The sequence below is a fragment of the Sciurus vulgaris genome, assembly GCF_902686455.1.
Source record: "Sciurus vulgaris genome assembly, chromosome: 5".
NCBI lineage: Eukaryota > Metazoa > Chordata > Mammalia > Rodentia > Sciuridae > Sciurus > Sciurus vulgaris.
Window position 1 is genome coordinate 77458193 of NC_136465.1, and position 65702 is coordinate 77523894.

At 35.7% G+C, this 65702-nt stretch overlaps 1 protein-coding gene and 1 long non-coding RNA gene across 2 annotated transcripts; both read right to left on the reverse strand.

Moving 5' to 3' along the window:
• Positions 1–2860: 2860 nt before the first annotated feature.
• On the reverse strand, positions 2861–56486 carry LOC306662908 (alpha-2-macroglobulin-like). The gene is made up of 36 exons (XM_079143139.1): positions 56322–56486; positions 53418–53601; positions 52207–52366; positions 51994–52046; positions 50292–50312; positions 49843–50011; positions 49325–49409; positions 47884–48004; positions 47045–47159; positions 46799–46908; positions 44713–44874; positions 41725–41949; positions 41416–41479; positions 40221–40363; positions 39462–39611; positions 37097–37261; positions 36555–36651; positions 34982–35096; positions 23656–23884; positions 22615–22741; positions 22182–22303; positions 21738–21789; positions 14793–14876; positions 14353–14529; positions 13955–14042; positions 13036–13192; positions 12679–12753; positions 11819–11999; positions 9598–9821; positions 8619–8837; positions 8338–8465; positions 7409–7499; positions 4833–4901; positions 3819–3921; positions 3331–3372; positions 2861–2992 (listed from the first exon to the last, which is right to left on the reverse strand). The coding sequence occupies exons 1-36, from the start codon at positions 56405–56407 to the stop codon at positions 2976–2978; spliced, it is 4410 nt and encodes a 1469-aa protein (XP_078999265.1). The 5' UTR covers positions 56408–56486; the 3' UTR covers positions 2861–2975.
• LOC306662942 lies at positions 7060–7402 on the reverse strand. The gene is made up of 2 exons (XR_013764315.1): positions 7188–7402; positions 7060–7153 (listed from the first exon to the last, which is right to left on the reverse strand). It is a non-coding gene; the product is annotated as an uncharacterized lncRNA (long non-coding RNA).
• Positions 56487–65702: the final 9216 nt, after the last annotated feature.

Genomic DNA, 65702 nt, shown 5'->3' on the forward strand with positions numbered 1-65702 from the left:
GTAAAAGGGCTTCCCTGTCTTGTTTCAGTTTTTACAAAGAATGCTTTCAGTTTTTCTCCATTTAGAATGATTTTGGCCTTGAGTTTAGTGTATATAGCATTTACAATGTTGAGGTATGTTCCTACTATTGCTAGTTTTTCTAGTGTTTTGAATATGGATGGATGCTGTATTTTGTCAAATGCTGCATCTATTGACATAATTTATGATTCTTGTCTTTATGTCTGTTGAGGTGTGGTGAATTACATTTATTGATTTTTAAAGATTTTTAAAATTCTTTTTAGTTATACATGATAGTAGAGTGTGTTTTGACATATATACATGGAGTATTACTTCCCATTTTTGTGGTTTTATGTGATGTGGAGTTACACAGCTCATGAATTCTTTTTTAACATAGGAAAGTTATGTCAGATTCATTCTACTATCTTTCCTAGTCCCATCCTCCCCTCTTCCCCTTACTCTGCTCCTGTCCAATACAATGAATGTCCCCTTCTCCTCCCACCACCTTTCGGTGAGTTAACATCTGCATATTGGAGCAGTCAGTCAGTCTTTGGTTTTTTGAGATTGGCTTATTTCACTTAGCAGGATTGTCTCCAGTTCCATCCATTTACTGGAAAAAGCCATAATTTCATTCTGCTTTATGGATGAGTAATATTCCACTGTGTATATGTACCACATTTTCTTTATCCATTCATCTGTTGAAGAGCACCTAGGTTGGTTCCTTAGCTTAGGTGTTGTGAATTGAGCTGCTATAAACACTGATGTGGCCATGTCACTATAGTATGCTGATTTTAAGTCTTTTGGGTATATGCTAAAGAGTGGGAAAACTAGGGCAAATGGTGGTTCTATTCCACATTTTCTGAGGAATTGCCATACTCTTTTCCAGTGGTGGGTTTTTTCTTATTTTCTTTCTGTCCAACCTTCTGAGTCTCTAGGCCACTCTGTGAGAGTTCAGTATTAAATCCCAGTGAGATTTCTTTTTCTTACTGACCACAAAGAAAAGCTGTTCACTTTCCTGGTCCAGCACCACAGAACTGTTTGGAAAATAACCTCCTTTATTCCACCATCTTGCTTTTTTTCTCTAAAACATTTTTTTAGAAATAAGTAAATAAACATCCAGTGTACAGATCAGTAATCCAGTTCTGTGCATCTGTATTCTAGGGGCAGGAGTAAGGAATTATTGAACCTTGAGAGGCAAATAAAACAACAGCAATAATAACAATAAAAGAAAAGAAATACCAAACTCAAGATTTGTGATTTGATTCTAAAGGTCAAAGTACTTATGCCAACTTGTATGTCAGTTTTCTATTGATAAAACATTACTACATATTAGGTGCTTAAAACAGCAAGCACTTATCCAACACATGATGTAGATAAAGAGGTTTGACACAATGTGACTGAATTCACTTTACTAGAATCTAGTAGAGTATTCATTTTACTAGAGTCTACTTGGGCGTGGTTCCCAACCTTTAGCTGCCTGTAGTTACCTTTTAATCCCTTTGGTTGTTGGTAGAATTTAGTTTCTTTGTGGATTAAGAACTGAGGTCACTGTTTTCTTTTATCTTTAAGTCAACAACAACATGTCAAGTATTTTTTGTGCTTCAAATCTCTCTGATATCCCAATTACTGAACCTGCCTTCTAATGGCTCATGTGATTGCACTGGGTACTCTTGGATAATACATGACAGTTTCCCTGTTTAAGATCCAACTGCAAAATCTCTTTTGCCCTGTAGTGTAATATATTCATTATAAGGAATTGAGGGTGTGGGGCTAACTGCCTACTGCAATTTGCTTCAGTATTTATATAAAACCACATAAAGAAATCACCAGTGGAATATGATAACTTTTATTTTTTTATTTTGGCCCAATCTGGAAACAGAACTAAGGGTTGTTTGACCTTCAGAGTTCTTTCAAATTCTTAAGGGATACCCACACCTCCTGCCAAATTAAATGTTTTCAGTTTAATGCCAAATGAGGCTAGGATTCCAGGACTGCCCCTGGAAAGTCTCATGCTCTCAATTTTCCTGTCTTAACCTTCTTTTTCACTCTTTCTATACAAATTCCTGGAAACTTCTGCCTCCACTTTCATATAATGGATGATTTTAATATTGATTGCAAAGGAAATAATACATTTTAAAACAAAACAAAAAACCCATGAGGTTTTGGATTTTGGAGCTCTGATTTCTGTATCTAAACATCTTTGTATCTGAACACTTTGTATCTATGCTTTAATCCTGGCTCAAAGATCCAGAAGAAGCTCCAATATAACACTCCTATTTGACTTTGAACCATATATATACCTATATCTATATATCTATATATCTATATAGATATTCTCCCTTCTGAGAAAACTTACTTCTACACATATGATCTCTTCAACATTTTTAGTCTGTTGTCCATTATTGAATCTTAGACCCAGAGCTAACAGACTGATCACTCTTTTATCAGTTGTTAGACCAGTTAGAGTCTGGTCTACTTTAAGATATGTAACTCCCAAACAGGTCAGGATTTGATTTATTATGCTCCCTTCCAATATAACCTACTCAATTTTGTATTTTACTTACTTCTCTTTATTGTAAAAAAGTCTTCTGTAGTCAAGTCAGTCTTTTATTTTGTCATAAAAATACACTCTTTGGTTTTTTCTTCAGGCATTACTGTAACCAAACTCATTGTACATTCTCCTAGTATATAATCCAACACTTTTTTCTTTTTCCTACCGTGAAGCTTACTCAGACTAACATTACTAACATTTTCATATTCTGAAGTCACTCAGCCATTGATTGCTGTTAATTTTGTCCCAGGTTTCCACTTGGAATCATAGAAATGTGAAAATGATTATTGAATGAATGAGAAAACAATAGTAGAGATTGATAAGAAAAAAAGTTTATTTATCAAATCTTTGAAGATGCAAAAACGATTTCTTTTCTGTGTAGTCCTGAGAACAGAGACTAGCAAAGCACTTTTTGTTCCCGTAGTTCTCAGGCATTTCCATGATCTGTGATGGTGGAAAGAAAAGAAAATTAAGACAAACTTGGATTTCCATGACGAGAGAATATTCCTTTTACTTAAATCTTAGCAGTATAGTACCTAAGGAAACCCAATTAGTAAAAAATGATATCTATTACATATAATTATTCTATAAATGGCCTTCTGAACTGAGATTTCACAGAGTCCTTAGCTGTTCTCAAATACATGTGTTTTTCTGCAATAATACACAGTGTGAGTAATATAATACTTATGAAGAATATTTATACAGAATTTTATGAAGGAAGAGATCTGGGAGACAAACCAGAGAAATTCTGACTTCAGTTCGAAGAAGTGTGACTCATTTACCTTTGCTGCAAGGAGCACTGTACTCGGCAATTGCAAACTCATCTGAAAAAACAAACATCATTATGTGAAGTCAGTGAAGGAATCTTTTCTGTGGGAAGAACTACATTGTATCAGAAACATCAGCATCATTTACTTGATGCACTGCTTATTGCCTTGTATTGTTCTTTCAAATACTGTATTCTGTTTTATTTAACTGCACTCTCCAGAAAGACAGTTCAGATGGCATACTTGCTTAAGTCTCTTATTGTTGGTTTATTGTACAAAAGGAACTAAATATCCTAGTGCTGATTTTTAAAAATAGTTGATATATTTAAAATACAGGTAGTTTCTATCATTTATGTATCCAAGACAAAAAGTAGAGAATCAAACTTGGAGACAAAAATGAAGTGGCAAGAGAATTTAATGTAATAAGTCACCCCAACACATTTTTCAATCCTACATTTCTGATAAAGAATTTTAATTTCTATGTGAAAATTGCTTGCACTCACCTGTCTCATAGTAATCATAGACTTTCACTATGGCTGGTTTTAGATCTCTTACTGGAATATCTTGCAGAACTGTGAAGGACAAACTCAGTGTCTTGTTTGACACCTAGAAAGCAAAAGAGAGTTAAATGACCTTCCAGGGAGCTTTCTTCTCTTTTCAAATAGATGAATAATAAGCATCCATCTGTTTTTGAGGGAAAAAAAACTAACAACTAACAGCTTTATCAACTAACAGCATACTACAAGATCCTTAAATTGTGCAAATGTCCTTAGAATAGAAGGAATATTTGCCAAACATTTCTTAAATAATGAACACAACTTCTATACCCCCATCAGTGTCAGCACATGACTGTTCACGAGGGAAATACTACGTACTTTTTACTGGTTAACTGTCTATGTCCTTTTTTAAATATTCAGAAATTTGGTACAATTTTGCTTTTCCATTTGTGGAAATACTTGTGTAGACTTGAGGAGCTATGTAAAAGACATGTCACTGCAGCTTTGTTTAAGTTTCACAGATTTTGCAAAGTGTAATTCCTATCAATGTAGGCATGCATAGACTATGCTGCCATACCTATTTATAAAATCACATCGGTTTATTGGTGGACTGGTTATCATTATCAGTTTTTATTATTTTATGGTCCAAGTCTTGCTGATATTGCAGTGCTTCCCCCCTTTAAATTGTTGATGAGGATGCTGATATAATAATTGACTAATTGCAATTGTTACTTCCTTACATTATTCAGTATCTTCAAAATAACTTGTGGACACAATGAAAACATTTTGTGGAAAATCCCTTGCTTATAGGGTCCAAATATATTCATATCCAAATATTAAGCTACTTCTATTCATAATCCTAGGAAAATTTAAATAAAAGGGAGGAAAAACATTCATTGGCATTCTCAAATTTCTAGTTTAGAAGGGATGTCTACAGAACTCATGAACTTACTTCCCAGACAATTTCCTTAGAAGGGTTTTTATCTGTATTTTTTTCAGCTACACTGGCAGGGCTCTCACCTTATCCAGGTAAATCAAGACATGATTGTTGCTGACTTCAGTTCGGTTCACATGGCTTAATCTTTCAAGCTGAAGAAAATTAAAATACCACAATGTTAAAAATAGATGAAACCCCTGAAAGATCCAGAGGGGAGAAAATTCTTATTCCCTATACCTTCAAATGCTTTTTTTTTTTTTTTTTTTTTATAATGTATTTTTTTTTATTGTAAACAAATGGGATACATGTTGTTTCTCTGTTTGTACATGGAGTAAAGGCATACCATTTGTGTAATCATGAATTTACATAGGGTAATGTTGTTTGATTCATTCTGTTATTTTTTCCCTTCCCCCCACCCCTCCCACCCCTCTTTTCCCTCTATACAGTCCTTCCTTCCTCCATACTTGCCCCCCTCCCTAACCCTAACTCTAACCCTAACACTAACCCTTCCCTCCCCCTATTATGTGTCATCATCCACTTATTAGCGATATCATTCGTCCTTTGGCTTTTTGAGATTGGCTTATCTCACTTAGCATGATATTCTCCAATTTCATCCATTTGCCTGCAAATGCCATAATTTTATCATTCTTTATGGTGGAGCAATAGTCCATTGTATATATATATACCACAGTTTCTTTATCCATTCATCAATTGAAGGACATCTAGGTTGGTTCCACAGTCTGGCTATTGTGAATTGAGCAGCTATGAACATTGATGTGGCTGTATCTCTGTAGTATGCTGATTTTAAGTCCTTTGGGTATAGGCCAAAGAGTGGGATAGCTGGGTCAAATGGTGGTTCCATTCCAAGTTTTCTAAGGAATCTCCACACTGCTTTCCAGAGTGGCTGCACTAATTTGCAGCCCCACCAGCAATGTATGAGTGTACCTTTCTCCCCACATCCTTGCCAACACCTGTTGTTGCTCGTATTCTTGATAATCGCCATTCCAATTGGGGTGAGATGGAATCTTAGGGTGGTTTTGATTTGCATTTCTCTTATTACTAGAGATGTTGAACATTTTTCCATATGTTTGTTGATTGCTTGTAGATCTTCTTCTGTGAAGTGTCTATTCATTTCCTTAGCCCATTTGTTGATTGGGTTATTTGTATTCTTCGTGTAGAGTTTTTTGAGTTCTTTATAGATTCTGGAGATTAGTGCTCTATCTGAAGTATGATTGGCAAAGATATTCTCCCACTCTGTAGGCTCTTTCTTCGCATTGCTGATAGTTTCCTTTGCTGAGAGAAAGCTTTTTAGTTTGAATCTATCCCAGTGGTTGATTCTAGCTTTTATTTCTTGTGCTATGGGAGTCCTGCTGAGGAAATCTGATCCTACACCAACAAGGTGAAGATTTGGACCTACTTTTTCTTCTATAATCTGCAGGGTCTCTGGTCTGATTCCGAGGTCCTTAATCCATTTTGAATTTAGTTTCGTGCATGGTGAGAGATATGGGTTTAGTTTCATTCTGTTGCATATGGATTTCCAATTCTCCCAGCACCATTTGTTGAAGAGGCTATCTTTTCTCCATTGCATATTTTTGGCACCTTTGTCTAGTATGAGAAAATTGTATTTATTTGGGTTTGTGTCCGTGTCCTCTATTCTGTACCATTGATCTACCTTTCTATTTTGGTACCAATACCATGCCGTTTTTGTTACTATTGCTTTGTAGTAGAGTTGAAGATCTGGTATTGCAATACCCCCTGTTTCACTCTTCCTGCTAAGGATTGCTTTAGCTATTCTGGGTTTCTTATTCTTCCAGATGAATTTCATAATTGCTTGCTCTATTTCTGTAAGGTATGTCATTGGGATTTTAATTGGAATTGCATTGAATTTGTATAGCACTTTAGGTAGTATGGCCATTTTGACAATATTAATTCTTCTTATCCAAGAACATGGAAGATCTTTCCATCTTCTAAGGTGTTCTTTAATTTCTTTCTTTAGTGTTCTGTAGTTCTCATTGTAGAGGTCTTTCACCTCTTTTGTGAGATTGATTCCCAAGTATTTTATTTTTTTTCGAGGCTATTGTGAATGGGGTAGTTTTTCAAATGCTTTTTGTAAGTAAAAACATAATATAGAAAAAGTAAAAATTAAAGATGATTTGGAGGAAGAGTTTAATATGATGGCACATGGTCCATGGTAAAGTTCATTTATTTGAAAGGAACTCAATAGTCTAAACTTGGGAATTACTTATATTTCATAGTCTGTTTCTTTATGATGGAAATTTTTTAATTTTTGTTTTATTTGACTTAGAGCAATCACTTCTCTTCTGTAATACTTAGTCATTTTCATGTTTTTTCACTGGTTCATGCTCATGTGCATGAAGATTCTAAGCTCTATCTAAGCAGGAACCTATGAAGATTCTAAGCTCTATCTAAGCAGGAACTTATGATATTTTTTAACCCTAGCTCTCATGGCTTCTAACAGAATGCTTTGCATATGGTGGGATCTCATACAAACATGCCAAATTGTACTTCTAATTCTGGAGATTCTATAAATCTTTGATTAGAAGTTGATTTAATATTGTTTAAAGAACATTATTTTCTTAGTGTGGGGATACATAAAACATAAATAAAATAGGGCAACCTGGTGTTATAATAAACCTACCATTTTCACTGTTGGCTTCAGGGGGATGAAGCCAGAAACCATCTTCACATCAGCAATCACCATGTTGGAGGCAGGACGGTTCCCAGTGTATCTAGGGGCCCAAGGAAGGAAGGGATTAGGGCTTTCTGTGTTATTAAATATTCCCTTTTCCAGTGTTCATACTAAGTACTCTACAAGTTACACATAAGTCCTTCCAAATGTCCCATGCCAGTGGTTTCGAAAAGTGGCAGTGCATAAGACTTTTTACAGAAACTGTTACAGCCTCAGAGACCAGCCCTACTCCAGAATTGGTCAAATCAGAGTTTCAAATGTGTGGACTCTGAGGGATCTGTGTTTTAAGAAAGCTCCACAGGTGATGCTTGGACTGGGAGACTCAGATCTATGCCAGATAAAATATACTTATCTCAATCTTTTCCTGAGTAGTACCCCAATCAAATTATAATATTCTTATGGACAGATACTTTTTTATAAGACATGTAGTTATTTGGATATTACTGCATATAAATGTATTCCTCCAAAATTGATTATATTGTATATAACTTGAGATTTATTTGTCAGTGAGAATTCTAACTAAAGAGTCACTTCTTCTTTTCAAGCTTTTCAAGAATTCTCTCTTTGCCTTGCATACATCAAGAATAACAGGATTTTATTATATTGAAGGAATTCAAGTCATAGGTAAGGGATGATATTCTTTTTTTTTTAATTGAGGGGAAGCATTAACTTTTAAGTAACATTGGACAACAGTAGGTCCTGGGAGCAGGGGATGGATAATGTAAACTTCATCACCAATCAATATAAAAGAATACACTACTTTTAAAATAAATGCAGTGTGAACATTTACTGTCACACTATTTAACTTAATGAGGAGTCCCAGTAATAAGACTGGTTGTTACTCTTAGAATTAGGTAATATAGTCAAAAAAATCTTACCTGACATTCATAGAGATCTGGAAGGTGGTGTGGGCCTTGGGTCCATCACAAGTTTGGGGCACAGTCTGTACCTCTAAAGCAAATGGGAAGTCTTCCTTTTCTGGGAGAATATTGTATTTCAAGGATGTCTGTGGAATATTAAAGACAGAATTTGTTTTTCTCTCTTCTTTAGAATGAATTCCTTTCATCTTCCTCAGTTCTCTGATTTGCCCCATGGTTTGCTGAGCTAGGATTTTTCAATGATAACTGTAGACCTTTGTCCTTTGCCCTGAGAGTCTCACCTGGAGGTAGACACATCCTTCTCCCGTTACTCTTGCACTGTATTCCCCAGGTACTGTTGGTAAGGAGACCTTCTGTAGTAACAGGCGGTTGTTGTTATCCACTTGGAATTTTGTGGAAAACGTCCCTGAAGATTGGATGGTCACCTGTGCAGCTTTCCCAGTCCTAGTAAAAGTAGCTGCTCCATATTTGGACAAAGCATGGAGAGTCACCACTGTGTCCTGAAAGAGGAGTGGGAGAACCCACTTAGGTATTGTTATGGTTTGGAAATGGTTTGTCCCTTTTGGGTTCATGTGTTGAATGTCTGGTCCTCAGAGTGGTGAAATTGAGAGGTGGTGGAACCTTTAAGAGATGAGGCCTAGTGGGAGGTCCTTAAGTCACTGAGGGCACTCTCCTCGGAAGGGATAAGTAGTTCTTATGGGATCCCTTGGTAGCTCTTGTAAGGAGGATATTATAAAAAACAAGTCTAGCCCTACCCAGCTGTCTAACTTCCTGTTTTGAGATGTGATCTTTCCTTCATGTTTAGATACATGATTATACAGTTAGGCTTAGGAAGCTGGATGAATAGAAACAGTCCTTTATGCTTCTAATGAATGAAGATTTGTGTATTAAGAGGTGGATGGGGGAGCATGAAATGTGTCAGGGGACCTGAGAATGGAGATTCTCAAGGCAAGATTATAGTATTTAGAGTTCCTGTGAACAGTTTGGAAGGGACTCCTAGAACTGTGGAGAAGAGTTGGTAGGAGTCTTCCTCCTCATTCTGCTGGTGCCACACCACTGCTTTAGGGAGGCTGAGTTTTGTGAATAGACGCAGGCACAGGGTGCCAACATTCTTTGCATTTTCTTTTTAGCCATCTTTGACACAAAATTATCCCTCTTTATACTGACAACCTTTCAAGTTATTCTCACCTTCATTTCTTCTCATGTATTTGTCTTTTTCTAACTGAACGTTAATTAAAAAAGTTCTGGCAAGTAACCAACCTGGGTGGAGGAGAAACCTCCATGGGAATTCTGTTGCTTTGTGACCCACTTCACAATGTGAGTTGCAGTAGTCAGGTCCTCTGAGGTCGGGGCTGGCTGGACTGTGAGGCAAGTGAGGAGTACATAGGCCGTCATCTCCACCTCTGCAGAGGGAGCCTGGGGTTGGTACAAAAGCCCCTGTGGTGCCCTGGGCTTCTGAGGCCGTGTCCAGTGGATAGTATTATCTGGGGATGAGAAAAAGACACTTATAAGTGACTAAATATTCATGTTTAATTTAAGACGAATGTATCTAAACTGGAGCTGAAGAGAGGGTTACATTCTGATTGTGGTGTTTTAAACCTCTTAGCGATGCTTTCCCCTTCATGGAAATCTGAACTTGGTGTGTTTCAACCCAGTTAAGGCAGCTAATGTTGCCAGAGTCAGAACCTTTTGCCATCTGTACTTTCAGGTAGTTGGTACAGTTGGGATGATGGGGGAAAGAGATGACAGAGGAAGGTCTCTCACTGGTTGTAGCTATTTCCTATTTCTGATGTTGTTTAGACCATATCTAGAATATGTCAAGTTTTTTTGTCAGGCCTGTCTTTAGAGGTTTCTCGTGAGTATCACAGATCACATGAAACAATACAGTTCACACTCATTAGGTTGAAAAAGAAAGAAAAGCTCACATTAATCCTTAAAATACTAATAGTTGAGCAACTGCATGAAAAACCACATGGGTATGAAGTGTAATGGGAGCAATGGGAACTGCAGTTCATTGCTGTGGGATGTCAACTGCTCCTTCAGCACAATTTGGAAATATTGAGAAAGGAAGAAGGTGTGTTTAGCCTATGATTAGTCATTAGTTTCTCAGAGTATAACTTTGGGAAACACATGCACAATAAGATAAGCACCTGAGTATTCACTGTAGCACTGTTTGTAATAGCAAAAGCTAACAAAGGATTCATTAGGAGAAACATATAAATTATAATCCGATTATATATTGTAATTTATTGTGCATCAGTGGAAAGTAATGAACTAAAATTACAGAAACATGTATGAAGACTCTCACTAATATAATGTTGAACTTAAAAAGTGAGAGATGAATAAACATAATATATTATATTTAAATATAATACTGCATGTCTAAAGGTGAAAATATATGAAATGTGAAAATTATAATATTACTTAAGGAATACATATGGAACAAAAATATAAAGAAATCCATGAAAATTATAATGACAAATTCAGGATAATGACAACCTCTGGAAGTGGAAGTGGTAACAGGATTTTTTTCCTGCATTGGTAATACTCTATTTCTTACGCTTGGAGGGAGTTACATGGGTGTTTCTAATTATTCTTTATGCTTTTTTTTTGGTATATGTGAAACATTTCCCAAATATTAAAACACATTGTCGAAAGACAAAGGTAGAACACATTTTATTGGACATTTTAACATCTGCATTTTATTTTCTATTTCTTTAACACCTCATATAGAGCTCAGTGTATGTACAAGAATTTTATGAATATGAATAGATTGGTCAACATTATTGGTACAGTGAAATGAGATTACAATATCAGAATTTGTTCAGGAGTTCTTCCGTGAATTTTTCCTTATGTTTAAGATGATATGATACATTGTGTAAGGGTTGGGTATATATTAGGAACTGATATCTTAATAATAATAACAAGTACTTTTATAGCATTTGCTAGGCCATATACTCTACTAATGTTTTCCACATATTAATACATTTACTACAACAACCTTATGAGATAAGCCCCATTCTACTGATGAAAGAACTGAAACAGACAAGTTCCCGACTTGCCCATGACCACAAGTAAGATGCTTTGGAACTAGTCTTCAGAGGCTAAACTTCTCACTACTAAACCTATCATCTCTTATATTTTGATGTCTGATTTTATTAAGATATCTTATATCTTATATGTTATGGACTATATATATAATATATAATATATATGTGTGTATATAAAGATTCTGAAATGTCTTACTATATATGTGTGTGTGTGTGTATATAAATATATATATGTATATACTCCAAAGTATCTTACCATATATAGATATATGTATGTATATATATAGAGAGAGAGAGAAAGAGAAAGAGAGAGAGAGAGAAAGTGTGTAGATAAAAGAAGAGATCAAAGAGGTAGGAGTAGGGAAGTTTTGTAATGTAATTTTTGATACAGAGAATGTGGGATGAGAGAAAGACCTTAGGTGTGCTCTCACCTTCTTTTACAGCTTCCTCATCAAGTGACTTCAGTATTTCTTTCCTCTTGTCCTGGTTACCTGCCAGGGCAAATGCATAGGCCAACAGTGCCTTGGTGTAGACATGGCTGCCGTGGGCTCCTTCCTTTGCTGACTTCCAGGCTGACTCCAGGCAAAACAAGGCATTGCGGACAACAGGATGCTATGTTAGGAGAACAAAAAGGGAATTAAGCTATATGAACATGGGTACTAGCATTCCCAGGTTTAACACACAGTTTATAAACAGGAGATAAAGAAGTTTTTTGAATACATTTGTTCATCTGTTCCTCATTCTAATGGATTTTGAGAGAATAGTGTTTTTGATCTGCTTTTCTCATACACACACACACACACACACACACACATACACATACACATACACATTTTTGTGGCACTTGAGGATTGAACTCAAGGGTGTTCAACCACTGAGCTACAGCCCCAGGACTTAAAAAATGGTTTTGTTTTGAGACAGGGTCTTGCTAAGTTGCCCAGCCTGTCCTGAAACTTAATGATCCTCCTCCCTCCATTTCCAGGTAGCTGGGATTATAGGCATGTGCCACTGTGGCCGAGGGCTATCCTTATTTATAAAAGGCAGAAGCATAGATCATATATTTGGAATTCTCCCCTAAAGAATCTTAAAAGGGGATACAGCCCAGAGTCATCACTGGGAAAGTATAAGTCTGTCTTAATAGATTGGCCAAATTCTCTATTGATCTCAAAATCATTGACGCTGCTTAGAAGGAAAGCTGACAGGTTTTGGTATGTTAGTGTTTCAGAGAGCAGGTAAGTAGATTTGTTGCATGCAGAACGACCTTTTAACGGGGAGAGGAGGTGGTACCTACAGTGAGTGGGAGTGGAATCTCCAGAAGGGCCGTGGTGATGTAGGCAGAGAGGGTGACTTCATCTTCTACTCCTCCCTGTGAATATGGAAAAGGAAAAGACTTGAGTAATTCAGCTTTTCAGAATGCTGTTGACCAGCTCGTTCTATTGGGCTGTGTTACAAAATTTATTCTTATTCATATCCATCCCCATTGGGGCAAAGTATCACAATTCTAAGTTCCATTCCCTCTTTCTTGGTGTTATCCGGGTTTTATTTTCCTTGGGTGCCTTTTGTCAGGAATTTCTACATTGCCACTTCCTTTCTTTACCCTTGTAGATATCCGAATAGACACATGAGAACTAGCCCTGGAGTGATTTACCTTTATGGCATTGTTGAGCAGTGAACCAGAGCTTCTGAAGCAGCCATCGTCCTTCTGCTTCTGGGAGAGCCAGGTGAGGGCTTGAGTAATGTGTGTTTCGTCAATGAAGATATATTTTCGAGCTTGGGCAAAAGTCTTCAGTACAAAGGCTGTGAGCCTGTGGGTGACCAGCAATGGGCTTCATACATAGTAGAGCCTACATAGACGACTCTACGTAGAAGAGTCACCTAACAGGAATTTGTATGTACGTAGAGCTCCTACACCTTTAGTCTCCTTGATAAATCTGTAGGTCTAGTATTTCCTTGCTGACTCCCTTTGCCACCAGAAGTCTAAGCATTTCTGATTTACTTATTTTTCTTAGTTATTTCAGGAGGAAGGAATTTAAATCTCACTTTTTTTTTTTTTTTTTTTTTCGGAGATTTCCTTCTATAGCTAAAAGAATCTTCTGTAATCAACTCTTTTATGTAATAACTTCTAATTTGTTTTTCCTGAGGGATTTAAAGGATAATGTTTCCTATCACAGTCTCCTTAATTCTTTCCCCTTCTTAATGAAAATTTTCTCAGTCAAGATAAGCATAATCTAAAAAACAATATAAGCTGTTAACATGGTTTATCTGGAAGTAATATGATATATTCACTGACCATGTCATTTAAAAACTCATGGTTATGGGAGCCAATTTAGAAAAAAACACTTGGTTTATTATCAACAGGGTGCATTTGGGGAACAAGTCTAACACACTTATATTTGAATATCAGATTTTCTGCTTGCTACCTTGCTAATTATGGTGTATGTATCTAGTCTAATCTACTATAGTTCTAATAATACATATCTTAATAGGGTTCCTACAAATATAAATGTGGGAAAATGTGAAAAAATATGGCACAGAAATGAGAGCTTAAAAAATTGTCCTTCACTTACCAGGTGTTGCCCTGGTTCCTGCCATGTTTCTCCCCAAAGGTGCTATAGGAGCCATCGTGATGCTTGTAGTTTAACTGTCTTTGGTAACCTGGAATGGAAGGTCAACGAAACAACATAAAGATTAATGTGCACGTGGAGGCCAGAGATATTATTAAATGCTTTGGCCTCTTTTGTGCCTTTTCCTAAAATTTTCTGTCATACTTTAAGAAGGTTCTGAGTACCAAACATTTTATTGGAGATTGGATAGTTTTCATGAAATTAACCATCATAGTATTCATACCGTAGTAGCTATCAGGGTAGGATAAACTGATGTTTAAAAGTATTGATAAGTAATTTAAGCCTACTGGGAAATAAATTGAAATAATATCAACTTTCCACTCACTCATTGAGTAACTCACCAGTGTTGAGATAGCCAATGGCCTTGGACTTGATCTCTGGGGTCAGCTGCTGTGTTTCATTTAGATAATCCAGAACATAGATGTTAGGAGCAAAGAGAACCATGTTCTGTTCTCCACAACCATAAGGCATCTGGAGGAGATTCTGTGTGTTTTGCATTGCAGATCCCATTATATCTCCTATGAAATGGAAGAGAGGGAATTCATAAAGTTTAGAGATTATACTCTATCTTAGGTATTAAAAAGAAGAGTATAATTAGCTGAGCTTGAAAATAATTAGGATTTTTAAGAAGATATCTTCCATGGATAGAAGTGTGATTGGAAGCAATAAAAAAGCTCAAAGAGAGAAAGAAGAAAGAAATTAAAATTATATCCATTAATTTGAATAAAATATTTTTGGAAAAGAAATATAGTAGAAGCTATTAATACCCCAATGCACTCACCCAAGACTGAGACAGAGGCTCGGGCAGATTCCTCTACTACATTTGGTGGCAGCTTCAAGGATAATTGTTCAGATACCTCAGCACCTAAGGAAAGAGACAAATCAGTCATAGGAAAACTATTTCTGCAATGTGTATTTCTGAAGAGCTCTATAATCCCTAAGTTAAAACTATGATTTACTCTTAAATTACTCCTGAAACGTTGGTCTTCTTTTCTTCTTTTCTTTTCTTTTTTCCACATAAGAGGGTTTATTAAGCAAACAGAGTGTCTCCCTGCAGGATAAGAGAGAAAAATGAGAGGAAAAGAGAGAGAGAGAGCATGCGCAAGAGAGAGTGTGAAAAGCGAGAAGGAGAGAGAAAGAAAAGTGAGTAGGAGAGAGAAAGCATGAATGTGAGGAGAAGAAGAGAGAGCTCTTCTTTTCATAGAACAGTTTTATTTATCATCTAATACATGGCTGTTGGGATTCTAAGATTTTCCAAATTTCACCCCTGAGCACATTTTTTTCCCTGTATGTAGAGTTTCATTTCAAAAGAAGACAACAGATTGATAAGACCCTAGTAATGTTGTGGTTCAGTTACATTTATCCCATGGCTATGACAAGGAGATCTTTTTTTTTTGTCTGCCTTCACCCTTCTTACTCAATAATGAATTGTATGAGGAAAAAAAAAATGCCCTGCAAAAAACCTATATATATATATATATAAAACCTTTTATATATATAAAGAAAAATTTTTATGTATATATATATAAAGAAAAATTTATATATATATAAAGAAAAATTCCCCCATAGCCCCTGAATTCTACAATAATGTTACATTCTTTCTTCAATTTCATCATAATACAGTATTTTTATGAAGGCCTATAAAATGGGTGTGAAGAGATGTAGATGAATATAGCATTTGAGCCCTTGAAAATAAAATAATTACTACCAATGGACTTATATTTACTTCTGTTTAAATCTTGGTGACTTATATGAAGATGAAAATGAGAGAAGTGTAGTATTTACTTTCAGATTGCATCCTGAATCATGAAGCTAATATTAAAACTTTTATAAGATAACAAACACCATAAGCAAACTGAAAAGAAAAATAACCAAGAGGGGGGTAATATTTCTTTAAAATAAAATATTTGCTAGTGATGAACGTAATCAAATGACATTTTAATCTTGGTGAAATACATGAAGACAATTAGAGAAATATGGTATTTATCTTCTCTTACTAATAAAATTAACATTAAGGCTTATGTAAGAAATAAGATACCTAAGCAACATTAGAAAATAGCCACATAAGAGAAAATAAATGCAATATATTCAAAAACAACTACAGAAAAAAACAGTGTCATACGACTAAGGCCAAAAAAAAAAAAAAAAAAAAAAAAAAAAAGGTAAAATACTCAAAGCAAATGGTCAAATGATATGAAGGCAATTTATAAATTTGCAAAAACAAACTCATATTCACTTGTGACTAGGGAAATATAAATTAAAGCCATGACAAAATTTTAATATAATTTTTTGTAAAAAGATGGTAATTAATGATGATGAGTATACATTATGGATAGTAGTGGATGCACACTGTTGGAAGTATAAATGTATTTAGATAACAAAGATGAGATCTCTTCAGTTCCATTAAAACTAAGACTGCAGTGAGATGCTTCCACCTTTTCCACAGAAAGTTGAACTAGCAGATATTTGGAGACAAGAACATCTTTTTGAAACCTCTGACACTTGGAAACAAGTCTGAGAAAACTGCATGGTCCACAGAGTTGAATGAAAACCAAATTAGAAGGGTAAGAAGAATGGTCTCACTTTAACCACATCATCTCTCACCCCTACGTAGGTACAATTCTAGTGGAGAAGTTTTCCTTGGGTCCATGGTTTCTACAGGAGGAAAACAACCAGAGGCAGTTATCCAGTTCCCTTAGCATTGAAGATGCTTCCCAGGAACCCACTCTAGCCACACCTCACTAGGAATCTGGGGGATAATATCACAACTGGACCATATGAGTCAGGCAGAAATAAAAGACAGAGCTCAAGGTGGCAAACATATGGATCTTTGTGGCACCTATGTGTTCCTGTTCCAAAAGCTTTTTATGAGGCAACACTATCCATGCCAGACAGAGCAATTACCAGAAAAGAAAATTAAAAGCTAATATCTTTTATGAACATAGATGTAACATTCCTCAAAAATCTAGCAAACTGAATTCAACAACACATTATCATTTGCCATGATCAAGTGAGATTTATCTCTGGATTATAAGTATATTTTACATAAACAGATCAATAAATGTTATATGTCACTTTAATAAAATGAAGGACAAAAACATGATCATTTCATTGGATGAAGAAAGAGCATTTGACAAAATTCAACACCCTTTCATGTAAAACTCTCATCAGATTAGGTACAGCAGGAATGTACCTCAGCACAATAAAGGCAATGTGTCACCAACAGCATGGCCAAACTCCCAGTTTCAGTGAGGGGTGATAGGGGATTAGAAAAGTTTTTTAAAAGACTCACACATGCAGATTTTGAAGGTAAAGGCTGGGATCAGATGAAGTACTGCTCTCTGATGGAGAAGCAGATCTAAAAATTTAGGCCAGCAATCTGTATTTATATATGTCTCATTATCAGGTTAAAGACTATGCAAGCATTATTCTTTCTACTCAGGAAAGTTACAGGACTAGAAATATCTGTGCAGCTTTTCCACACTTGCAGTGTGCAATGTTAGGAGCTTTAGTTGCAATGTGCAATGTTAGGAGCTTTGCACAGCACTCAAGGAGGTCCATTGTTTAAAGTTACGGTTAAGCTGGGAGGCTCAGGAGTAGTAGAGCTGGTGAAACGTTGTGGTTGTCTAGCATGAGAATTCCTCTATCCCTGTGAGTTATGTGCCTGAGATCAAGGTGGAAGCTGATAAGACTCTTGCACAGAGCTTCCTCCGGTGGGGTGTTACCGTAGCAACTGGGCATCCTGAACCCTTGCACAGAAACATTCCCAGGCACCATGTGTGCCATAGCCATGAGGTCATCAGAGATCCCCCAAGCTCAGTCACTGCTTTCCACAGCAATGTGATAAACCCATAATTGATTACTCAGTAGTGAAAACTTAGAAGTATTTCCTTTAGGATCTGGAACAAGAAAGGGAAGTCCACTCATGCCATTTCTATATAATGTGGTACTGGAAGTATCAACAAGAACAGTCAGATGAGAAAAAGAAATAAAACCCATGCAAACCAGAAAGGAAGAAGAAAAATAATTTTCTGATGACTGGAGAAAACCCTGAAGACCCCACTAAAACCTTATGGGAACTATTAAATGAATACAGTAATGTTAAAGGATAGAAAATGAACACACAAAAATCAGTGAGGCTACTGTATACTGACAATGAATTGTCCTAGAAAGAAATAAAAAGAACAATCCCTTTTACAATAGCTTTGAGGAAAAAAATGTAGGAATAAGTATAACCAAGACCTATGAACTGAAAATTATAAAATATTGAAAGAAATTGAAGAGGACACAAATGGAAAAATATTCTGTCCTCGTGGATGGAAATAATTATTATTAAAATGTCTGTACTATTCAAGTTAATCTATAGATTTAATGCAAACCTTATCAAAATTCCATTGTTATTTTTCATAGAACTTGGAAAAAAATTCTAAAATGCATGTACAATAATATCGCAATGTAAATCCCAAATAGTGATCACGAGCAAAAAGAACAAAACTGAAGACATTATGCTACCTGATTTCAAACTATTTTACAAAGGTGTGGTAACTTAAAATAGCATGTACTTGCATAAAAATATATGCATGGTACCCATGTTTATAGGTGCACAATTCATAATAGCCAAACTATGGAACCAGCCTCGGTGTCCATGAATAGATGAATGGAGAAAGAAAATGTGGTACATATACACCATGAAATTTTATTCAGCCATGAAGAAAAACAAAATTGTCATTTGCAGGAAAATGGATGGAACTAGAGACCACTATGTTAAAATCAGTAAAAATCAGAAGATCAGTGGTCTTACATTTTCTCTCATATGCAGAAGCTAGAAAGGAAAAAGGAAAAGAAAGGTGGGTGGCATCTCATGAAAATCAAAGGGAGATAAGTAGAGGAAAGGGACCAGGGTGTAGAAAGGAGGGTTGGAGAGGGGAAGTACTGGGGAGTCATATTGGCCAAATTATGTATGCGTGTATGGATATGTAACAGCAAATCCCACCATTATGTACAACTATAATGAACCAATAAAATTGGAAAAAATAATAAAAGTAAAATATATATATATATATGCACATACATACATATAAAACAAGGAACAGAATAGAAAGCCCAGAAATGAATATACATGTGTATAGTCTATTGATTTTCAACAAAAGTTCCAATAACACACAATGGGGAAAAGGATGGTTTCTTCAGTAATTAATGTTGGGAGAACTCTATATCAACATGCAAAAGAATTAAATTGGATCTTTGTAGTACACCATATGCAAAAATTGATTCAAAATGGGTAAAGGTTTAAACATGACTTGAAATGTAAAATTATTAGATGAAAATATAGGGGGAAAAAGACAATTATTTTGTTTTTGAATTTGACCCTAAAGTTCAGGCAACAAATGCAAAAATAGACAAATGGGATTATTATAAACTTAAAAACTGCTGCACAGAAAACAATACAATTAACAATGTGAAGAGGTAGACCAGAAGAAAATATTTGCAAGCCACGTATCTGATGAGTTGACACTCAAACTGTAGAAGGAACTTAACAGCAAGAAAACAAACCAGTTAGAAACGGGCGAGAGAACCGAATAGACATTCCTCGAAAGAAGGCATACAAATGACCAGTATATACATAAAAAGTGCTTGACATCTCTAATTATTAGGGAAATTCAAATTAAAACCATAATCGGGTATCACACCTGTAAGAATGACTATCATTAAAAAGTCAAAGAAAAACAAATATTGACTTGGATGTGAAAAGGGGAACTCTGGTCACTGTTGACGGGTATATAAAACAGTATAGTCATTACGGAGAACTGTATGAAGATCCCTTTAAAACTAAAATTAGAATTACCTCATGATGCAACAATCCAGTTCTGTGTCTTTATTCAAAAGATTTGAAACTAGCTTGTTGAAGAGATGTCTGCATGTCTGTGTTCATTACAATACTAAACACAATAGCCAAGGTACGGAATCAGCATAAGTGTTCATCAGCAGATGGAGGGGTAAAGAAATGCACAGACACACAGCAGAATACTATTCAGTTTTAAAAAAGAAGGAAATTCTGTCATTCTGCGACAACATAGATAAACCTGGAGGACATTATTTCAGGTAAAATAAGCTGGGTACAGGAAGACAAACACTGCATGTTCTTACTTCTATGTATAGAAGTGAAAAATGGTGGAACTCATAAAAGCAGAATAGAATGATGGATACAAAGGCCGGAGGTGGGGGCAATGCAGAAATAATGGTCAAAGGATATAGTCTCAGGAGAAATAGCTTTTTTTTTAAAGTTCAGTTGCACAGCATGTTGAATATAGTTAATAATAATGAATTGCACATTTCAAACTTGGTAAGAGAATAAATTTAAAATGTAGTTAACCCCAAAAAATAAGTATTTGGGGTGATAATATGTTAATTAACTTGATTTAATGATTCTACATTGTATTCATAATGTAGCAACAGTTTTTCCCCATGAACATAAACAATTATAAAGTTGTCAATTTGCAAAAAAAATTAAACCAAAACAACAATAAAAAGCCTAAGAATATAACTATCATCTTGATTGAGAAATTTCACATTTTAGAATCTACATTAGATACACTTGTATATATCTAGGATGTTATTTGAATTATTATTTTTTTTACTAGACAATAGTAGAAAAAACTAACATCGAATGGTTGAAAAACCAAACAGAATGCACTTTTATAAAATTATTTAGATAATTAAACTTAATTTACTTAAATGTAGAAATAAGCCTACACAATCAATAAATTATGTTTGTTTTTTGATTTTGTTTGGTTACCAGGGATTGAACCCAGGGGCACTCAACCACTGAGCCACATCATCAGTCCTTTTTTGTATTTTATTTAGCGACAAGGTCTCACTGAGTTGCTTAGCACCTCACTGTTGCTGAGACTGACTTTGAACTCCCTATCCTCCTGCCTCGGCCTCCCCTGACACTTGGATTATAGGCATGTGGCACCATGCCCAGCTAAATTATGTGTTTAAGGATACGTTGTATATATTAAATCTTGGCAATATACAAACATAGTAAACAGAAATTAGTAGGGGGAGAGAGAAGACAAAAGACCTATGTATGATACTGATTAGACATTGGTTTGGGGTGAGGATATGTTGAGTTGAAAATTTCTTAGTGAAGTAAATTTCTGTAAATTTTTTTGTTTGGACTTGAAAATTTTCTGGTAAGATGAAGTGATACATTCTGTTGTAAACTTCTTTAATTTTTCTCAAATGACTGACAAGGCCTTAGGTACTGAATTGGCATCAAATAAACATGATAATGGTAAAGGCCATGGCAACTTTTTCTTTGAGAAATAGCACAGTCTCATTATTGAATCTGGCTGGCTATGTAAAATTCAGTGTCAGTGTGACCTGAATTCAGCTATCCCTATGTTGTATTACTAATTATTCAAGGCAGTATCCTCTTGGACAATATTCATTTTATTCTACCCATTTTCTACCTGTGCTCACAGCATTTACTGACAGGAAAGACATTGTGCTGCCAAGAGGTATAGTCTCATAATGCTTGGGATAGACACCCTCCTGAAAGTATTTGGCTTCCTAAAGAGCAGTTTTCTCCTAATTTATCACATATGTTGGTAGCAGGTCTTACCTCACAGTGAAAGGGACAAAATATAAAAAAATTCTCTGGACCTCAAATGTTCTACAAGCTTTATTTAGTGCTATTTTAATCACAATGGTTGACTCTTACCTGAAGGACAAAGGAGGGAGTTGAACGTTGCTTCCTTCTCTAGTCCTTCAGGCTTTAGGGAGAAGAAAGAAAAGTTAGGGGTAAGCATAAACAGACTCTCAGGGCATGTGTACTGATAGAGAACACTAAAGAGTAAAGAGAAGGATTCGAACTGCACTATATTATCAAATTAAATATAAGCACTATGAAGGATGACAATACGAGGGAAAAATACAGAAAAATGTCACTAGAGAAATGGAGACAGACAGAGATGGGGATGATAAGTAGATAAGGATAGAGAAGACAAATGTTAAATAATAATAATTATTAATTATATCCAAATATGTATGGTATGAATGTTATTATGGACTATATATTATCCATCTCTTCTTCCCTAAAAGTTGGAACCCTAACCTGATTCAGTGCTATTTTTGTATAACCTATTAAATGGACAGGTTCGCTTACTTCAACCAGCAGAAGCTTGATGATTGTGTCTTTCTTTCCATATTCAGGGACCACAGCCCCTTCACTCCCACAGAGCTCCTGAGATGCCAGCGCTTCTGCACTCACAGTGAAGTTCACATTTCCTAAAAAAAAAGTAGAGATAAGTACCATCTTTCCTTTCTTCTGTGCCTCTGACTTCAAAATTTATAAATGGTTAATGCTCTGTAGTCTTATATTTCATAAAAATATAAGAGAAGAAGTAGAGCAACATAACCTAGAGGCTACTGATGCTGAGAATCTAAGGTGGAGATGGAGGTGAGGAAGTGAGGATATCCTTCTAGGCATCGTAGAATTACAGACCGCCTACCACCTGGAGGTCTTGGCCCGAGGGAAGTAACACTGAGGCACACAGCCCTGAGTAGAGAATTGTAGACTCTAGGAGTCTGTTTCTCACCTAATGACTTTGGGGTTACTGCCCAGGACACAGTTTGCCGCCCATTCGCACAGATGCAGTGAGACTTTTGTTCCTTCTCCACTGGGACAGCTAGGAATGTGGGGGAGGCTTCCAGCTGTATGTAGACCTGAAACCACACAACAGACAAAAGGGTTTAGAGGTAGGACCAGAAGGATAATGGGATTGAAATAAAGGATACTGAGGGAATGATTAGGTGTTGGGGTGCCTAGCCTAGCCTTAAAGATTATATCAGTGAAAACTGAGTAACTAAAACTTGAGTCAACTTAATAATCCTGGTGGGTCTTAGAACTCTGGGAGTAGCCCTCTCTTCCAGGTGGTGGGACCAGAGGCAAGGAAAGGTAATGCTGGCTACCTGCCTGTGTAAGCTCTGCTTCTGAGACCTGGAAGCTTGGTCATTTTCTCAGTTCTCCCTGCAGAGTTTACAAGTCTATAAATAGCTATGGTTTCAGCAGAGGTAATATGTTCACAAACAACTTTTAAAATGAGATTGAACATAATGAATAAAGTTAACTATATAAGAATGTAGAAGTTGAATCTTGGAAGATCTGACACGAGCAGGAAGAGCACTGATATTTGTTGTCCCTGTCAGAAATCTTTTTTATTCTCCCAGTGCTGGAGACAGAATCCAGAACTTTGTACATGGTTGGCAAGTACTCAACCACTTCAGCCCACCTCAAAAATCATTGTATTGCCCAAACTATCTAACTTTAAAGTGTTATGATAAGGGCTAGAAACTTGTTTTTACAATTCAGTACTTAGAGATATCAGCAACTTACAATATATATAAGAAATGAATGTCTCTGTGATGGTATTCACACTCTGTTGATCCCATCTTATATAAAAGAGTTTGTCAGTATTCCTAGAAATGCAATTCTTAATTTACTTGACTGTTGCCTTGTAATCATTTTAGGAAAGAGAACTTTACCCGGATGCATCATGGATTATTCTTAGTGCTGTGAACTTTGAGTAAAGGAGTCTTTTGTTCTATCCACCCTTCCAATTCACACTTATTTTCCTTACCTGGATGCATTTGGGAAGGTAGTTCAACACAGTGGCCTTGAGTGTGAAGGCCTCTCCACGGACCACAGAGTAGGGCATTGTGAGTTCCACGAAGAAGGGCTGGAAGACCCGGAGGGAGGCCGTGGGAGAGAGACCAAGCCCGGTGTCATTGGACAGGCAGAGGGCCCCTGCTTTCCACTCCGTGATGGTGTCAGGGATGGTTCCTCCTACTTCAGCCACACCTGATGAGCTGGGAGGAAGGTAATGTGAAGAACAGAAAGTAAGTGATTAAATAAATCCATCCTAGGAAGAGAGGTATTATAAATGATTCTTTTGTCACAATTTGAATGCACTTAATAGAAATACCAATAATGAAGAGCATAATTCAGACCAGACTTTGAAAAATATTAGGCTTTTCTTCCAAATCTGTTTTTAATGCTAGTCTCTATCAGAACCTCCTATAGATATATTGTTGTAGTATACTTTTTATAGAAATATAGTTATAGACTAAATATGTAATTTGAGATTATCCTTAAATTCTTTTCTATAAAATGCAGGTTCAGCATGGGCAGATTTATCATTTTTATTTCTACTACTATTGCGCATTTTGCCTGATTTTGTGCTTAACCTAAGATTGCTGACCACTAAAGGATCTCATAGTTGTTAATCCAAGCAGTGCTTGGTTATATTTAGAACCATTCCCCTTTTTCTGTAAATCCTAGAATTAAATTTGTGTAGAATTTCTTAGTTTTGATTGAATTATATTAGTGACATTTCATAACGTAAGTATTTATGTTAAACCTCTCCTAAAAAGAGCAATAAGCTTAGAAGTATTTGGATATTGAAAAGTTAGCTAAAAGTTTCCTAGTTCTCCCTGAAAAGGGTCTGTCTACATATTTTCTCAGTTACTCCCTGAGGGTTGGGTTTCTAACTGGCCTCATCTGGGAGCAGAAGGGACAGGTAAACAGTGGACTTCTGGAGTCCAGAATTAGAGTGTAGGCACTTCCCATCCACTCATGGCTTGCTTTAGTAATAAAACCAGGTCTCCAACTTCTTCCTGGAAGAAACTGGTCAACACGTCAAGCACATCAACTTTTACAGCTCCTAAATCATCTATCTCTAGGATTGGATGGTGCTTTCATTCTCAAGTACACTGAAACCACAGAGAACAGAAAGGTGGTTTTACATGGATATGTGAGCACTTTTAGCAGCCCTCTCCCAGGGCTCCATGAAAAGAGAACAGGTAAAAACTTTTCAGCTCCCAGTTTTTCTCTGGAGAAGGTTTGGCTACATATTTATGTCCCAACTTTCCCAGCTGTTGCCTGTGGATCAGGCCTTCAGTTAGCTTGCATTTAGGAACTGAAGGATCAGGCAATCAGTCAGTCTCTAGGAACATGAGTGAGTATGTGGTTCCTTCCAATAATTCCTCCTCCTGGCTGGTTGGCTCCTGTTATAGAGCTAAGTGTCCAGCTAACTTGCCTGTCTCAGGGAACAAAAAATAAAGAACAAAGCATTAAATTGAATGTATGTGTAGAATGAAAAAGAAAAGAGGCATTTGTTACAGTTCCTCTTCCCAGCTTTGAGTAGAGTGGATCTTGCCAATCTCAAGACACTAACAAACTTTGTTATACTTTAATTTCCTTTGGGATCACTAAGAACAAGACAATATGGATAAGCACAAACATTTAAGAGACACCTAGAATATCTGGTTGGGCTTATTGGTGAGGTACTTCTGCTACATGAGGCCAGTCTGACAAAAGTGGGTATGTGTTGCTTTTTCTAATACAGAGAAACCAATATAGAGGGTCAAAGAAAAGAGAAAAAACCAGGAAAAGGTGTTTCAAACAAAAGAAAAAGATGATTCCTCAGAAAGTGACTTTAATGAAATGAAGACAGATGATATACTTAACAGAGAATTCTAGAGAATAGTCATAAAGCTATTCACTGAGATTGGAAGATAAATACATGAACAAAGTAAGAATTCCAACAAAGAAAAAATTTAAAAACTACTAAGTAGAAATCATAGATCTGAAGAATATAGTAACCGAACTTAAAAAGGAACTAGAGGGATTCAATAGCAAACTGCATCAAATGAAAAAAAAAGACTAGCAAAATTGAAGTCAGGTCTTGTGAATCATTTGATCTGAGGAGCAAAAAAATAAAAAGACGATGAAAAGATAGCTTAAGGGAGCTATGGGGCACCATCAAGAAGAACAATATTCTAGTATTACTGGAACCTCAGGAGAAGAAATGAGAAAGTGACAGAACATTATTTAAAGAAGGAAATAGAAAACTAGATACAAGAAATCTAAATAACACCAAACAAGATGAACCCAGGGACCCACACTGATACACATTACAAAAATTGACAAAATTTAGGATAAAAAGATTTTTGAAAGAAGCAAGAAAATTTCACATGTTACATGCAAGGGACCCTCTATAAGACTATTAGGATTTCCAGCAGAAACCTTGCTGGCCAGAAAGAAGTGTAGTCTTTTAATAAATCTTTGAATGTATCTTGCTTTTGACATGTCCTGAAATTGTTTTTAGTGGTGTAAATCAAGAATCCCTTCTGGTTGTGTGGCACTTCCACTCCACTTGGAAAGACTTCCTTGGACCCCTATTGAGGGACAATACTACCCAAAGGGACATAGGGTCAATATAATCTTTATCAAAATTACAATTGCATTTTTCATAGAAATAGAAAAGTAAATCTAAGATTTGTATGGAACTGCAAAAGATCTTGAACAGCCAAAACAATTCTAACATAGAAAAAGTGACACACACACACACACACACACACAGACACAGATACACAAATATTAAGAAATAAAAAAAGAAAATAGTTGGTGATAACCTGGGTGGGACTGGAGAGCACTGTGTTCAGTGAAAGAAGCCAGGCATAAAATGATCTCACTCATGTGAAATATAAAAAGTTGATTTTATTGGAAAAAAAGTAAAATAATGGTCTCTAGAGACTAGAAACGATAGAGGGTAGAGATGATAGGTAGAGGTTAGAAAATGGGCACCAAAGGAATTAGTTCTAGTATTCTACAGCACAATAATATAATTGTAGTCAACAACAGAACATGATAGGTTTCAAAAAAATTAGGATAGTCCAAAGTTTGCCAACACATAGAAAGGATAAATATCTGAGGAGGTATAAATACTATTGTGATTTGATCATCACACATTGTATACATACATCAAATCATCATACTGTACTCCATAAATATGTAAAAATAATTGTCCTAAAAAAAGAAAAAAAGTTGGAGGAAACACACTTCCTGATTTCAAACTATAGGACAAAGTCATAATAATAACAATAGTATGATATTGGAATAGAATAATATGTATAGAATAATGAAACATAAATAAACTCAAGCATATATAATCAACTGATTTTCAATAGGCCCTAGGAAGAAACAATTGAAGAGGAAAGTCTTGTTAATAAGTGACACTGGGATGGCTGCCTGCATCGCCGAGGTAGAAGGCGGGCAGCTATCCTGCCCAGCCAGCAGGCCAAGGACAGACTTCATAACTGAGTGACGCCACCTGACCCCTGCACCTAGCTCAGTGCCATCACTGGTTGGTCGCAGTCGCGGAGTGAACTGGTGGGCGAGTCAGGCTACTTGCATCACAGAGGTAGCAGGCGGGCACCCAACCTGCCTGCCTCGCAGAACTGGACGGCAGGTAGTCAACCCGCCCAACACCAGACCAAAGACAGATGCCATCACTGAACAACCCGGCTGACTCCCATGCCGAGGTTTGTTGCCACCACGGAGTTAGCCAGAGGCTGGTGCAGGCATTTTGAATTACTCCTGAGGGGGTGGCCATCATCATTGGAAGGGCGACTCCCTTCCTGAGACACCTACAGGAGGCTAGAAGCCCTTTGACAAGACCCAGGAGCCAAGAAGAGGAGGTACTGAGAGACTCAGGACCAACTCAGAGCCACCGGAGAATATACCCCACCTGAAGGCCACCACCCCTAGAAAGCTAGCTTCCTAGTGTAGCACCACATTATCAAGTTCCTCCAAGACTTCAGGCTACTGAAGGCTAAGAGGTGACTTACTGGAAATCTATGGAGACAATATTAGTCAATAGAGGAAATCTGTAATTTCCCAGAGTTTCACTATTAGAGGAGTAGATACCTGAACAATATGAGAAAACAAGGGAAGAAAATGTCCCAAACAAACCTAGATGGTATAGTAATAAAATCCAATGACAGCATGGAAGAAGAAATGTCAGAAAGGGAGTTCAGAGTGTACATAATCAAAATGATCAGGGAAACAAACGAGGAGATGAAGAGCAAATGCAGGGATTAAAGGATGAGAAGAAAGGGCAAATGCAGGCATTGAATGATCACACAAATCAACAGTTAAAAGAGCAAATACAGGAAGCAAAAGATCATTTCAATAAAGAGTTAGAGATACTGAAAAAAAAAAAAAAAAACAAAAACCAGAAATCCTTGAAATGAAGGAAACAATAAACCAAATTAAAAACTCCATAGAAAGCATAACAATAGGATAGAACACCTGGAAGACAGAACTCAGATATCGAAGACAAAATATTTAAACTTGAAAACAAAGTTGACCAAACAGAGAAGATGGTAATAAATCATGAACAGAATCTATAAGAACTATGGGATATCGTGAAAAGGCCAAATTTAAGAATTGTCGGGATTGAGGAAGGCTTAGAGAAACAAACCAAAGGAATAAACAATCTATTCAATGAAATAATATCAGAAAATTTCCCAAATCTGAAGAATGAAATGGAAAATCAAGTACAAGAGGCTTATAGGACTCCAAATACACAAAATTACAACAGACCCACACCAAGGCAGATTATAATGAAAATACTTAACATACAAAATAAAGACAGAATTTTAAAGGCTGTGAAAGAAAAGAATCAAATTACATTTGGGGGAAACCATACGGATATCAGCAGATTTTTCAATCCAGACCCTAAAAGCTAGAAGGGCCTGGAACAACATTTTTCAAGCCCTGAAAGAAAACGGATGCCAACCAAGAATCTTATACCCAGCAAAACTTACCTTCAGATATGACGACAAAATAAAATCCATCCATGATAAACAAAAGCTAAAAGAATTTACAAAAAGAAAGCCAGCATTACAGAACATTCTCAGCAAAATATTCCATGAGGAAGAGATGAAAAACAATGCTGCAAATCAGCAACGGGAGGAATTAGCCTAAAGGAATAGCCAAATAAAGGAGAAACCAAATCATGTCAAAAAACAAACATGAGTCAAATGACTGGGAATACAAATCATATCACAATAATAACCCTGAATGTTAATGGCCTGAATTCATCAATCAAAAGACATAGACTGGCAGATTGGATTAAAAAGAAAGTTCCAACAATTTGCTGCCTGCAAGAGACTCATCTCATAGAAAGAGATACCCACAGACTAAAGGTGAAAGGATGGGGGAAAACATACCATGCACATGGACTCAGCAAAAAAGCTGGAGTATCCATCCTCATATCAGATAATGTGGACTTCAAGCCAAAGTTGGTCAGAAGGGATAAAGAAGGACATTTCATACTGCTTAAGGGAAGCATAAATCAGCAAGACATAACAATCATAAATATCTATGCCCCAAACACTGGCTCAACCATATACGTCAAACAAATCATTCTCAATGCCAGAAATCAAATAGACCACAATACAATATACTAGGTGATTTTAACACACTACTCTCACCTCTGGACAGATCCTCCAAACAAAAATTGAATGAAGAAACCATGGATCTCAAAAACATAATCAATAATTTACACTTAATGGATATTTACAGAATATACCATCCAATGAAGAGCGAATACACTTTCTTCTCAGCAGCACATGGATCCTTCTCTAAAATAGACCATATATTATGTCACAAAACTACTGTTAACAAATACAAGAAGATAGAGATACTACCATGTATTCTATCAGATCATAATGGATTAAATTAGAAATAAATGACAGAGTAAAAAACAGAAACTACTCCAACATCTGGAGATTAAATAATATGCTATTGTATGATGAATGGATAGCAGAAGATATTAGGAAGGAAATTAAAAATTCTTAGAGGTAAATGAGAACAAAGAAACAACATATCAAAATCTCTGGGACACTATGAAAGCAGTACTTAGAGGAAAATTTATTTCATGGAGTGCATTCAATAAAAGAAGGAAAAATCAACAAATAAACGACCTAACACTACAGCTCAAAGTCCTAGAAAAAGAAGAACAGAGCAACACCAAAAGTAGTAGAAGACAGGAAATAGTTAAAATCAGAGCTGAAATCAACGAAATTGAAACAAAAGAAACAATCGAAAAATCCGACAAAATAAATAGTTGGTTCTTTGAAAAAATAAACAAAATTGGTAAACCCTTAGCCACACTAACAAAGAGAAAGAGGGAGAAAACTCAAATTACTAAAATTCGGAATGAACAAGGAAATATCACAACAGTCACGAGTGAAATACAAAACATAATTAGAAGCTATTTTGAAAATCTATACTCCAACAAAACAGAAAACCTTGAAGACATCAACAGGTTTCTAGAGACATATGAATTGCCTAAACTGAATGAGGAGGACATACACAATTTAAATAGACCAATTTCAAGTACTGAAATAGAAGAAGTCATCAAAAGCCTACCAACAAAGAAAAGTCCAGGACCAGATGGGTTCTCAGCCGAGTTCTACAAAACCTTTAAAGAAGAGCTCATTCCAATACTTCTCAAAGTATTTCATGAAATAGAAGAGGAGGGAACCCTCCCAAACTCATTCTATGAAGCCAATATCACCCTGATACCTAAACCAGACACATCGAGGAAAGAAAATTTCAGACCAATGTCCTTAATGAACATTGATGCAAAAATTCTCAACGAAATCTTAGCAAATTGCGTACAAAAATATATTAAAATGATAGTGCACCACGATCAAGTGGGTTTTATCCCAGGGATGCAAGGTTGGTTCAACATCTGGAAATCAATAAATGTAATTCAGCATATCAACAGACTAAAAGTTAAGATTATTTCAATAGATGCAGAAAAAGCGTTTGATAAAATACAGCATCCCTTCATGCTCAAAACACTGGAAAAAATAGGGATAGTGGGAACATTCCTTAAGATTGTAAAGGCCATCTATGCTAAGCCAATGGCTAATATCATTCTAAATGGTGAAAAACTGAAAGCATTCCCCCTAAAAACTGGAACAAGGCAGGGATGCCCTCTTTCGCCACTTCTATTCAACATTGTCCTCAAAACTCTAGCCAGAGCAATTGGACAGACCAAGGAAATTAAAGGGATACGAATAGGAAAAAAAGAACTCAAACTATCCCTATTTGCTGATGACATGATTATATATTTAGACAAACCAGGAAATTCCACCAGAAAACTTTTAGAACTCATAAGTGAATTCAGTAAAGTAGCAGGATATAAGATTAATGATCATAAATCCAATGCATTTTTATACATAAGTGATGAATCTTCAGAAAGAGAAGTTAGGAAAACTACCCCATTCACAATAGCTTTGAAAAAAATAAAATACTTGGGAATCAATCTAACCAAAGAGGTGAAAGACCTCTACAATGAGAACTACAGAACACTAAAGAAAGAAATTAAAGAAAACCTTAGAAGATGGAAAGATCTCCCATGTTCTTTGATAGGCAGAACTAATATTGTCAAAATGGCCATACTACCTAAAGTGCTATACAGATTCAATGCAATTCCAATTAAAATCCCAATGACATACCTTACAGAAATAGATCAAGCAATTATGAAATTCATCTGGAAGAAGAAGAAACCCAGAATAGCTAAAGCAATCCTTAGTAGTAAGAGTGAAGCAGGGAGTACCACAGTACCAGATCTTCAACTCTACTACAAAGCAATAGTAACAAAAATGGCATGATAGTGGCACCAAAATAGACAGGTAGATCAATGGTACAGAATAGAGGACATGGACACAAACCCAAATAAATACAATTTTCTCATACCAAACAAAGGTGCCAAAAATATGCAATGGAGAAAAGATAGCCTCTTCAACAAATGGTGCTGGGAAAACTGGAAATCCATATGCAACATAGTGAAATTAAACCCCTATCTCTCACCCTGCACAAAACTCACAATGGATCAAGGACCTTGAAATCAGACCACAGACCCTGCATCTTATAGAAGAAAAAGTAGGTCCAAATCTTCCTTAGGTTCAGACTTCTTTAACAGGACTCCCATAGCACAAGAAATAAAAGCAAGAATCAATAACTGGGATAGATTCAAACTAAAAATCTTTCTCTCAACAAAGGAAACTATCAGTATTGTGAAGGGAGAGCCTACAGAATGGGAGAAAATCTTTGCCACTCATACTTCAGATAGAGCAATAATTTCCAGAATATATAAAGAACTCAAAAAACTCTACATCAAGAATACAAATAATCCAACCAAAAAGTGGGCTAAGGATATGAACAGACAATTCACAGAAGATCTACAAGCAATCAACCAACATATGAAAAAATGTTTACCATCTTTAGTAATAAGAGAAATGCAAATCAAATCTACCCTAGGATTCCATCTCACCCCCATTAGCATGGTGATTATCAAGAATACAAGCAACAACAGGTGTTGGCGAGGATGTGGGGAAAAAGGTACACTCATACATTGCTGGTGGGGCTGCAAATTAGTGCAGCACTCTGGAAAGCAGTGTGGAGATACCTTAGAAAACTTGGAATGGAACCACCATTTGACCCAGCTATCCCACTCCTCATTCTATACCCAAAAGACTTAAAATCAGCATACTACAGAGATAAAGCCACAACAATGGTCATAGCTGCTCAATTCACAATAGCCAGATTGTGGAACCAACCTAGATGTCCTTCAATTGATGAAGAGATAAAGAAACTGTGGTATATATATACAATGGAATATTACTCAGCCGTAAAGAATAATAAAATTATGGTATTTGTAGGCAAATGGATGCAGTTGGGAGAGTATCATGCTAAGTGAGATAAGCCAATCTCAAAAAACCAAAGGATGAATGATCTCACTGATAAGCGGATGATGACACATATAGTGGGTGTGAAGGGGGCAAGAATGGAGGAAGGAGGGACTCTATAGAGTGATAAGAGGGGTGGGTAGGGTGGGGGGGGAGAAAAAAATAACAGAATGAATCAAAAACTATTACCCTAGGTACATGTATGATTACACAAATGGTATGCCTCTACTTCATGTACAAACAGAGAAACAAGATGTATCCCATTTGTTTACAATAAAAATGAATTAAAAAAATAAATCATACTGGGAAAACTGGTGAGTGCATACAAAGAGTGCAACTGGATCTTTATTTGACCATACACAGAAAATCATGTCAAAATTGATTGAAGATCTGAACGTAAGACTGGAACTATAAACTGCAGAAGACATGTTTGGGTAACCCTAAGATGGCGGCTGGCGTTGAGCTAAGAGGTGTGGCGCATAATTAGTGTTAACACAGCGTGATCTACTTTTGCCTGATTAATGTCTCCTTTGTGCTAGTGGTCAACAGATGTTCCTCATTCTTAATTAGTACGGTAGCGCATGCTCCAACAATGCTACTTAATCCTAAGCTGATTGGCTGCCTTAGATATATAAGACACACCTATAGGAAGCACCATCGGTAAGCAGCATTGCAGAACTTGGGAATGAGCCAGGCCTCTATCGCTGGATGGAGGATTAGCAGCACCTCTGATAGATGGCAGAAGGCAAATGGCAGATCACAGAAGAAGCATCTCTGAGAGCACGCACTTTTAAGTTTGCAGGATGAAGGACTTTAAGAAGATATAGATCTCTGAAAGTGTAGTCTCTCTCTTATGCAAAGCCTCTCTCTCTCTCTCTCTCTCTCTCTCTCTCTCTCTCTGCTCTCAAAGCCTTTCTTCCTCTATAAGCTAGGGAACAAGTGAGCAAGAAAGCAGTGCACTAAAGAGAAAGATAATAGAAGTAGCTCAGTTTCCAGTCCACCTCTGATAAATACCCGCGCAATTGTTGCAGGCGGTAACAAATTGCCGTGGGCGGTGACAATAAACTTCATATAAAAACATAGAAGTCTCCTTGACATTGGTTTGGGCAATGATTTTTTTGAATATGACACCGAGAGCACCATCATCAAAAGCAAAAATAGACAAATGGGATCATATGCACTGGAAAGCCCTTCACAGCAAAGGAAATAGTTAACAAAATGGAAAAGCAGTCCATGGATTGTGTGTGGACCATATATCTGATAAGGGGTTAATATTGGAAATATATAAAGAACACACAGCTCAATAGCAAAATCTCAATAATTAGATTAAAAACTGGGCAAGGTATTAGATAGACATTTTTTCAAAGAAGACATAAGAATGGACTAAAGACAGAGAAAAAGTTCTCAACATCACTAAATACCAGGGGAGAGCATATCAAAATCATCAGAAGGTTTCACCTCACACCTGTTAGGATGACCTATCAAAAAGACAAGAGATTAAAAAGTGTTGGGGAGGACATAGAAAAAGGGGGACCTTTGTACACTATTGGAGGGACTGTAAATTAGTATAGTCATTAGGGAAAGCAGTATGGAGGTTACTTGGGCACATGCACCAACTATATGATATTGAAATTCCTCTTCAGGGTATCTACCCAAGGAATTGAAATCATCACCTCATAAAGGTCATGTACTGCTATGTTTGTTGCAGTGTATTTACAATAGCTGAGAGATGGAAACAACCAGGATGTCTGTTGATGAATGCATGGATAAAGAAATTGTGGTATAAATATAAAATGAAATATTATTCAGACTTAAAAAGGGCCATAATATCATTTGTGACATGGAGGTCATTATTCTAAATGAAATAAGATATAGAAAGAAAAATACTGTATGATCTCACCTGTATGGTGAATTTAAAAAAGAGTTGAATACATATAAACAGAATATAGAATGGTGATTAATGCAGGAGTGGGTAAGGAGAGGCAGATAAAAGGGTACAAACTTATAGTTACATAGAAGGAATAAATAGGGAGATCTAATTTGCAGCATGAAGACCATAGTTAAGGCATTGTATCATATACTAGAAATTTACCAAGAGAATTGATTTTAGGTTCTCTTACCACACACACACACACACACACACACACACACACACACACACACACACGGCAACAAGAAGAGATGATGGATATGTTAATTTGCTTGACTATTGCAATCATCTCACTATGCATATGTATATCAAAACATCATGTTATATGTTTAAAATATGTATGGTAAAAAGGAGGAATTAGCCAAGAAGTAAAAACTGTGAGAAATCTATATTGCTGCATCTTCTAGATAAAGGAAGTTACTTACTCTACCACCACCAAGTCCCAGATCCAGGTCTCAGGGAAGTATTTTCTTATAGTCTCTTTGTGAGATTCTGACATGTGTATCATCTGACTTTGGCCTCTCTGAAGTGCAACTGGTACTATGGTAGGTAAGAGAGAAGACAATAAATGTAAAGGTAAAGTTTATGAGAGATTGTAATAAGTGCTACCAAATAAATAGGACTGAAATAAAGAGGAACCAGGAGGGGACACTTATATAGTCAGGTGGAATTTCTTTGAGGGGATATTTTAGTCAAATCTGAAATATTAGAATAAGCTGAGCAGCAGGAAGAGAATCACAGAGAACACAGTGACCTTGGTAGAAAGCCTTGAATTGCTTCTGGAGCAGGACTCTGTGGAGTCCTGTGAGGCTACTACCCATTGTGCTAAGTGGAGACCTATGGCGCAGGAGGAGACCAGGAGGCCAAGTTGCCATAGTTGTGTTCCTCTGTGGAGCAAAGAAAAATTTTAGTAGATATGGGATTTTGAGAAATAGTTAATAGGTATGAAAGGGTCAGGATAAAAAGGCTTTTTATTTCATTGTATGTTAGCAGATCAGAGTTAGGTGCAGGTACAGGTAAATATTTAACAGCCAGTTTTTTTGTTTTGTTTTATTTTTCATACTGGGGGCACATAACTACTAAGCCACATCCCCCACTCTTTTTATTTTATTTTGGCACAAGGTCTTGCTAAGTTGCTGTGGCTGTCTTTGAACACACGATCCTCCTGCAGCCTACCCAGATGCTGGGATTACAGGCATGAGCCACCATGCCTGTTTAACAGCCAGTTCTTTGCACAAAATGTGTTTAAGTATATGTGTGTGTGTATATATACACACATATATATATATACATACTTGTACATATACAAGTTTAGTATAAATCTTACTGATAAGGATTACATAATTTATAAATAATAAAATGTACAGCAATCTTTAAATCCCACATAGCCAATTGATTCTCACCGAATACTTTTTTTGATTTTTTGACTTTCTTTTGTATGTACCAAACTTATCTTCAACCATAATTTGACAATATAAAACTACAACTAAATCCTTGATTACTATCTGATTTATCAAGGAAATAGCTTACATCATTGATGTATGTGTTTCCACATGAATTTTGGCTGACGTTTTGGGGAAGCTGAAGAGTTTCTTTACTTGACTGATGAGAATATAGTCTTGTGAACATTTCTACTTCTGTACAGTGATCTTATGCCTGGAAACTTTCTTTCAGCCTCACACATCTCCATTTATCAGAAGCAGATTTTTCATGAAAGACTTCCTTACTCCTAATCAGAGCTAATCCTGCCTTTATTTCACATACCTGTACCTGTTTTTGAGCACTTTGCATAGTCTTCCTTGATTCCTTCCAGATTTGCATTTGTGGGAGACTGGAGACAATCAGATTTGAGCTTGCATTGTTATGTAATCTTGAGCAAGAACCATAGTATATCTGAGTCACAAGTTTTTTTTTTTTTTTGGTTGTTTATCACATATTATATTAGAAATGATACTTTTATTTAATATTTTAGGCAAGAAATCATTATTAATTTTTTACCTTTTAATGCTGAAAGTCTGACTGGATAGTTTTCAACCCGTCTACATACTTTGGGTTTATGAATCTTTGAGTTCGTGAATACTCTTAAGCCCATATCCTACAAAGGAAATGATCACCTAATCAGTACATATTAATTATAAAATATGTATACATATACATATACACACAGACTTCATTGAATTCAACAAACAGTACAAGTAGCTTAATATTAAACTTCTAAGGGTCACATTTGTAGAAGGAACATTAGTATACTTATAATTTAATTTTGTCCAAAACAGCAATTATTTTATATAAATGATATTTATAAATATCACAAAGCAGTGACCTTTAATAAAAAAAGGAAATTTGATTAAGAGTCCAAAAGTTCTAGTCCTGATTCTGTTGCTTTTAGCAGAGCTACTGTTATTATTAACCTTGGAAGAAGTCATTTGATGTCTCTGTTCTACTAACCTCAATCATGATAAAAGGCATTAAAGTAAATAATTTTTCCATATGTGATATTTTAAGAACCTTAAGGATTATCTGCAACATCAGAAATTTACCTGTAGGAAGCCGTACATATCTTTTTCATTTGTATTTGATATTGGGGAATACAGAATTCCATTAATATAGACGTTATTGGGATTGACACAGTCTTCATGATCTTCCTCCTCATTCAAACTCTCAGGGAAACCAGTGAGGTCTTTCACTGGTAGAAGCTTGTAAACCTTATAAATGCAAAGGACACCAAGGCTAACTTACTTGTGATTTTTTTTAAGGACAAGGAGAAAAGAACAAGAATAATTACCACTGAATATATAACAAAGTTAATGCGCAAACTTTCTAAACAGCCACACAAGTAAGTACTGTATGCATTTTCTTTGTATAAGACAGGATAGTATTTTCTAAGATATTATTCATACAAGCAAAATGCTTCAGACCTTCAAGCAAGACAACTTTCAAATTCATTTGAAGGGCAGGAGTAAGACAGACATAAAAGTGCCGATAGGTGCATGCATGGCACTATATTCATAGGAGTTTTAAATAAAATAGATTGGCACAGTATGTGATGTGATGAACTTAGAAAATTTCTTAAAAGGCTGTTAATATTTCCCCTTGTCCCTTCCTGCTTCATTTCTCTCCAAAGCATGTTATTCATGTTATTATTGTCTATCTCATCTATAAAAATATAAATCCCACTAGACATATATATGTATAAATATTACATATTACATATATAAATAAGTATGTGTGTATATATGTATATATATGTATATATATATGTGTATATATATATATATATTTTTTTTTTTTTTTTTTTGGTACTGGGGATTAAACCCAGGGGCACTTAAGCACTGAGTCACATCCCCAGCCCCTTTTTATTTTTTATTTTGAGGCAGGGTCTTGCTGAGTTGCTTAGGGCCTTGTTAAATTGCTGAGGCTTTCTTTGGACTTGTGATCCTCCTGCCTCAGCCTCCCGAGCTGCTGGGATAACAGGCATTGGTCACTGTACCTGGCCTATTTTTTAAATGGTTCTGGTAGTTCTCCATTAGGCTCCCAGCATTTAGGATAGTTTCTTGAACACAGTAGGTGTTACGTAAATATGTGTTCAATGAATGACTTCTTCGTAGTAGGAGCAAAGTGTTTCATTAATAAAACACTAGTCACAGATTGAGAGAAGAACTAGCATCCTACTAATGCTTAAAAACTTCTGCTTTGTTATTAATAGTAAAGAGTTGCTAGAAGGAAAAAAAAAACCTTTGAGAACTTAAAATTGTTATACAAACAAAATATTAATTTTTCCATATATACTCTTGTTTCCACTTTTGCAATGTTCTTAATTCTTCCTTTAGAAGTATTGAATAGCTTCAATTAAAATCCCACTTATAAGAACCAAAAAGCAAGAAGTATATCCTTTTAAATTTATATTTTAGGGAAGTAAAAATATAACATTTCCTTTTGTAAAATTTTGATAGAAAAAAAACTTTAGTAAGACGTTATTTCACTTGGTCTCATATTGAAAATTTCAAGATATGAGCAGCTACTTGTGTGTGCTATTAAATAATTAAGGGTAATAACATGCCATTTTGCTATTTCTTTTATTAACTCTGTATTTAAAATTATTGATTTATCAGTGCATACAATAATTTACTTTTGCTAATTTTTAATTATCAGAGACAATATATATCATTTTTCAGAAATTATGTTCTCCTTGAGATAGTCATCATTTCAATAGATTTAATTATAGAAACATTAATCTGAAATTCCATTTAGTCTTAGTGCAGGCAAATGTATCATTTTTCACTAGGATTTTCAAAATGTAATACTAGTTTGGAAACTCCTATTATTGGTTCATGAAGCTCTAGGAATTCAGGGACTTTGTATAGTGCATGGTCTCTTTTACATTAATATATGTAATTTATGAATAACTTTTCTGATTCCTCAGAGTTACTTTCTTTATTTTGTCTATCTGTCCCTTTATTTTCCACAACCTGCCTTGTATTCTGTCAGCATTTTGTATATAGATGACCTTATACAATCATATTTGGTTTTGTGTTGCCATGTGACCTAGAGCAAGAACCTTACTATATCTGAATCATAAGTCCATTTTTGATTAATTTTTATTAAATTTTATCTTCTTAAAATTCTTTTATTTGGTTCAATATATGGTGCAACAAAATAAATTTTTATTCTTTTCAGCTGCAGAAGCTAGTAGTGTGTGTGTGTGTGTGTGTATAGAGAGATATAAAGAGAACATGAGAAATTATGTACAATTATCTTTCTCACTAAAGAAAGCACACATGAAAGAGCTCAAAATTCACCTGCAGACAGATAAAATTTTAATATATCTTATTCTACTCAAGCATTTCTTCCTGATTTAAGTCCCTTGCACAGTCCTTCCTGATCTCTGAGGTATCAGGAACTCACCGATGATGCAGAGAGCTCAGACTCGGGCCTCAGGAGCAGCACACTTTGGTCCACAGCTCGGAGAGCGCAGAGGGACCCAGGAGAAGCTGTGACTTGCAGGTATGCATTTGAGGCTGGAAGACTTTGTGCTGGTCTGAAGCTCAAATCCACCTGTGAAATTGGGGGCAGATGTCAGAAAAGCAAATTTCCAGATTAACCATGGATTCACTTGCATTTCCTGAATGTTCCTCAATTTAGTGCATAACTAATTTGTTTACCTTCATGGTGACTAGCAGTTTGCAAGTACTAAGGCATTTTGTCTTTTGCACCTTACTCTGAATCTCAAGATTCAATAGAGCCATTGAAATGACTTTGGTTAACCTTATAAACTACTGATTTTGCAGTGTCATTTTTTATCTTTCATGCAGAATGAGGTGCTCATTAACTTAGTGTGGAATGCAAATTAATCTAAGTTCTCCTGTAGTTTTGTTTTGGATATATGTAGTCTTTTTAAAAACTTGGTTGCATACTTCCCAACATTTCCTCATGGAAGAAGGGAGCAAGGTACTTTGAGCTGTGACATAGACAATGCTATATAGAGAATTTTGCAGAGTGAGTCAACTGACATGGCTTCTTCGTGTGATTCTATTGTTACTTTGCTGGATGTCTCTGGGGATTCATTTAACCCCTTTGGCTTTTATGCTCACATGTGTGAAGTAATTCATAATCATAGTAACTATTAATTTTGAATGTTGAAATTTTACAGTATGAAGCACCCACCTTGTTGGCCAGACAATGTTCAACCTCATATTTTGCAGAATCTCCAACCATTTCCCCATCAGGTAAAATGGTATAGATGAGCAATCGAGCAATGGGAGCCAAGTCAGATTTCACAAGGATGGTCAGGGAAAAATGGCCTTTCACTGGAGCAGAGGGAATGAGAGGATGAATCATGTGTTAAACATCTCCCCAGAACTGAAATAAAATCATTGTGTCACATAAGCCATTTTAGGAACCTGGTCTGGTTAAGAACTGCTTCTATGAGTAGATAAAATAAACAGTACATGTTCACTAAGAATTCTGATTTTCAAAAGCCTTCATCTCTTATATAAATCACATGTTGATTTCTCACCAATTTTAGCTTGAGCATAAGACTCTGAACTGTCTGTAGGTGTGGATACATCCAACTTCACTACCATTTGATCTAGACCTCATACTAGGAGAGGACAATAAAAACTGAAATTATGCTAAGAGTTTAGCACACTGTATTTATACCCATATCTTCTCTACCTTTCTGTGAAGCAAATATTCTAGCCTTTTCTCTGAGGAAGACTATGCTCCTTTGGAAAAATTTTAAATGCCTATGTAGATTATTTAGAGTTTGCATTAAATATTCCTAAGCCTACTATGGTGTTTTTGTGTTGGTACAGAGATGCCAAGAGTAGTTCATTTATAGTTTTCTAGTAACTCATTGCTTAAAGTCCTTAGAATATTGTTCCATATTTGTTCCTGGGGAGAGTCCTGTTCAATGACGGAAGTACTCAATTTAAACTTCAGAAATCATAACTACCGTCAAAGGAGGAATAAGGTATTTATTAAGATATCAATGATTCAGCACAAGACTTAGAATATAGAAAGAATCCCAGAACTTTACCTGTCCTCCTCCCCATTCTATATTCAATGCTGAAATGTCTCACATTTTGACAAGAGGGTCCATTAATAAAGTTAAAAAATTTTGGATTAAAGTATATATACACAATAATGTCAATATTTTGAATAATCTAAACAGAATACACTGGAAGACAAAACAAATATTTGATAAAGGAAGAAAATAAGAAATAATGCTTTCTCTCCTTCAACTTCCTCTTTTCACTGTGATTAGATGGAAATTATCTATATTTGAAAATATTTCTGTAGTGTGAGGTTGAATGGGGGCAGAAGGGGGCAGAAATATGAACATTATGGAAATACGTACTGTCTCCCTGCTCCACAGACAGGACATAAGTCCCAGTTCGGACAATGCCTCCCTTTGCCATTATCTGCAAAAAAGGAAATAAAAGGAAATTTAGTTTGTCCAACAGAGATTTTCCTCCAGTCTTGGCTTCCATGCTATATGCTTGTGTTATTGAGTCCCTGCTGACAATAATTAGACACAAGGAAAGTCAAATTTTCAAAAGGAACATGGATAAGAAGTCAAATAATGGTATTTGAAAGAGCTATATGATTATTGCCCCACAGAGAGCTCTGTCTATAGATGAGCCAATGCAGGGACCTCCCTTCTTACCAGATAATAAAAGATGAGCTTCTTCAGCTCCAGTAGGACCTGTCCATTTAGAACATAATGTGCCTGGACTGTCTGAGTTTGGCCGCATAACAGTTTACCAGGCATGGGTTCAAGGTGGATAAAGCTCTTGCTTGGGGAGAATACAACATTAGCAGTGTGATATGCTTCTTCATTTTCCTCTGACAGCCACTGGTGGCCATAGCAGTGGTGGTCCTTGTGTTTGACCTAATGAATTAGAAAAACAATGTTATTTTATAGATTATATATCAAGGGTCAGTGGTCTCACAAAACCATGTAAATTTACTGTTTTACCTTAACTAGTGGTTAGAAATATTTTGCTCTATAGTAAGAAGTGAGAAAGGTCCCTTATTTTACTTATCTGTCAAATGTAAGCATGGTTTATGCTTTTACATTACAGAGCATCCTGGGTTTGGTATTTATATATCTGAAGAGCATAAAAGAAGGCATCCTTTGCTCTGATTAGCTTGCTTGAAATTTGGTTACTTTACCTATGCAGGTAGAGGCACTAGAGTTATGAAACCTGATTGAAGAGGGTAAATATTCTCTAGAAATTGAAGCGTTGTGCTTTATAAAGCAGTTTCCTCTTTTATGATGGGGTTCAAGTGAGTATTATGAAAGGAAATATTGCAGCCTTTGAGGTCTGAAAAAACTTTCTGTAAAAGAATTATTCATTTATTTGTTTTAAATTTTTCTTTTCACATTTTAATTTTTTAAAATTATTATTATTATTTTTTTACTACTGGAGATTGAAACAGGGGCACTCAACTACTGAGCCACATCCCCAGTCAATTTTTGTATTTTTACTTAGAAATAGAGTCTCACTGAGTTGCTTAGGGCCTTCCCAAATTGCTGAGGCTAGCTTTGAACTCTTGATCCTCCTGCCTCAACCTCCCGAGTCTCTGGGATTATAGATACGCACCCTGAGCATGGCTTCCACATTTTTAAATTGGTGCATTATAGTCGTAAAAATCATTATTTAAAGAGTTGAGTTGGTGAATTAGTGGAAGCCTGCTTTCCAGGGCTATCTTAGGCTGATTATTTTTAATGCTTCCAGTGATCCTGGATTCTTATGCCTCATAGCTCTATTTGAGGTGTATTTCCAACTTTTCTTCATGCAGACATTGCTCTTTAGCTCTTTCCAAGCTTCCCCTACTCTCAGGGTCCCACGTAGCATGACTGAATCTTTGTGCCAGCAAAATGCTTTGTTCATATCATAGCTGAGTGCTGTTTTCTAGTGATAATAGATGAGAGCATCAAAAGAAGAAGAATTTAAAAATATTTTGTCAGGACTAGTACAGTCGCACATAGAAAGCATTCAGGGCACTTCTGAATTAAAAAATGAGTAAATATGCAAGTTTTAGTTATTAGAGATTTTTATGTCATCCATTTAAAGCTGAAGCAGTAAAATACACTCTTCATCCCTTCTTTGTATACCAATATGAAAAGTCCTAAAAAGGCAGAGGGTTTTAGCACTATGACTATGCAATATCCATTGTGCAGCCATATTTACATCTGCTGATGAATAGACTGCATGCTATATAAAACAAATTGTATGGGTACAAAGAGGCCACCTGGAGAAAACATAAAAGCAGGACAAAAGTAAAGTAAATTCAACTTATGAAGGGCATATTTCTGAAACTAAATACTAATTATGTTAAAAAGGGCATTTACAGTAAAAGTATGTAACAGTATGTAAGCATCACTAAGTGCTTTAAGGTGCACTAGGTCATTTAATCTCACAACCACCTCAAGAACTAGACACTCATATTTTACAGTTAAAGGAATGAAGCATAAAGGTTTATCCAGTTATTTGCCCTTAATATAGGATTGAGTCAGTATTTATGTCCACTTTATCTGATTTTCACTTTGGAATCCACACTTTAAGAAAATGTGGTTAAAATCACATGACATAAAATTACCATCTTCATATTTTATTGTACAGTTTAATAGTGTTAAGTATATTTGTTGTGCAAAGAATCTCTAGAACTTTCCATCTTGCAAAACTAAAACTCTACATTCACTAAACAGCAACTAGACATTTTCTCTCTCTGCCCAGGCCTTGGCAACCACTATTCACTCTATTTTCTGTTTCTATGACATTGACTATATTAGAGACCATGTGTAAGTAGATTCATGTAGTATTTGTCTTTTTTGTGATTATCTTATTTCATTTAGCATAATATCCTCAAGGTTTACTGATATTATAGCATGTGATAGAATTTCTAAGACTGAAAAATATTTTGTTGGGTATAAATACTGCATTTAAGAATTTTATCCATTCATAGGTTGATGAATATTTGGGTAGTTTCCACTCCTGGGTCATTGTGAATATCTACTGTAAATAATGGGTGTGCAAATATCTCCTTTGAAAGTCTACTCTCAATTCTCTTTTACTAGGTTTAATTAAAAAATTTAACTGATACATAAAATAATTGTGCATACTTATGGGGCTCCATGTGATGTTTTGATATATGTATACATTGTGTAACATTTAGATCAAGTTAAACATATCTATCTCCTCAACAATTTATCATTTTTTATGGTGGAAAATTAGAAACCCTTTCTTGCATCTTTTTGAAATATATAGTAGATTATTACCTGTTGTAACCCTAGTGTAGAATTAGGGTCACCACTGACACACTGATATATATACATACATCATTATGGTATCATTATATATCTTTACTATTTTTTAATTTTTTGAGGAACTCTCACACTATTTGGGGTAGTAGCTGTACCATTTTACATTACCACCAATGTTACTAAAGTAGAACCCACACTTTAAACTAGAACAACATACTGTTTTTTTTCCCACATAAATTTGAAAAGTTGACCTTAAGTTGGTTTGTAATTCCTAGTTTGTTTCTTTTCATAGGATTAAACACAATTTGGAAATTTCATCTCTTCTGGGTTGCAATTTGTTTTCAAGGATACTTTATGTCATTGGTAACTTCTATTCAAACTTACTCTAACGTTAAGGGAGGTACCCTGAATGTTGGTGGTGTTGATGGAAAACTGCACCAGGCCATCCTCATCAGTGGTAGCATTTGAGTGATAGCTAGCTTCATCTGCTGTGATGAAGATGGTTTTATTTGGCATTGGGATGCCTTTCCCATCCACGAGGCGCACCTGAAGATTAAAAACACCAAACATACTCATTTCATCACAAATAATTTTTGAGTGCCTCCTGTATTGCTGCACATAGTTTCAGGTATGGAGGATACAGCAGTGAGCAAGAAAAAGTTCCTTTCATCACAGAGCTTACAAGTCAAGTAAAAGAGACATGTTAAATGCATCCATAAATAACATACGCTTATTTAGTAGTAATCAATCTTATGAAGAAAACTAAGGCAGTGTGAAGGAATAGAAAGTGACAAGAATAATAGGGGTGATCTGAAGAATGTATTCTGGGTATTTTAGAAACTCTGAGTATTTTTATATAATTCTTAGAGAGTTACAGAGCACCAGAATAATATAGTAATAGAAAATTTTAATCTAGGAGTTACATTTATTTGAGCCTCAAACATTTACTTTCAGGTAGATTATTAGCTTTCAGGATTAGTATCATAAAGTATCATAAGTACATAAATAAGGAATGGCTAATACACTATCCTGTGTGCTTTTCTAGGTGGTTTATATACAGTATCTTCTTCTCAGCCTAGACTTTTCCATCTTTTGAAAATTAGGCAGATTTTATGATGCACTCTCCATATTAAAAATATAAAAGTGAAGTGAGGCAGAAAGTATTAAGTAAGGTAAAGCCAAATTATCTTCTCCTAAGTAGTACAGGAGAAGTGTAGCACAGTTCATATTTTGAACAAGGTGATTTTTTTTCACAATGAACTACTTTAAAAATTTTTATTTTTAATTGATATAGTAATTATAAATATTTATGGAGCATAGTGTGATATTTCAGTATATGTTACAATGTGTAATGATCAGATTAGGGTAATGGGCATATCTATCACCCCAGACAATTATTATTTCTTTGTTTTGGGAACATTCAAAATCTTTCTACTATAAGCTACTTTTGGTAGCAGCAAATATCAGTTGCATGTACCAACATAAGAATAGGCACAAAAATTCCAATTCTTTATTTTCAAATAAATGTATTTGGAAATGGTATGTATTTTTTAACAGAAGCAAAAATTTTAATATTCCTCTGAAACATTTAAAAATGGGCTAAACTTGCATTTTAGAACAAGACCAAAATTTCTGAATATGTTTTCCTGTCATAACATAATGAAATGGTCTAGAATGTACTCCATGTTGTTGGTTATAGTTCCTTTCTCGATAGCTCTAACATTTCCATAAGAATATGATACATGGGCTGGGGTTGTGGCTCAGTGGTAGAGTGCTAACTTAGCAGGTGTGAGGCATTGGATTCAATCCTCAGCACCACATAAAAATAAATAAATAAAATAAAGGTATTTTGTCCAACTATAACATAAAACTGTCATTTCAGATTCTCAGAGTTAGAAATATCTATCTGTATATCTGTTTACAATGATTTTTTTTTAGATCTGTGAGAAAATGTATACTTTGAAAATCTGGGAAAGCTAAATAGTATGTTATTCCTGTGTTTACTATTTAAAAAATATACTTGTTATAGAAAATCAGTGTAAACATATTTACAAATGAAATACTAGGTATAATAGAATCTTGGATACTTCAAAAGAAAAAAATAAAAGTACCTACCCATCCATTTCTATACAAAGTTAGTGTTAGAAGGGTAATGTAATGGGTTATCATGGACTTTTAGATTCGTATGAGAAAATATAAAATTTGAGACTGCTTGACAAACCAGGAAAAGACTAAGTGACATCCTACACTGCTGTTCCAAAAGAGAAAGAAAAAAAAAAAACCCTCTTAATTTTGATATAACTTTGAAATAATTTTCTAGATTTCTGTAAACAAATTTAAGATGAATAGATTTATTTTTATGTTGTTTACTTTGGTTATATTTTCTACCTTTGGTCGCTTGATAGCAAATTAAGTATAATTTTATCAGAAATCACACATGGTTTGACTAGTGAACTGCAAAATACTCCACCTGCCCAAAGAAGGGAATCCCTTGTCTAACGTGTGAGTCCACTGTCACAAATGAGAGCGTGGTTATGGTACTTGTGATTTCACTGGACCCTCTTCCTGTTACTTCCACACCTGAAAAAAAAAATTATTTTTTGAAGGATGATGTCCCTGAACTTCTTACACTCTTCCTGCCTTAAAATTCATTATTAGGCTAAGGAAATGAATCAATGCTCATTGTTCTTCTCCCACATCCACGTGGAACACAAACCAGTTCCTTCTTCTTGGATCTTGGCCTCCACCTGCAGTTGCATTTCATATCCTTGCCTCTTCAGCTGGAAGGCCCTCGTTTTTACTTGTTGAAAGAAGCAGCCATGGCTGTTGAGCTAAGAGCAGAGAAATTCAAATACAAAAATATGTATAACTGTACCAGACAGATAAGTGCTCAGTTAATGGATATTTGAGACAACATAATCTAGGCATTTTCTATAATGAGAACAACATATATACTATCTAAGAACTAATTATTATTGTATTTCACAACATCTTATGTATATTCTTATACATAATATAAGTATATCTTATATCCTTATATATATTCTTTGGTGTCTGAAATTCTCTAGAGAAAATTAGATAGAAATGACTTAAACTTTTTTGGGTGATCTTACTATGGTACACGGCTGACTTTTCACCACAGTTTGGGTTCCCCTCTCATAGTTGACAGCTGTGCTGGGAATTAGCTGCCCATCCGAGGTCTTTCCTGCCTCCCTGGAATCTAGATGGGGCTTGTGTCAGGTTCTTGCTCACAGAAAGAAAGCAGAACCTGCCAAGCAAAGGTAACTAAAAAGATGTATTTTTTCCCCTTCTTTCATAGAAGTAAATGCTCAATGAGCCTTTGGAGGACTCAACTTCTATATTCTGGAGCACCCACAGTGGGCAATTACAAAAGATAATTCTATTGTGCTAAGTCATTGACTTAAAGAAAATTATAATATCTAGTATGGAATTCTATTCTAGATTGTTCTTCCAGAGTTAACACCATGTTGTTACTCACTGATTATCAATAATGCGTTTATTGTTAATCCCCAAGAGGCGCTGTTTTCAACCTACCTGTTGGCTGAATTTCTCACAGAAAGCCTCTGACTCTCCACCAAAACAGTATGAAGGATTACTATACTTTCTGCAAATGCTCATAGTCACATGTCCTGGGACAGGCTTGCCATATGTGTATCTGCCATGAGAACATTTCATATGAATCAAAGAAGACACAGAACACCCCTCTTTCCATCTGACACTTCTCTTTCAGTTACAGTGTATTCACCCTCTGTACTTCTCTCTGCTTCTGCAGGGTTCACACTATGTTGAGGGCAAGCGAACTGAGCAATGGCTCTTCTCTTTTAGAAAATGTCCAGTGAATGTGCTGAAATTCACTATTCTTTTATTGTCTTTTTTGACTTTATCATTTCAATACCATGTTAATAATGCCTTTCTCATTAAAAAGCTAAACATATTACGAGAAAAAGCAATATCTATAAAATCAAAACAAACAAAATAAAATCAAATGCAAGAAATGAACACCCTGAAAACTGCATAGGAATCTAAACTATTAATACATTGGTGTTTCCTCAATATAAATCTGTATTTATATTGAGTTTTGTTTACTTTTTATAAAAATGGGATTGTGGCATAAATATGATAGGTGATTACTGTGTTTTTCTGGGCATTTTTTCCTTTCCTATTTGGAATATCCTCTATATTGATATTTGCAAGAGAATTAGTTCATAAATTACTGGGATTGAACATTTGGTAACCATTACTGTAAAGTAACACAGGCTGAGGGACCCAATTGAATAGTAGGTACCTTACATGGGTAGTCTTTCTAGGCAGGGCTGGCCTCTTTACTTTTCCTGCTCTTTTTGCTACTGTGGGGCTACCATGGATGGGGGCGTAAGGTCTTGGATACATGAATTTTCAAGGGTGGGCAGGACCATGCTGAATTACGTGTTCAGTCATCTGAGTAAAAACGACTGTGGAGAAGTATGTGACGTATCTTAGGTAGACTGCCGAGCTAGGTGAGACTTTGGTTTCATGATTGTCCCTACGTGTTCTGAGTCTAATCTGTTTACCCACTATGCTTACAAGGGTAGGTAAATGATCTGTTGATGATAGAATTTCCTCTATAACCATGTATTAATTATTTCCCACATACATGTTTTGTTATTTCTGGTTAAGGTAAAGTCACTACCCTTCAACACTGTGTGTGTGTGTGTGTGTGTGTGTGTGTATGTATGTGTGTGTGATTCCTTAGTAGCATAGCCTCTCTGGAAACAGTTCCCCACTCCATGATAGTTATAGTAATTCTGAAAATGACATGAAAGGAAATAAGAAGGAAAAGTAGAAAAACAAGAAGAGAACATTCTAGAGATGGGAATGCTTCCAAAGTACTGCAAGTTTGTGTTGAGACTACTCCCAGAGAAGCAAGCCAAAATATCTCAAGTGGTGAATCTCCTTTAAATAATTTCCCTTAAAAGATTAAAAAAAATCAACTCACAGGCCACACACTGACACGTTCACCTCTTCTTCCATGATAGTGATTATCTCTGGCATTGTTACTTGCACTTCAAACTTGGGAAGCACTGTTAATTGTTAATAAAGGAGGTTGATGATTGTCAACTTTTGGGGCATTAATATTTTCAGATTCTCAGTAAGAATTCTCTAGTGATATTTAGAGGCTTTGAAAAAGGTCTTTATTTTCCAATATATCTGTATCTACTTTACTTTCTCAAATGGAGATTTTGGTTGAGGAACTATGACAGATCCATGAACCTTAATAAATTATGAAAGCCTCTACAAAAATAAGGATGTTTTATTACTGCAAAAATAACCAAGCTATATAAAGATCATTTTTTCAAAGGTCATTGATGTCTTCATTCAACTTAGTTATAATTTGTTCTACTCCAAGTCCAATCTCACCCGGGGGATGTGGAAGGACTATAAATAAGTTTAAATTTTAGTCCCTATAAGTTTAACTATGAAGAAAAATGTTCCATGACTTTTCATGAACCGTACCAAATTCCTCCACAGCAAAGGGGTGCTCCATTTTTCCACCTGATTCCTTCTGTACCACAACCTTGTAGGTGCCCTGAAGGGGCTCTGATGAGAGGGGAAAGGACAGTTGCTTGAGACCACTTTCTAGCTTGAGACTCTGCCATTGTATAATGCGATTTCCTTTGGGATCCTATGGATAAATGGATAAATTAGTTATCATTTACAAAATTGCTTAGAACATGAGAGATAAAATAATCTATAGACTCTAACTTACATTCATTTTTCACAAAGGAAAAACGGGGTAGTAGTGAGGGGTTTGGAAGGGAGATGAGCCATGGAGCCCTGAGTGAATTTGGAGGCATCTCCCTTAATAACAAATTTCTGGGATATTGTAAGAATTTGCCAGATAGGAACATTTTCCCTAAATTTATTTTTTTCCTTCTAATAATGGAATATTTCATGTTACTTACCTTAACATATAATAGTGGTATCTGAAATTAAAAAAGAAAGAAAGGAGTTGGTAATTGTTCTCAAATATTCCCAATTCTGATTTATATGTAGTAATTTAAAGTAAATGAAGAATAACACACTATATAATAAAACATGGAATGATTCCAGGTTAAATTTTATAAAACTTTTAATTAATCCATTTTAACCAATTAATAATTTATGTTAAATACTTACTAGGTCATCAACAAGTATATATGTGTATTGCCATTCATTAGGAATGGGATTTACTAACATTACTTAAGTGCTTATAGCATTCAGAAAGAATTGCTACAACCTGGCCAATAACTTATCCAGAGGATCCCAAAGGAAATCACATCATACAATGGTAGAGTAAAAAACATTCTTTTGCTATGCAATTTTATATATTGAAGAAGATATATTTATGATATCTTACTTAATATTAATTAATTTTAGATAATTAAAGATATCTAGTCATGTTTAGATCTAATTATTAATATGGGTCACAGAATTCTTAGGTAATTCTAAGAGCAAGAAGAAATGGAAATAGCTCTTCCAATTAATTTTTTTTTTACATTTAATTCAATTTTTTATCCTTAGAAAGATTTAAAGGCATATAAAATAAGAGGAGGCTTCTATGAATAAGAAATCATGGAAATATTATAAATTAAAGAGGTCAAAGTTAGAAAGCTAAGTGGGATAACATGATAATATTCATTTTTTAAAGCTAATATTTAACACGTACCTACTCACGTATTGTACCTACTCATCATTTGAAATGCTAAGAATATAGCAGAGAACAAAAGAACAATGTATCTACTCTCATGAAGCTTACATTCCAATAAGGATGGATAAATAAGAAAGCGCCTATATATATATTGGATATAGAAATATGTCAGGTGTGGTAAGTGCCAAGAAGAAAGAACAAAGCAGGATGAAGCTGATAGAGTGATGGATGTGGTATTTGATTTTGGATATAGGAGTGAAGGTAAAGCCTGGGAGGTGAGTTTCAAAGTAATTTGCAATGATCTTGTTTACAGCTGGTATTGGCCGGGTTGTAACAATTCAGGTAGTGAGAAGTAGTCTGGATGTATTTTAAGCCAATGATTTCCTGGTGAGGGGGAAGTGGATGTGAGAAAGAGAGGCAAGGATTATTTTATCTGTCTTAGGAGCTAGAAGAGAAGAATTGCCTCTTTTTTTTTTTTTTGAGATGAGAAAATGTGCTGGAGGAGTCAACTTGAGAGAGGAAAATGAAGACTTTGGTTTGATATCTACTTTATAATAGAAAGAGTTATTTCTTACCACAAATACTGAAGGTTAAATACTGAGGAACATATTGATTACTTTCATATTCCTTCATAGAGATTTTGGTAAATGTGTTTAGGAAAAAGTTAAATCTCTGAGAATCATTTGAACTTTTAGGTTCTTTGATAGTCTTTCTGCATCTATTGTTTAATAAAATTTTCTAATTTTCCCGGCTGGAATCTAAAAAGTTAAGTATTTGACAACTATCAGATATAAACTATATACTCTTTACCTGGGATAATGTTTTCAATGAGGATCTCGTGCTATTTTAATATCAGAAATTAGTTAGTGATATCAGATCCTTCCTCTCCCTGGTCATCACTTCAACACCAAAAAGATGTTCCCCTCCAGTTTATACAAATAATAGTGATTATACATAAATATTAGCAAGAGACTCACCAACTCATTCAGGGGGTGAAAATCTTCATCCAATGAGACAACACGAAACTTCACTGAAATGAAAATATTTTCCATGAGCTCCCCAAACCCTGGCTGGGTTCCTAGCTTGGTAAAACAAGCTGTTAAGGCATCAGGATTATAGGGATTTGGGGTACTAGGTAGAGGAGGAAAATCTTTCCTTTTTGATGTTGTTGACTGTAAACCTCTTCATACCTGTCTGCCCTGGTTTGTAGGTAGATTTATCGGTCTGAACAAAGACCAGACTCTCTTTGTTTTTAACCACCACTGTGTTCCGCCTCTTGAATTCTTGAGTTGGCCCTTTCACTTGGATAGTGAGGAACATTACCTCCTCACTGGATGAAGATTGTGGAACCTGAAATACAGACAAGATCCTGGGAACCCATTCAGTCTCTCAAGTCTTCTCCTCCATTCCCTGTTCCACTCCTTTGGAAATCTTCCCCTTTTTACTTAATTTCATTCCGTTGTTCCCACTGGGGAAAGTTGGCATAGACAAGGAAGTGCTTCTACCTTTTTATTTTCAAATGGAAAGACAGAACACAAGGTTGTGAAAAAATACTTTATTAAGAAAGGTTATAACTGAGAATCATATCTTCATAGAGCTCAGACAAAACAGTCTTCATTCAAAATTGATGCTTTACAAAATTGATGCTTTAACCTTAAGACATGGTAGGGCATGGTAGAGCATGTCTTAAGGTTATGAAAATAAACCTGATGATATTTTATTGGCACCTGTTGCAAGTATCCCTATATAGTTGACTCAAGAGATACTGGATATTTGCTGAGGGTAATTCTATAATATTTTTGGTGGGGGAGGGTAACTGAGGATTGAACCCAGGGGCACTGTACCACTGAGATACATTCCCAGCTCTTTTTGTGTTTTGAGACAGGGCCTTGATAAGTTGTTGAGGGTCTTGCTAAGTTGCTGAGGCTGGCCTTGACTTTATAATTCTCCTGCCTCAACCCCTAACCACCCAAGTCATTGGGATTACAGGAGTATACCACCATTCCTGGCTTATGATTTTTATTATTAGAAAGAGTGTGATGTGTTGTTCCTGTTAGTCCATTACTGGTGACTCATGTTGAACCCTGTCCTGGTTTGTTTTATAAATGTTTTCTCCATTTTAATTTTAAGCAGAAGTACATTTTTCCTTTGTCTAGTGCATACTTCTTTCCCTGCTAATATAATTTTTCTCTTATCATTAAGTTAATGTTCTACTCACCTATAAATGTTTGTCTCTTATGGTTGGAAATTTATGCTTTGCTCTGTAATTCCTACACTTAGTTGCTCCTTTTAGGTTCCTTCCTGAAGTTCTTACTAGCTTCCCAAAGCCTTATCTTGAAAATATTAGGTCTCCAGATCCTGACCAATAGAACTGAGTATATTCAGTCAAAAAGACACTCACAGTGAAGGAGACGCAGTGGAATAAGTCCTTCTCTGCCACCAGGTCAGTGAAGAGGCTCCTATTTTCCCTTAGAGACTCCAAGGAGGCACTTACAGTCACTGTTTCATTCAGGTGGCTCAGAAGTACACAGCCCTTCTCAGAGGTCCCAGTGTGGAGCAGGGAGGGGACCAGCACCATATATTGTCTGTGAATAGGGGAATCCAGTTAGACGAGCATAAAGGAAGGGAGACATTGCTATCAACAGCACTAAGTTCCATCACGATTGTTGTTACCATCATTAGTTTTATACTAGTTTTATTCATGAGTATGAGACTCTGTTGTTGAATGGCATGCTTAAGAATTGTTTCCCCTCTCCATCATACACCATGGCTGTGAATGTTTTATTTGAGGTGGGCCTCAAGCATATTAAACTCTTTAGGTACCTTTAAATAAGAAACACCAATGTGTATGCATCTGAATTTTAATAAAAATGTTAGTTATGTTTCCTTTTATTGTAAATCTATTATACTTTAGGATTGCTATGAAAGTCAAGCAAGCTCTCAGGCATGTGGGCACCAGAAAAAACAAATTACAGTGCTTTCATGAAGCATATCTGGGGAAAAGTGTGGATTTAGCAATTCTGAAAAATTACATAAAAAGTACTTGCTTTCGTGTTGTAAATATGGAAACTGAGTTTCAGAGTGAGTCATTAAAGTCTTTGTTGTGGTAAGGAGCTAATGAAATATTGGTATTTTACCTAACCACAGTCATTTTCATTTTAAATATTTTCCTTTCAATTCATGGCTAGAGGATGACTCAATTCAAAAATGGTCCTCTAGTGATCCAATGTAGATCTTGGTAATTTATGAGGAGGATAGAAAATTTCCCAATACCTTTATATATAAGATTTATTCTGTAGTTTTCAAACTTTTTTTCTTATAGAAAATAATTTTTAGACATTGTGCACCTCTTACATATTTTCAAGTAAGCATCTATTTTTATCACAATTTTATTTTCTTCTTTTATATTTATTTAAAGTTTTTTTGCATAACAATAGAGTATATTTTGGAATATCATACATACATAGAATAAGTATGACTTGTTCAAATACCCTTATTGTAGTTGTACATGATGTGGAGTTACACTGGTTGTGTATTCATACATGAGGATAGGAAAGTCGTGTCTGATTCATTCTACTGTCTTTCCTACTCCCTTTCCCCTCCCTTCCCTTCATTCTCTTTTGTCTAGTTTGCCTGTAAATAGATGGAACTGGAGAATATCATGCTAAGTGAAATAAGCCAGTCTGAAAAACCAAAGGCAGAATGTTCTTTCTGATATGTGAATGCTAACCCACAAGGGAGGAAAATATTATTTTTATCACAATTTTAAATGATAGCAAAGCATATTATTCTGATATTTCAATTAAGACTTACATTATTTTTCACAAGTTTCCCATAGAACCTTAAATATTATAGAGATAAGATACCTAATATCATTTATTTAAAAAAGTAAATTAACAAGTTCTTTTCATTATGATAAAAAATTTAACATCTTTCCTTTTCATTTTTTTATCCTTGAGCCCTGATTTTCAGACCACTTACCACATAGTAGTTTATTCTAAGATTTTTGGGCTTTAAAATATTTACTTCCTACAAATATATATGCATATGTACATACAGACACATGTTTATATACATAATATTATATGTGGGTATATAAATTTAAGTTTAACTTTTAAATATAACATCAATATAAACTTGTAAGTACTAAATATGTTCTTTTGATTAAGTTATTTTCAAAAGTTCTAGTGCACAACTGATCAAAATAAAATAAACTTCTTATGAATTATAATTTATACATCTTAGACATAAAATCAAAATTCTTTGGGAGTACATCTTCAGTGAGAGTGATGAGCTGCTTTTTTCCTGCAAGCAAATTTATATATGCATGGATTAAATAAGAACTAACATCACTTCTGTTACTACTTTTGTTTGTGTAGATATAAGTGATAAAAAGAATTGGTCCCAGAAAAGTAAGTAAATGCCAGACAAAAAAAAATTGTCATTGCCATCACTTCTTGCAACTCTGTATTATGATTCAAACCACCCAGTACTGTGTTATTAAGAATAGCTATCAGGTGGTATTTCCTTTAGCTCTTTCTTCACTTTTGGTGAAACAAAGAACACATCAACCACCATGTGCTATGCGAAAGATTCCTCTGTCACGAAGAGTCCCTTACTTTTGCAACATTGACACCTGTATTTCAAACTGTTCCTCTATTTGGCACCCTACAGGTTTTTTTTTTTTTTTTTTTTTTTTTTTTTTAATTTTAGTACTTGGAATTGAGCTACATCCCCAGTGCTTTTCAATTTTTATTTTGAAACAGGGTCTCACTAAGTTAGCAAGACTGGCTTAGAACTTGTGGTCCTCCAGTCTCAGCCTCCTTGGTTACAAGGATTACCACATGTGCCACCGCACCCAGTGCACCCTAGAGAGTTTTTATAGTCCAAGACAATGCTCCATGGTCAGGTCTGATTGAGGGAGAGGTTTGTCTTTGTTTTATGAAATAGAAGATAGGAAATTAAGAAAGGGAAGACAGAAAAAAAAAAAAAATAACATGATCTCATCAGATCCATAGGAACGTATCTGAAAATTGACTTATTTTAAAAGTATCAATTTCTGACGCTCCTTAAGCTTTGCATGTCACTAGGGAAGTTAGAGATTTAGAGATTCAGTGAGTTAGAGAAAGATGGTTAAGACTAAGTGAAGAGTAAATACACCAGATTTACAAAATCTCATGGTTGGAAGGAACCTTAGAGGTGAGATGGTGACAGTTTCAGAGGAAAGATGAATGAAATAAAGGAGAATCTGAAATAAAGGAAAAGATTCTTTAAGTTTGGTTTTCATGCTCTCTGTGGAACTCACGGTTTTCCAGAGATGGAGGCATCTGTGGACAAGAGGCTCAGGAGCAGGAAAACAAGACTTGGATGAAGAAGCTTTTTCTTCCCCATGCTGCATGGAGAAAGGCCCAGAGGAGAGCAAACTGTCTTGGACCCTAGTCCCTCCAATCGATCTGTCCCAAACACTCTGCAGAGCAATGGGACTTTATGCTGCTCTCTGTGCAAATTTCCTGTTTGCACAGCATAAAGTTTTCTAAACAAAGTTGAAGTCTCCGAATGTTCTCTGAAAGGGTCATTGATGGTCTAATTTCAGTCAAGGTTAATCCCTGGCAGGCTAAATAGAATTCCTGGAGGGATAAAACCATATTCCCATTAGTGCTCACTTTCTCTGGGTTTTACAGTAAAGCAGCTAATCAGCTTTCCAACTGCTTCTCTCTCTGTCCCCACTACCCTCCACAGTGCCTTTTACAGCTCTTCTTGTCCCTTGTATGAGTTGTTGGCAAGGGAGTTTGCAGTTCAAGTAACACTGGAAAGGCTCAAAATACATATTTCACTCTTAAGTCAGTGTGCCTCCCTCAGATATGCCTACCTTCAATGCTGAAGCTGTTTCGGGGCTCAGTGGTCCTCTGTGGAAACAAAATTGGATTGAGCTAGTAAGTTTTGCCCTTAGTGATCTTACTGGGTTACAAATGAAAATCCAGACCCTGGAAGAGTGATTACAGAAAATGGTTTCATTTATTAAGAAAATGAAAAGAGGAAAAAAGAAGTAACAGGACCTCAAAAGCAAGTTTCAACCCACGGTGCCTAAGATCCCAACTACCTCTAACATCTGCTACATATAAATTTCCTGTCTTGTAAGTACAATAGACCTATTTTTAAGCTACATAAACAATTTTATTAATTCATCCACCCGTCCATTCATTTATGTGGCTATTTAGTTATTTTGCATTTATTGATCTTACTAGGGTGAGATACCATGCAAGATCCTAGAGATAGAATGGTCAAATAAAGGGCACACAACCCAAACTTGGAGCCTGGGGAAGGAAATTTAGGAGAAATAAAAATGTAAATTGAGCTCTGAAGTATGAGTGGTGTTCGTGAGATGAAGAGGGAAATGAAGAGAGCATTCTAAGCTTAGGAAATGCTGTGTGCAAATGCTCAGCAGGTGGCAACAATCATGGCACTTTCCATGAGATGAGAGCTATTTGGTTTGGAGGAAATGCCTATATACTTAGAAATGTGGTAAAGAAAGCTGACTTCAAATCAGGAAGGAATTGTTAGCAATGTTGAGGTTTTGGGGGTATTCAGTGAATTGACTTCAGATAGTTTTTAGGAGAGATGACTCTTCCTGAAATTTGGAAGACTGATTGGAGGAGGTCCTGTGGGAGGCAGGGAGACCAATTTGGAATTAATGTGATTATGTGGGTAAGAGCTGATGGCATTTGCAAGCAGGGTAATTCATGATGAATTTGGAAAAAGAGTGAGAATTTATATCATTTTTAAGGGGGTTAAAAATGTGCCTTTTAAATTTCCAGCTGGTTACTGTGTGAAGGGTGTTGCCTATAACTGAGTAAAACAGAGGAAACAAATTGGAGGAGCAGAAGGAATGACAGAGGCCTGGGTACTGGTAAAGAGCATAGTTTTAGAAAGTGCTTGTGGGATATTAACATTCATAAGGAGTTTAGCATTTGACCATGAAATGGAAATCATGTGTCAAGAAAGCAGAACAATGACACAATCTGAGTCCAATCCCTGAATCATCAAAAGCCTGGACTTTTACATGAGAGAATTATTTTCTCTTAGTTAAAGCCTTTGCATTTTGAGATCTGTTTGTTATAGTAGTAAAACCTATATCCTACCTTTTTCTTTATCACTGTTTTTGTCTTAATCATCTTTTTCCTTGACTGAGTGTCCTAGGTCACAATGTCAAAGTTACACTGTGAAATGTGATTGCAGTGTTACATTGTGAAGAGCCTATTGAGAACATACACAATTTCTTATTGTAGGTCGAGGTTAAATAGTCTGAATGCCACCAAATAACTCATACAGGCTATAGATTTATCAGTTTATTGGGAAAGCTGGTGTAATAGAAATGGATGATAACAGTCCAAATATATTAATGAAAAGAGATAAGGGACCAAGAGGCACAAAGAACACTTTTGTCATGGTTTGGGTCTGAAATGTCCCCCAAAAGCTCATGTGTTGAAGACTTGTTTCCCAATGCAGCAGTGTTCAGAAGCGGGGCCCTTGGAAGGTGATTGGATAATGAAGGCTCTAACCCCATCAATGAAATGTCTTCCAATAATGGAATAAACAATTTGGAAGTAGTGGAAACTTAGGAGTGTAGGCCTAGTGGAAGGAAGGGCATCCCCTTGAAGGCTGTATCTTCTCTCAGGCCCCTTCTTCTCCATCTTTGCATCTAGCCACCATGAAGTGAGCAGTTTTTCTCCATCATGATGCTCCACGCCTTGATGTTCTGCCTTATCTCAGGCCCAAAGCAATGGGGCCAAGTCATCAGGGACTGGAACCTCTGAAACCATGAACTGAAATAAACCTTTCCTCTTGTTTATCTACCTCAGGTATTTTGTCATAGCAACAGAAAGCTGACTAATATAAGCTTTGTCTATGTGATGTGCAGAAAGTTGCAAATGAAACAAATGGTTAAGTTGGGGGAAAAACACAGGAGAGTGTGAGATTTCTGAGTCCCAAGGAAGGGGACCATTTTAACAAAATAATAATCAACAGAAGATTTTAACTAGGTCAGAGTAATTTTGACTATGCCAACACATCAATGTGAATAGCATACAATATAAAAATATTATAAGCAATTGTATAATTTTAGTGTATTTATTCAAAATATAAAAGAATTTAAACTATTTTTAAGAAGCTAGAAATACCACTTACTTGCAAGATTAAGTACTTTAAATAGGAGGGATTAATATTAATAGCATTCATTTGATGACTCATAAGTTGCAAAGATGCTATAAATTATTACTGCTAAATTTCTGGTTACTCATTCAAATGCCACTGTGAAATCGGTCTAAAAAAGGGTTTCAAATTATGTATTGATAATTTTTCTGATGGAGTTAGAGACAAGAACATTGTGGTCCAGCTATTTCAGTGTCTGTATAGAGCAGAAGCTTGATTTCAGCTTCTTAAGAAATGAGAAACTGTGAGAAACAGGCTTTGGTTTCACAGTTTATCTAAAGGGGAGAAAAAATGATAGGGCGATATTTGTTAGAGATGCAAGGTGAAAGGAGAGATACTTGAACAAGTTTAAATGAAATGTTGCTTCTACAAATGCTGAGTGGGAGGAGCTAGAGAAAAGTAGGCCGCTGAACATATGTAGGGAGAAGGGATAATCCCAGAATGAGGCCTCTGAGGATGCAATGAGCAGATGTATTAAAAATGTAAATACAATGAAGTATTGCTCTGCCATAAAGAATGAACTCCTGTCATTTGGAGCCAAATGGATGGAACTGGAGGACACTATGTTAAGTGAAATAAGTCAGATAGACAAAGACAAATATGGAAGTTTCTTTCTCAATGATGAGGAAGCTAAAAATATTCAACCTGGAGGTAGAACCATGATTACTAGAGATGAAAGTGTGTGTGTGGAGGTGTGTCAGAAGGAAGGTTGGATTTGATCAATACACATTACATGCATGTATGGAAATATCACACTTGAACCCTTTAATATGTAAGTTAATAAATGTTAATAGATTCTTAAGAAAAGAATGTGTATGGAGAAATTATCTTTGGGAGGAGGGACTCCACTTTCTGTATATTTGTAAAAAGAAAATTTTTATGAAAATTACCTTTTACCAAATGGAAAAATTGGGAAGGAAAATAAATGACTGGACCAGTTAGTTACCAGAACACCTGAGTTGGTAACTTTGACTGAACAATGTAGGTTTGAATAACTTAGTTAACTGTTTTGACCTTCAGCTTCCTTGTTCATAAATTTTATGGTAATAATATCTGTATTATCATCTATATGGGAGTAGTTTATATAAGGTAGAATATGTGGCTGAGCTTTAAAATTATAAACCTTACTATACCAGTGTAGATTCATATTTTGCATTCTAATGACTGAGAAAGAGGTCTATTTCATACTTGCTCTGGGGTTTGCTATAGGACTGGCATCCAACAGCCTTTCTGGGAAGAAAATGCTTTAGGTTATTTGAGTAGCGAGTCTTTGACAAAAATGGAGCATATGACTTGGACAAATCCTGCACAAATTTTAAAAACTAAGCAAATGTTTACTGTTAGAAAGCTGAGGCAAAGAGATAAGAGAAAAGAAAGGGGAAAAGTTAAAGGAAAAGATAGTAGCGGAGCAAAGTACAGAAAAACACGGCAATAAGAACAAAGGAGGAATATTGGGGAATTGGGAAAAATTAGGAGGTACATGGGCCTTTATAAAAATAGATGAGAAAAATATTTCCTCCTTCGATTGCAATAGCTTGCTGGGGATTGAATATTACTTGTCTAATTGTACCAATTATACACTCAGCCTACTTTGCGTGAGAAAAGAGAACATTTCAGGTTCATCTGTTTCCTGGTAGTGATGAAAACAAAGGATATTTCAGCTGGTTGCATATTAACCACCTTCGAAATCAACATTCAGTTGGTGTCATAACCATATTCACCCTATCAGAGAGTGTACTGGCTTTATTTTTGCATATTATCTTGGACAAAACCTGGAATTAGTGAGTTAAGGCAAAATGTACCCACAGAGGTGTTCTCAAAGATCAGAGTGTTTCTCATTTGTGTTATCTCATTAGCATCCTTTCCCCCTAACTTTTTTTAAGAACAATATTTTAATTTACAAAGTCAAAATTATAACAAATTCTCAAATTGATTTTCTCCTAACAATATGCTTGCCATAGTTTCACAAAGCTTCAGAATATTAGTGTTTTATCCTTTCAATTAAAAATCTATTTGCTCCTTTTGGTTTCTAAAGAGAATTGGTATCACTGGAATCTACAGTGGGTTACAGGGCCTGAACTGGAACAGTTTATACAACTGATAAAATTCAATGACTATCTTTTTGGGTAGGAATAGGTATTTTGATCGATGCATCTGTACTGTGAACTTGCAAAGTCAAAGAGTGTACATATGCTTAAAAGATTTTAGAAGTACTGTCACGTCACCTTCCTAAAATGACTTTGTGAATTTACCCTCTCACCACCAATTCTTGAGTATGTCTTTCCCCACAACTTTTTAAAATTTTTGTACTAAGTTGATAGCAAAGGGAGGTGACATATTTATAATTGGTATATAATTAGTTTGTGATTATTCATGATGTTCAGGATCATTGTTACTTCTAGGAGCTCTGTTTGTTGCTTGTTCTTTAACTTGTTTAGCAGGTTTATTTTTCTAATTAGGAAGTCCTTCTGCACACATAATATGTAAAAATATTCTGTATTTTTTCCTGTGTTAACTATTTGTGTAGAAACTTGTATCTTCAACTGTCTGCAGTTTACTTTTGAATATGAAGCAATGTAGGAGAAATGCTGCAGGATTAATTTTCCTTTGGCAAACAAAAAATGCATTTGTGTGTGCATGCACACAGGCCTGGTTCATGACTCTTAACAAAATGAGTTCCCTGTGCTCTCTGTAGCTCTTTTATTCACTGTGGAACTTTCCAATGTCAGAACTTTGATTTTAGAGGATTCTATTTAATCTGGGAGCAGAAAGTAGAGTTAAATTTTAAGACTAATGAGACTGGGAATGTAACTCAGTGGTTGAGCACTTGCCCAGTACTCACAAGCCTCTGGGTTAAGCCCAGCACCAGCAAAGAACAAAAGGGGGAAGAGGGGAACGAAAATGTTTGCCAAGTTTTACTTAGATGTTGTGATGATCATGATGGTAGTAACAGCTACAATACCCATAATTTACAGTAATATTGTAAAAACTTATAAGAAATCATGAAATATATTGTATAAAGATACTATTAAAAGTTTGCTGGCCTGCTACTTGTGCCAAGAGGTGTAATGTAATAATGGTTGAGGTGTTTTGCTCCCGAAAGTGCATCTTGTGCTTTCTCAGATCTCTCCAGTTCTGTAGTGGAAATGCTTTTATCAGTCAATAGAATTTTAAAAATTTTTAAATTTTTTATATTATTTTTTATTTTTATGGACTGAATTTTAAAATAATATATAACTTGCACAGAAGGCTTTCATGAGTCTTACTTTTCTAAAAAGAGTTTATTGTATTCATTGGCAGGAAACAGAAGCAATAATGTAATAGCACAGACAAAAACAGTTCTTAAGTTTTAAATGGCATAGCTCTGGTAGATCACATATTTTTGTTGCGAATTGCAAATATGTAACCCTTTTTTTTCAATTAAGAATATTGCAAAAAATGCTAATGGTCATCTGAGCAAGATTCATTATTTAATTTGAAGTAATGCAGTATAAGTTAGGTAGAATTAGATGTTATAAGTAACAAAGGTATAAAAAGACATGATATGTAATGTGTGTATCAAACTCTACTTTCTTGCTTTTGACACAAATAATTCCATTAATTATTCATTTTGACATAATTATAAAAGCATGGAATATAATTTGTACTAATTGTGTCCTCAGGACTTTCTCCTTCCCTCCCTTCCTCCCTTTCCTTGCTCCCTTTCCTAGGGCACCTAGACTGGTTCCATAGCTTGGCTACTGTGAAGTTAGCTGCTACATATGTTGATGTGGATGCATCTCTGTAGTATGTTGACTTTCATTCTTTTGGATAAATTCAGAGGAGTGGTATAGCATTCCTAGTTTTCTGAGGAATGCTTTCCAGAGTGGTTGTACTAATTTGCACTCCTACCAACAATGTATGAGTGTACATTTCCCTCCACATCCTTGCCAAAATTCATTATTACTTGTATTCTTGATAATTGCACTAGAGGTGTTGAACATTTTGACCATATTAATTCAGCCTGTCTAAGAATGTGAGAGATCTTTCCATCTTCTAAGTGCTTCTTCAATTTCTTTCTTTATTGTATAGTTTTCATTGTAGAGGTCCTTCACCTCTTTTTGTTAGAGTGATTCCCAAGTGTTTGTTTTTTGTAATTTTTTTAATTAAAAATCATAAATTTACATAGGGCAATGTTGTTTGATTCATTCTGTTATTTTTTTCCTGTTCTCCCCCACCCCTCCCACCCCTCTTTTCCCTCTATACAGTCCTTCCTTCCTCCATTCTTACCACCCTCCTTATCCCTAACCCTAAACCTAACCCTAACCCTAACACTAACCCCTCCCACCCCCCATTATATGTCCTCATCCACTTATCAGCGAGATCATTTGTCCCTTAGTTTTTTGAGATTGGCTTATCTCACTTAGCATGATATCCTCCAATTTCATCCATTTGCCTGCAAATGCCATAATTTTATCATTCTTCATGGCAGAGTAGTATTCCATTGCATATATATGCCACAGTTTCTTTATCCACTCAACTGAAGGGCATCTAGGTTGGTTCCACAATCTGGCTATGGTGAATTGAGCAGCTATGAACATTGATGTGGCTGTATCTCTGTAGTATGCTGATTTTAAGTCCTTTGGGTATAGGCCAAGGAGTGGGATAGCTGGGTCAAATGGTGGTTCCATTCCAAGCTTTCTGAGGAATCTCCATACTGCTTTCCAGAGTGGCTGCACTAATTTGCAGCCCCACCAGCAATGAATGAGTGTACCTTTTTCCCCACATCCTAGTCAACACCTATTGTTGCTTGTGTTCTTGATAATCGCCATTCTAATTGGGGTGAAATGAAATCTTAGGGTAGTTTTGATTTGCATTTCTCTTAATACTAGAGATGTTGAACATTTTTTCATATATCTGTTGATTGCTTGTACATCTTCTGTAAAGTGTCTGTTCATTTCCTTAGACCATTTGTTGATTGGATTATTTGTATTCTTGGTGTAGAGTTTTTTGAGTTCTTTATAGATTCTGGAAATTAGCGCTCTATCGGAAGTACGAGTGGCAAAGATATTCTCCCACTCTGTAGGCCCTCTCTTCACATTACTGATAGTTTCCTTTGCTGAGAGAAAGCTATTTAGTTTGAATCTATCCCAGTTATTGATTCTTGCTTTTATTTCTTGTGCTATGGGAGTCCTGTTAAGGAAGTCTGATCCTAAGCCAAGAAGTTGAAGGTTTGGACCTACTTTTTCTTCTATAAGATGCAGGGTCTCTGGTCTGATTCCTAGGTCCTTAATCCATTTTGAGTTGAGTTTTGTGCAGGGTGAGAGATAGGGGTTTAATTTCATTCTGTTGCATATGGTTTTCCAGTTTTCCCAGCACCATTTGTTGAAGAGGTTATCTTTTCTCCATTGCATATTTTTGGCCCCTTTGTCTAGTATGAGAAAATTGTATTTATTTGGGTTTGTGTCCATGTCCTCTATTCTGTACCATTGATCTACCTTTCTATTTTGGTACCAATACCATGCTGTTTTTGTTACTATTGCTTTGTAATAGAGTTGAAGATCTGGTATTGCGATACCCCCTGCTTCACTCTTTCTACTGAGGATTGCTTTAGCTATTCTGGGTTTCTTATTCTTCCAGATGAATTTTATAATTGCTTGCTCTATTTCTGTAAGGTACATCATTGGGATTTGAATTGGAATTGCATTGAATCTGTATAGCACTTTTGGTAGTATGGCCATTTTGACAATATTAATTCTGCCTATCCAAGAACATGGGAGAGCTTTCCATCTTCTAAGGTTTTCTTTAATTTCTTTCTTTAGTGTTCTGTAGTTCTCATTGTAGAGGTCTTTCACCTCTTTTGTGAGATTGATTCCCAAGTATTTTATTTTTTTCGATGCTATTGTGAATGTGGTAGTTTTCCTAATTTCTCTTTCTGAAGATTCATCACTTATGTATAAAAATGCATTGGATTTATAAGCATTGATCTTGTAACCTGCTACTTTACTGAATTCACTTATGAGTTCTAAGAGTTTTCTGGTGGAATTTCCAGATTCCTCTAAATATATAATCATGTCATCAGCGAACAGAGATAGTTTGAGTTCTTCTTTTCCAATTCGTATCCCTTTAATTTCTTTGGTTTGTCTAATTGCTCTGGCTAGAGTCTGAAGAAGGATGTTGAATAGACGTGGTGAAAGAGGGCATCCCTGCCTTGTTCCAGTTTTTAGGGGGAATGCTTTCAGTTTTTCACCATTTAGAATGATATTAGCCATGGGCTTAGCATAAATGGCCTTTACAATGTTAAGGAATGTTCCCACTACACTGATTTTTTCTAGTGTTTTGAGCATGAAGGGATGCTGTATTTTATCGAATGCTTTTTCTGCATCTATTGAAATAATCATGTGATTCTTAACTTTTAGTCTGTTGATATGGTGAATGACATTTATTGATTTCCTGATGTTGAACCAACCTTGCATCCCTGGGATAAAATCCACTTGAT

Bases quoted from the DNA above. Each gene is read 5' to 3' on its own strand.
- LOC306662908 (XM_079143139.1), bottom strand. From the start codon at position 56,407: ATGGGGAAGAAAAAGCTTCTTCATCCAAGTCTTGTTTTCCTGCTCCTG. The intron at 49,410-49,842 runs GTACGGTTCATG...AACAATTAACAG, and splicing joins CTTTGCTGTGGAGGAATTTG to TGCTTCCCAAGTTTGAAGTG. The intron at 35,097-36,554 runs GTAAAAAATTAA...TACCTACCATAG, and splicing joins CAGACTTTCAGCATTAAAAG to TACCAGTTGCACTTCAGAGA.